General features: G+C 50.5%; 4 protein-coding genes and 1 long non-coding RNA gene across 19 annotated transcripts; 2 read left to right on the top strand and 3 right to left on the bottom strand.

Annotated features, from left to right (window-relative positions):
- The first annotated feature begins 8,738 nt into the window (after positions 1–8,738).
- Positions 8,739–9,591, top strand: SFTA2 (surfactant associated 2). The gene is made up of 3 exons (XM_004781569.3): positions 8,739–8,918; positions 9,164–9,252; positions 9,400–9,591. The coding sequence occupies exons 1-3, from the start codon at positions 8,858–8,860 to the stop codon at positions 9,484–9,486; spliced, it is 237 nt and encodes a 78-aa protein (XP_004781626.1). The 5' UTR covers positions 8,739–8,857; the 3' UTR covers positions 9,487–9,591.
- Positions 9,592–13,128: 3,537 nt separating this feature from the next.
- VARS2 (valyl-tRNA synthetase 2, mitochondrial) lies at positions 13,129–24,399 on the bottom strand. Of its 5 annotated transcripts, none has more exons than XM_013050541.2 (30): positions 24,271–24,399; positions 23,656–23,882; positions 23,441–23,522; positions 23,229–23,329; positions 22,812–22,933; positions 22,627–22,693; positions 22,433–22,530; positions 21,642–21,723; positions 21,345–21,464; positions 20,806–20,923; positions 20,024–20,112; positions 19,429–19,519; positions 19,102–19,229; positions 18,865–18,968; positions 18,541–18,622; positions 18,155–18,231; positions 17,997–18,072; positions 17,591–17,696; positions 17,297–17,367; positions 17,045–17,170; positions 16,726–16,830; positions 16,510–16,578; positions 16,307–16,385; positions 16,064–16,191; positions 15,789–15,941; positions 14,956–15,162; positions 14,212–14,323; positions 13,878–14,053; positions 13,560–13,688; positions 13,129–13,467 (listed from the first exon to the last, which is right to left on the bottom strand). In XM_013050541.2, the coding sequence occupies exons 2-30, from the start codon at positions 23,854–23,856 to the stop codon at positions 13,372–13,374; spliced, it is 3,195 nt and encodes a 1,064-aa protein (XP_012905995.2). In that variant the 5' UTR covers positions 23,857–23,882; positions 24,271–24,399; the 3' UTR covers positions 13,129–13,371. The 5 variants fall into 5 exon arrangements, with proteins under 5 accessions (XP_012905995.2, XP_004781632.2, XP_012905996.2 ...); XM_004781575.3 differs by having other exon boundaries at positions 20,812–20,923; positions 24,271–24,398; XM_013050542.2 differs by lacking the exon at positions 24,271–24,399 and adding an exon at positions 24,210–24,227.
- Positions 16,770–18,755, top strand: LOC123387574. The gene is made up of 2 exons (XR_006602015.1): positions 16,770–16,882; positions 17,795–18,755. It is a non-coding gene; the product is annotated as an uncharacterized LOC123387574 (long non-coding RNA).
- Positions 24,400–24,516: 117 nt separating the features above from the next.
- Positions 24,517–30,199, bottom strand: GTF2H4 (general transcription factor IIH subunit 4). Of its 3 annotated transcripts, none has more exons than XM_004781572.3 (14): positions 30,020–30,199; positions 29,234–29,376; positions 28,869–28,973; positions 28,394–28,525; positions 28,030–28,126; positions 27,850–27,938; positions 27,528–27,639; positions 27,327–27,395; positions 27,043–27,126; positions 26,536–26,668; positions 26,206–26,336; positions 25,509–25,556; positions 25,279–25,357; positions 24,517–24,816 (listed from the first exon to the last, which is right to left on the bottom strand). In XM_004781572.3, exons 2-14 carry the CDS (start codon positions 29,371–29,373, stop codon positions 24,644–24,646), a joined length of 1,392 nt encoding a protein of 463 aa, XP_004781629.2. In that variant the 5' UTR covers positions 29,374–29,376; positions 30,020–30,199; the 3' UTR covers positions 24,517–24,643. The 3 variants fall into 3 exon arrangements, with proteins under 3 accessions (XP_004781629.2, XP_004781627.2, XP_004781628.2); XM_004781570.3 differs by having other exon boundaries at positions 29,978–30,199; XM_004781571.3 differs by having other exon boundaries at positions 29,947–30,199.
- Positions 30,200–35,243: 5,044 nt separating this feature from the next.
- Positions 35,244–51,139, bottom strand: DDR1 (discoidin domain receptor tyrosine kinase 1). 9 transcript variants are annotated; one of them, XM_013050554.2, is made up of 19 exons: positions 49,478–49,699; positions 49,188–49,307; positions 46,672–46,807; positions 46,480–46,582; positions 46,055–46,283; positions 44,330–44,477; positions 43,988–44,096; positions 43,377–43,563; positions 43,028–43,274; positions 42,411–42,506; positions 42,143–42,294; positions 41,065–41,230; positions 39,930–40,040; positions 38,572–38,816; positions 38,271–38,398; positions 37,809–38,027; positions 37,097–37,331; positions 36,374–36,523; positions 35,244–36,258 (listed from the first exon to the last, which is right to left on the bottom strand). In XM_013050554.2, the coding sequence occupies exons 3-19, from the start codon at positions 46,763–46,765 to the stop codon at positions 36,118–36,120; spliced, it is 2,760 nt and encodes a 919-aa protein (XP_012906008.2). In that variant the 5' UTR covers positions 46,766–46,807; positions 49,188–49,307; positions 49,478–49,699; the 3' UTR covers positions 35,244–36,117. The 9 variants fall into 9 exon arrangements, with proteins under 9 accessions (XP_012906008.2, XP_012906007.2, XP_012906006.2 ...); XM_013050553.2 differs by having other exon boundaries at positions 49,192–49,349; XM_013050552.2 differs by having other exon boundaries at positions 49,188–49,349.
- Between the last annotated feature and the right edge of the window lie 16,817 nt (positions 51,140–67,956).

Consider the following 67,956-nt stretch of genomic DNA (forward strand, 5'->3'; position numbering starts at 1 on the left):
TGCCCTGCACCTCTCTGTGTCCTAGAGCAAATCTCCCTCAAAAGCGAATGTATATGGAGTTGATTCATGACTCATGCCCTTTTGCTCTGTACCTACAAATTCCTCTTCCTGGGCAGCCGTGCAACAGAAGGTGGTGGAAAGCAGCAGGTGGAAGAGCAGACTTTATAGTTGAGTTGGACAGGAAGGCAGAGAAGAGACTGGAAATTGGGAGGCCGAGGAGGGCCCTGATGCCTCTGTCCCCAGACCCTCAATGTAGACAGAAGGACATCAAGTCAGGGCACAAATAGAATGCACTGCTGAGACCTAGCAGAGGCAGCTTGAAGATTCCTCAACCCCTTCCCTTACCATCTACCATACACTTGATCCCCTCACCCCCAGCCCTTCTGGGCCCAACATGACCTGACCTCAGGGAAGAAGAAACTTTCCTCCAGTATCACCCTCAGCCAAACACTATTAGGAGGAGAAGCTTCTACCCGTCCTGCCCCAAATACTGTCTGGAGCATCCAGACTCACAACTTTCTGGGCTCTGGTTTATGATCATTAACATCATTGCCATGGATAACCCTATCCAGTACACAGAGAGTCCTTCCAAATCTACTTGTGTATGTCTGCCTTATGAAGACCCTCCTTCAAATCAGCCAGGTCCCCTCCAAACTGCCTTTGTGTTTGGCCTCTCTATGTCCTGGGGTCAGTCACAGAGCTCTTTCTTAACTAAGTGAACTAATTTGATGATTTCACTTTAACTTATGGTTCTGTTTTGCTCATTAAACTTTTCCATATACATTTTCTCACCGAATCCTGGGATATTTCCCAACTATAACATGGAGAGACAAAAACATACGCATACCTTATCAAGTTGTTATAAGGATTAAACAAGTAAAGTGTGAAGTGTGTACACCAGTACCTAGCACATAGTAAGTGCTCAGTAAGCATCCTCTATTGGTATCAGCCAGATGTGGGGAAGTCTAGACTAGTTAAATGGGCCACACTCCAGAGTAGAACTGAGGTCAGCATAAAACAGGGATTTTGGAAGAGAAATGCACCCCATGTCTCCATAGGGAAGCAGGCAATGTGGAGTGTCAGAATCCCTGTTTGCTACCCTCTAGCTGCATGACTTTGGACAAGTCCCTTTACCTCTCTGGGTCACTCTCTTCTCACTATAAAGTAGGATATTATTAACCACCTTAGGGGATGTGAGGAGATAAAATGAGATGAAGTACTGTGATCACCTGTAAGTTCCTTGCACAGAGCAGATGCTCAGCAAATGTCAGGTCCCATCTGCTGTCCCAGCCTGTACGGTGTCTTTATATAAGCTGGAAGAAGCCCCCCTCTGGTTGATGCAGCCTTGCAGGCTGTGTCTTGAGAAGTAAAGCACAGGATGGATTTCATCTCCTACCTGCCCATTAGCCAACAAACTTGAGCAGTGAACATTCTAGGCAACTTTTGCAACAAACCTGTACCCACACCCTTTCCCCTTCCACACACATCCACCTGCTGCTATCCATTTCTTTGATTTGTCATTCAACCCTGAAAGTGTTAAGAAACAATCCCTCTCTGCCTTTTGTCTCCCTGTGTTATGGTGACCCCTGTGCCTGTGAGGGCATCTTACCTGCCTCCCAAGAAGCTAGAAGGATGAGGAGGCAGCACTGGAGGCCAAAGGTGGAGCGGATGCAGTGGACTGGCTGGGCCATGTCGGAGTTGGACAGCTGCTTGGAGCCATGCACTGGGGTCTCCTCAGCTTATATGGGTCCATAATTGACGTCATGGGGGCTGGGGCCCCTCAGGCCTAAACCTTAAACAAATGGAACCACCCCACCCCACAGGGGTGCCCTGATAACGGGAGACCGCAGCTGCCGCGTCATGGAACCAGGCCCTGGGTATCTGCCGAATGGGTGGGATCTGAGAAAAGGAACACAGAGGGGGCAGACTCCTGACCCAGCCCCAGCAGAGGGAGTGGGGACTGGGTGGGGTGGCTTCCAGGACTCTGGGGAGGTAGGGAGCAAATGACCAGACTCTGGAAGGACTGAACTCTGATGGGTGGAGTGGAGAGGGAGATGATTGGGTCGTCAGGTATGGGAAGAGATCTAAATTCTGGTTCTTCTCCAGCTTCACATTTGCCTTCCTGCCTCTCTCGCGTCAGCCCTGCTTTCCACACCCCTTACTCACACATGGTCACTCTTTTTGCCCTGGGTGGAGCGTCCATGCATATCAGGTGAAAGAGCAAAGAGGAAAACCCTCACATGGCCCACCATGGCAGAGACAGGTGCTTCCAGATGTCCAGAGATGACACAACAAGATGCAGAGACAATGGGGGCAGTGATAGGGGCAAGTGACAAGATAGATACAGAAGCCCAGAACCTGACCTCACACACCTCACCAGGGATGCAGAATACAGAGGCTGAGATTTATCTTTGGTGGGGATACTTGGTATACAGGGGCTCTGCCTTCAGCCCATACCTCCCCTCCTCTCCCATATCAGCCCAGCAACCATCTCTTTGCCTCTGAGCCCCCCCTCATAGAGATGCAGACTTCTCATTTCTAGGATCTCCTAGAGTGTCCAACTTTCCTTTCTCTTGATTTCTTGCCTAGAACAAGCATTAGTTCAGAAGATTGTCAAAATTCATTCACTGGACTCCCAAATGACTGTGTCTGCAGCTGGAGTTGCAGTGGGGAACAAACTACCAAGGCCAATGAGAGAGAAAACCATGAGTCCAGGTATCCAAGTCACCACCCCACTATGACTCACTTGATCTGCTCCCAGTGGGCCTCCTCTCATGGAAGGTAGGCACCTTGTAGGCGAGGTCTTTGCCTTGACCTCTGCTGCTTCCCCATCACCTGAGACAGCACCTGGAACACAGTAGACAATCAGTTAAGCACATACTACTGGGCCGTATGGAGTGGGTACCTGGGCCACCTAACGAGTTTCTGCAGGAAGTAGAGATGGCAGAGAGAGTGGAGAAGGTCAAGATCCAAAGGGCCAGGGCCTCAGGGCAGTGGGAATCATGGGAGGACCAGTAGACTTGGACATGTGGTTTTCTCTCATCTCATCACTTGATATGACTTGTCCCTAAGCCCTAGGCAGGGCTGGAGTGATTGAGAAGAGGAGAACAGGCCAACTGCTCATTTATGAAATTAATGGGAGTTAGATGAGGCTCCATGGAGTCAGGCTAAAGACTGACTCGTCAGAACTAAGTGGCCTGGTTCCCAGGCAATGCACCCTAGAAGATGGGGGAATAAAGTCAGCAGCAGATCGTCCACTGCAACTCCATCTGGACTCAGAGTGACTGACAACCCCCTTGTCCACTAGTCTCCAACCTCACCCTTTCCCCCAGGGACCCAGACCTCTACAAAAGTGGTTCTCCACAGAGAGGGACCGTTTTACTCCCCCAACAAACGTCTGGCAAAACGCGGAGATATTCTTGTCACAACTTGGAAGGATACTACTAACATCTAGGGGATAGAGGCCAGAGAGGCTGCTCAACATAATGTTACTGCATAGGAAAGTCCCCGCAACAAGGAATCAGGAGAAAGGAAAGATGGAGACTCCAGGAGATCCTAGAACAAAGAACTCTCCAGACCAGTATGTCAGTATGTCAGTGCTGAGATTGTTTTGGTTGGGTAAATAAACATCCTCCCTTCTCTTTTAGCCACAACTTACCCCAGAGGATCCATAGATCTGGGTTAGAGGAATTGGGGGGATTAGAGGCTCAACTTGATTTCTTAGTGTGAGTAGAGGCTGAGGGGCCAGTCACAAAACAACCCTACTAGCTTCTAATGTTTGAGCATTTATTATGTACCAAAGACTGTGCTAAGCACCTTACCTTGTTATAACCTATGAGGTTAACAATGTCAGCCTCACTTTTACTAATGAGAATAAACAACCTCAGATCAGGGAAGTGACTTGCCCAAGGTCACACACCTGGTAAATAGGAGACCAGAATCAGGCAGTGCCTGCCCTATGGTAAAACCCATGTGCTTCGATAAATACACAGTGGCTAGGAGACAAGTGAAGGGGCAGTGTTTTATTTAGCAAGAATTGTGTCCTTCATCCACTCAGAGTGGTCTAAGGGGGCATTACAGAGCAGGGTTCCTCACCTGTGAGGAGAAACTGGTGAGACAGTGAGAGAATTGGGGTCTTGGGAGGGAAGGAGCCAGCCCAAAGGGGCTCCATATGAAAGGAGCTGTGAAGGGAGAATCCCCCATCGTAAGCCAGGGAGGCCCAAAGTGCCCTTAGCTAATGAGCTCTGTGGAAGAGGGTAGAATAGGAAGAAAGGGTGAGGGGCAAAAGTTCCAACTATCCAGGCCTAGATTCCATGAAGTCTGAAAGACCCCTGGAGACCATGGAGCTCTGGTTCTTCCTTCTGCAGATGAGAAAACGGCATCAGAGAACTTAAGTGACAGATGGCAGGCTGGTGGCAGGACCAGGACTGGAATCTCGGCCTCCCACTTGGTGACTGACCATGGACTTCCCCTTACAATGTTGGTGGAAGAGACCTGGATGGGTCAGTAGCCTGAGGAATCCACTGTAGGAAATGGTCCCAGCTAGCTGAATGGGAAACTGAGTCTGGGAATGAGTCTCTTTTGGAGAAGAAGAAGGAAGGCCCAAGGGGGAGGAATACTCAGCTATCCTGGCCCCATCCCTTCATTTGACAGGGTAGCACTGGCTGCTGTCCTCATGGTGGCAGTTGTAAGAACTCCCAGGACCATAACCACACTCCACACTAATTTTTTTCTGGAACTAACAGACCTGTGAGATGAGGGATGAATAGTTTGGGTTAACTGAGGGCCCCCGGAACCTGCTGTCCAGTCCTCAGCTCTCCCCAAAGACTGCTGTCTCTTTTTGACGGCTCAGGTTCTCAGCATTCCTTTTCAAGCAAAACAAAAATAGTGATCAATAAGGCTAATTTAGTAAGCACTTACCAATCCCAAGCACTTAAGTGCTTTACATATATAGTTCATTCTCCAACAGTCCTTTGAAATGGATGCTATCATTTTCCTTTTACCCAGCATTCATCTATCAAATGAGGGCTACACCTCATCTATAAAATGAGGGGTCATAATAGCACCTATATCAACAGGTACATGGGTATGTATATAGTTCCTGGCATATAGTAAATGCTATTTGAGTATTAGTTATTATTATTAATGAGAAATCTGGAGCACAGAAGGGTTAAGTATCTTGCACAAGATCACACAGCTATAAGGGTAGAGCTAGAATTCAACACCCAGGTTGATATGATTCACAGAGCAGACAGCTCTTCACTGCTTGGAGCTAAATTTAGTGTCTTCCTGGGCTTTCCCCCCAGCCTCTAGCCCTCCCCAGCCTCTCTTTTAGTGGCCCCAAATCCTTATCCCTGCCTGGTCAATGTTTCAGCTACCCAGACAAGGTTTCCTTTTCCCCCTGACCTTTAAGTGTGGCAGGCTGTCATCCTCCTCCCTGAAGCCCCTGTTCTTCTCAGAGTCCTAGAATGTCAGGTCCCAGCCCCACTGGCCTTGGGACCCCCACGTTTGGGCCACAGTTTCACTCACCTTCTTGGTACCATTCAGTAGGCTGACCATTGTTGCCACCACAGTGAGGGTGATCAGCACAATGGCCCAGTCCCCGACAGAGCTCTTCTCCTGAGGCCTGAGGCCTGAGGAACAGAGAGGAACAGTGATCAAGGCAGGTGGGACCGCAACCCTCAGCTCTCCACTGCCCTCCATGATTTTCCATCTTTCCTTCTGTGACTCCTATGTCTATGCAGCCCAAAGACCACAGCTCTCTGTGGAGTTCTTTCCTATCATCTTGAGAGCAGAATCTCAGTGGAAGGGGTTTTAAGGGCTTCCATCTAAGCCACAGCCACCTCTTCCCTGACACCTGTGGATTGTGTGTCTGTTGGTCTCTAAACTCCTCACTGACATCCACATATCTCTGTCTTTCTGAACCTTCCTCTAGTATCTCCGGCTCTATTGTCTATGTCTCTCTCTCATCTGCAACATGTCTGCTATGAGGATGCCCAGACAGGCCTCTCTCCTTCTTCTGAAACCCAGTCCTTTCCACCACCTGATCAAGGGGAGCTAGAGCCTGTTTTCCTGTCTTCCCTCCCCTCATTTCCTGCCCTCAGCTACCTGGGGAGAGGCTGCTCATGCCTCCCCTGCTGGGAATGGAGGGGAGAAGAAGAGGAGACAGAGGGAGGAGGGGGAACAGGATCCTTGGAGGGAATGCTTTTTGCACCAGAAAGACAGATCAGGCCATGAGGAAGGAAGTTGGAAACTTTTTAAGGAAGCAGTCAGGTAACGGACATCCAGCTGTTGGTATGGCCAGAAGCTCAAGCAGGACCAAAACCCCTTTAAGAGTTGTAGACATCCTTAGACATATTCAAAACACAGTTGAAAGCAGGCACTAATGCCTGTTCCTACACTCTTCTCCAAGAGCCAGGGCTGGCTATAAAAGAATGGGCCCAACCACCATCTTTACTAGTAAGTGGCCCAGTGCAAATAAGAGCACCTTACTGGTCTGGAGGCTGAATTCAGGGTATGTGGTGGCCGCTTTAGCCACTATGGGAGTGGACACTCCTGAAACAGCAATGCTGGGCATGGAAGGCCGGGCAGAGTGGAAGCAGTTCCAGGGGCTACTGTGAGGGAGACAGACAGATCCTAGAAAGGCAGAGGGAGAACATGGCCAGAAGAGATCAGAGTGAGAGCAGAAGATATTACGCCCAGTGTACCCTCAGTCAAAATCCTAGCAAGTTGTTGGTATAAGTTAATGAACTGACTCTATGATAATGAAGACTGAGCATAGCCAAGAAATCTTAAAGCAAAACAAGGGTTAGAAGACTTATCCTACCAGATCTTGAAGCTTGGTACAAAACTGGTCATTAAATGCTGTGGCACTGACATAAAAATATACACAGAATAACAGAATAGAGTCCAGAAATAGATTTCCACATATATGCTTGCTTGACTTTCAGTAAAGGTACTCACACAATTCAATGGCGAGCAGAGAGGGAGGGTCTTTGAAATAAATGGTCTGGGACAACTGGTTATTCACAAGGAGAAAAAATGAACCAACCTCTACCTCACTCCATAAACAGAAGTTAATCAAAGACGGATCATAAGCTTAAATTTCAGAGCCTAAATAATAAAGCTTCCAGCAGGACATATAAGAGAATACTTTTTTTACTTTGACGTTGGGAGAAAAAAAAAGTCCTAGGCAGGATACAAAAAACACTAACCACAAGAAAAGAACTTTGTAAATTAAAAAAGCGGAAGGGGGGGCCTTTGTAGAGTCACCAAGGCCAGGGCACTGCTTCAGTTGAGGTTCTGGGGAACTGTCGACTTACTCCCTGCCCCAAGCCCCAGGCCAAGCAAAAGAGCCTTCAGAGATGGAGTGAGAAACAGAAATATCACTGAGACACTAAGACTGTTACTGCTGTGCTCCCAGAAATGGTCATAGTGGAAGTCTGAGCACTACTGGGAAAACCCCAGAAGTTGAAGAACCTGTTGAGAAACTCACAAAGATGGTACAGAGACTGTCAGACTGTCAGAGATCTCCCCAGAGACAGTGGGGAGCCTGGAAGAGATCTCCAGCTGGGAAAGACATAGGGTGCCCTCACTCTCCTCTTAAGACTCAGATGCCCCAGTGCATCTGCCTGTGCTCCTGCCTCCTACCCCCACTCGTACCTCTGGTGCCCACTGATCTTTCTGTCCATTTATTCTTTCCATTCTTCTCTGCCTGCTCTCTTGTGCAAGTCTGGGGGTCCTTGGATGCCTCACTTTACTTATCTTTATGGTGTAGACAGTGTCTCCCTTCATCTCTCCATTTCCTTGCTTTTGCTTTTAGCTTCTCTCCTTGAGTCTGCCCAGTGGTCTCACTTCTTCCATCCCTCTGTGCTTGGTCCCACTGGTCTTCCAGGGAGGAGGGAGATAATACACAGGCATGCAAGTAGGAAGACAAAGGGCTTGTGCTTTTGTGTGTTCTGAGGGCTTATGTGACCAGCGTGTCAATCTGTTGAGTTTGTCCCTATGTCTGGCATATGGAGGGGTGGGTTCTAATCTCTCTGCTGCAAACCTGTGATGTGACCTTAGTCAGTCATATGCCCTCTCTGGACCTTGGTTTCCTAATTTGTAATGAAAAATGGTAAACTAGATGGGCTTCAAACTCTCCCTCCATATCTGTCCTTGTTTTCATCATTGAGAATGCCTGTGTACATAGCTGTGGATTGGGAGGGTGAGTGTTCATAAGGCAGGGAGTGGGAGGATATTTGATGAAACTTGTGTTTCCACCTGAGTAGATGTTTTAGAACAATCAAAACAAAACATTCAAAGGTGAAGGTTACCCCTTACCCAGATTTCTCATCTAGAAAGCCGCTGTGCCTGGGGGAGCAGGATACCTGGGTTGGGAAAGAAACTTGGGTGTAATCTACCCCTCCCTTTTGGGCCCACATTCCTGAGCCCTTTCGTGGCATGAATGATGGAAATTAATTGCAGTTAATCATTAATCTCTAAAGATCAAGGAGAGGCCCAGGCTTGGGTGGGGCCCAGACACTTACAGAGGGACACCTCCTTAACTTCCCTTTCTGTAGGACTGGGCACCCTCCCCAAGTCTCCAGATACAGGGAAAGGGGGGATACAGGATTGAGGAAAGGGAACCACTTTCTATTTTCCTCAACAGCCCACTGAATGGCCCTCTCCTGGGTCCTCAAGCCTTACTGGGGAAACTGGAAAATCCTGTTACCCAGCTTGCCTCTCCCATTTTCCCCCAAACACCTGGGCTTAAGGATTGAGTGGAGTGTAGAAAGGCAGGCCTGGTAAGGAGAGACCAGTCAGAGCTTCAGACAACTCTTCCATCAGGGAAGCAAGAAGCAAGGTGGCCATAATGGGGGCCAGGATGCCCTTCTTTCTCTTCTTGACTCTCCTGGGCAGCTCACAGGGAACAGGTGAGGGCGGGATGGCTTGAGGCCTGGGTGCTCATGGCAGGAAGAGGCCAAAGAGGAGGGTGAGAGGGACAGGGCACCCAGTTCTGAGCTCTCAGTCTGGGGCTGAACACCTGCATCGATAGGTTCTGAAAGGCCATTGTCGGGGAAGAGGAACTGGGGGTAGGGGGTGTAGGGGAAGGTACGTGTGTCTCTGAGGGAATATGGCCCTAATTACTGGGCCCTAAACTCTGTTTTTGGATCCCTAGGGCCAGGAATGATTTTGCAGCTGAAGCTGAAGGACTCCTTTCTAGCAAATTTCTCCTATGACTCCAACTTTCTGGAATTGCTCGAAAAGGTAGATCTTTGGGAGGGGAGAGAGGGCTGCATGACCTCAAAGTGTATTTCTGATTCATTGTGGGCCTCTCTGCTGATGTTTGGCCACCACCAAGGGATGAATGGGAGCCATCTTACACCTTTCCCTCTAACCTTTTCTCTCCCCCAGCTCTGCTTCCTCCTCCATCTCCCATCGGGGACCAATGTCACCCTCCGTCATGCAGGATCCCCACTTCACGTCATCTGCAAAGTCTGAGAATAGTCAAAACCTGTGTACCTCCCTTGGCCCAGGCATTTGGCCACCAAGGTACAAAAGGGATGCCCTAACCCTGCTGAGGAGCAGTAAATGTAAATTCAATGACCTGCCTTTGTGTGTTCATGAGCAGAGATCCAGCAGGAAAACGGAATTGGGAGCACCTGGATGGCTCAGTTGATTAAGTGATTGCCTTCAGCTCAGGTCATGATCCTGGGGTCCTGGGATTGAGTCCCACATGTGGCTTCCTGCTCAGCAGGGAGTCTGCTTCTCTCTCTCCCTCTGTTCACCACTCTCCCTGCTTGTGTGCATGCTCTCTGTCAAATAAATAAAATCTAAAAAAAGGAAGAAAGGAAGGAAAAAAAGAAAGAAGAAAGAGAGAAAGAGAGAAAGGAAGGAAGGAAGGAAATGGAATTGGGACACCAAAGTCTCTGATTCTCCCCCTTATTAAGCAGAGACGTTCCAGGACTGATATCCTGTCCCTCAACACCAGTTTGAAAGGCCTAGAAAGAATCTGGGGAATTAACTGTTTGGAGACACACACACCACACTCATATACCCATGTGTGTGAACTAACACTTTAAGCTGAGATCCTCATAACACCTAGAAATAAAGCAAAGAAGCCTGTATGGAGTTCTTTTTTGTTTAAGATTTTATTTATTTATTTATTTATTTGACAGACAGAAATAACAAGTAGGCAGAGAGGCAGGCAGAGAGAGAGGAGAGAGGAGGAAGCAGGCTCCCTGCTGAGCAGAGTGTCCAATGTGAGTCTCGATCCCAGGACCCTAGGATCATGACCTGAGCTGAAGGCAGAGGCTTTAACCCACTGAGCCACTCAGGCTCTCCGCCTGCATGGAATTCTTACTTTGTTCCAGGCTCAATGCTTTCCCATTTCGATGCTCGCAGTAGTCTTGAAATTTACAGATGAGGACTGAGGCTTACCAAGGGTAAGTCACTTGAGGGCCAGCAGCAGCAGACAAGTACAACACCAGACAAATGTCTTGGCTTAAGCAGATTTTCATTTCATCTCTCTTTGCTTCAGCTTTGGGGCTGGGAGCTCAGGAGCCCAGAGAGCAATGTGAACAGAACCTGTGTGACTCGGCACAGGTCAGTTAGGGTAGGAGGCAGGGGTCGGAGGCAGCCCCAGTGGGAGATGAGAGGTTCCACCTGTGAGGAGATGGCCAGCCTGGTGTAAGTGGTGGGGAAGAGGGTGGGTGGGGGTGGATGGGGTGAGTAGGGGAGCAGAGCTCCTACTGGCTGACTCTGAGGACATTCAGTCCCAGAGGCCCACACTTGAGTCCTAGGTGAATTTCTTACCGTCTTGGTGCCTCCATTTCTTCATGGGCAACATGGGATAACTGATGGTACCTGCTGCTTGCACTCCTGGGAGGATTACATGCATCAGCCATTTAGGACACATGTCAGATCAGTAGGAATCAGCAATAAGGGTGGTTAAGAACCCTCGTCCCAACATATAAATCCTTGTCCCCTCAGGGATCCAGGGTCCTCCTTCACCTGATAGTCTTGACACAGGCACTCATCGGAGTCCTCACCCAAGATTATCTTGACTTCTTACTACCTCTCTCAAAATGCAAGCATGCAGCCCAAACCTGACCATTTGGGAGTATTAATGTAATCGTTTCCTGTTCTCCAGTCCTCACTCCTGCCTATCATAGTTCCCACCTACACACCATCACCATGTGAAATTAGATGCTGACTCCTTTGGAGGGAGGTGAAGGCCTGACTTTGTATAAATGGGGGAGTTTAAAAAAAAACACAAAAAACTGTGCAACAAAATTCCTCTAGTTTCCTATACATTTGTCCTGGGACCAGCAGCCTAGAAGAGAAGCAACTGGGAGCCGCAAAGGTCCCCAGTGTTTCATGACTTGCTCCTAGCCTGCACTAGTGGGCAGGTGAGCCCCAGTGGGTTCGGTATAAGGCCCTAACCAAGCTGGGAGACTCGATGTCTGGATATCCAAAAGACTGGAGAAGCAAACAGCTAACTGCTCCTTAAACTGATTCCTAGATCTCAGGGCCCAGGATCACCAGGCTGTGATTTCCTGATTCTTTTCTCAAAAATCTCTCTTCCAAGACTGACCTGCACTGACCAATATGGTAGACACTAGCTACATGTGGCTATCAAACACTTGAAATGTGGCTAGTATGACCAAGGAGCTGAAGGTTTAGTTGTGTTTACTTTTAATTAGTTAAGTGGCAACCATTTTGGATAGCATAGCCCTGGATGGTCTGCCTCAAGCCTTCCCAACCCCCTACCCCACAATGGAATTTACCCCTGCTCTTGCCCCCAACACTGGTCTCCTTGTTACACTTTTGAGTACTCAAGGAATGCTTGCGTCTTAGTTTTGCTCTGGCCCTTCCCTCCCACACATCCTATTTGGCTAATTCCTACAGCTCCGGCAAGTCCTTGCTTAATCTCACTTTCACAATGAATTCTACTTGACCCCCTACTTAATACTACAACCTGCTCCCTACCCGTTATCGTGGTCTACTTTTTCCCCAATAGCATTTATGACTCAGACACGCTGCAGTGAACTTACTTACATATGTTCTCTTTACTAGAATGAAAGTATAAGGGCAAAGATCTGTTTCACTCATTGATGAATCCAAGGGTCCAGGATAGGGCCTAGCACACAGTATTAAGTACTCAAGGAGTACTTGTTCAAAGGGGGAAGACAGGAAGCTGCTGCCCTCCTCTCCTCTCCCTCTTCCTTCTAGGTGGGATGGGGCCAGGGGAGGGGGGAGGGAGGATGGGAGCTGGAACAGATCTTAGACACCAAGTTGGAAGGAGTGCAGCACAATGGCACAAAATCAGATTCAGTGAGATGTGGGCCTCCATTCCTGCAGAGCCCTGCCCTACCTCTGCCCAGAAGAAACATCCAGTTTGCCTAAGCCACCATTCTATATGAAGCTTGCTTATAGTGGCCAAAAAGAACTGCACCTGTTTACTGGGTTGAATCCCAGTTGATATTTGGGACAAGTTGCTTTTATTCTCGGAGGACATTTCTTCATTTCCAAAATGGAGCAAACATCTACCATGATGTTCTCAATAGCATCACTGAAGACCCAGACCCTGATAGGCCCACCATAAATAGTAGCTACTCAGAGTTGCTGGATAGAATATAACTTGGACGTGTAAGAAACAGGCCCCCGAATCCCATGGGGAGGACATAAGATGTTCACCGTGGGTGGGTGGGTGTCTTTATCTGTGGGGATGTACATGTGGACACCCTGGTGTCACGGACACAGAATGGAAGCAGCACTCCGGCCCCAATGCACCCTGCAGCCCCTCAGGCCTACAGGAAGTATCTACTCCTCTCCAGCAGCCCCCAAGATAAGGCCAAGGAAACAGGGGAGCTTCCATCTGGTGAGGAGGAAGGGCCTGCGGAAGCCAAGGCATTGGCAATAATTCAAAGTAGGTGGAACCTGAGTCACTGTACCCAGATGCTCCTAGGAAGTGCCTCTCTCTTCCAGTGAGGCAGGCACCACCAGCATACCCACTTCCACTGCAGCCCAGGGCTAAGAAGTAGATCCCCTCATTTCCTAGACCAAAGTCTCAGCGAACAACTGAGACGCAAGAAAGTCACCACTAGGGGAAGAGGGATAAAAGGATCACAGACAGTAATGTTTGGGATTTTAAAAGTTTATCTCATTCCTAAACTTGCAAGTGGGACTGCATAGGAGGAAGGCTGGGCAGGAATGTCAGCATCTCAAGGACACCCAGTGACACCGACCAAGCCAATCTGTTTCCCCATTTATGAAATGAGAGAGGTGAGCCACATGGTCTCAGAGGCGCCATCAATGCCGACAGCTGCCAGATGTTTGTCCCCAAAGGCAGGGTTTTTGTTCTCCCCAAGAGTGAGCTGGGGCTCAGAGCTCCCCAGGGCCAGGACATGCATCCATCAGCTGCCGGAGGTGAGAGACTGCCTTGTCCAGCTTTGACAAGTCCAGCTGGAGGGAAGAAAGCTAGACGAGAAGAGCAGCAGGTGAGGATCCAGATATTAGGGACCACACCCTCCAGCCCATATGCCTACAGGGAGTCAGGCCTCCAGCCTCACCCTCTGCTGCCTCTTAGTCTCCGCCTCTCCCTCTGATGGGGTCCAGGCCATGAGGCCATCAAGCTGCTTTTGCAACTTCTGTCTTCGGGCAGCTAGCAGAGACAGATGGGTCTGGGGGTCCACCAGGCCCTGCAGGAGAACAGTGAGGGTTCAGATTTCTCTCTGCACTACCCGCAGCTCTGCTTCACCTGCAGCCTGTCCAATATCTCTGTCCACCCCATTCTCAGAAGCCCTCCTCACTTTTACAGAGCCTGCCCCTTGCCCTCCTTCCAACATCCTTTTGATCCCTCCCTTCCTCCTCCAATCTCCTCTGGGCACCTGCAGCTCCATGTACACCTGAGTGGTGTCACTGAGTGGGGCCTGGGCCCAGCCGGAAGGCGCCGCAACACCTGGGGGTAAGAGGCCCATGACTCCACAGCGGCCCAGGGTGCCCAGGGGCTCCAGGAAAGCCTCAAAGAGGCCCTGCTCTCCAGGCTCTGAGCTCTGCAGCAGCACTGAGGAAGAAAGGGAAACTGTCACGGTCAAACCACAAGACCCTGCTTTCCTGCCCATCCTGCACCCCCTAACTCTGGACTCTGCCCTCCAGGCTCCCCCAGGCTCCTCTGCCAGCCCCCTCTTTCTGCAGGACTTAGGGACCCAGAACCCAGCTCACCTCGGGGCCGGGCCTTGGTGAGCTGGTATGTGGCTCGGAGAGCCCTCAGTGCCTGCACAGCCTCCTGGACCCGGGAGAAGTGCTGCTCCAGCTCCGGCTGGCGCCAGTGCTCCTGCAGATTAAGACCCAGAGCTGACAAGCAGGCTCCTGGGACAAAGCAGCAACTCTCCTGGCTCTGTCCCACACCTGCACAACCCAGTCTGCTTCAGGCAACAGAATCTGTCCTCCCCACCACACAAAGAATTCACCACCTCAAGCAAAACCTGGGGCACTGCCTTTGCAGGTCTCAGCTGGCAGCTGTGGCTGATGTCTGTTAACTGTTCTCATCAAAGGCGAACGACCAGACGTAAGTTAGAACTTAAACTCTATTACTCAAAACTCACACAACCAAATAAGCATAAGAAAATTTACATAGTTAAACTTTAAATCACTTGGGGGTGAGTTTATGGCATTTACCCTTCTGACATTATTCAAGCTTAAAACCACAGATATTTGGGGGCCATCCTAGGACTAACATCTAATCCTCATCATAACCGTGGCTAAAGATGGGGAACTGAGGCACGATCACACAGCAGTGTGGTCCTGCTCTTGCCCACTGGGCTAAGACTGCCCCCGCCACAGCCCTGCAGGAACAACTCATCCTCCTAAAGACTCTAAAGTAGACCCGAGACCCCACAGCACCACACCCTTCAAGAAGACTGCTCCCCACCCCTTCACCCATGGTCCCGTTGCCATGGGACTCACCAGGCTGTGGGCAGTGGGGTAAGGAGCAACACAGATGCTAGGGGCAGAACTGCCGCTAGGCCTGGGGGGCAGCCTCTGCCAGAGCTCTTCAGCTAGAAAGGGCATGAGTGGGGCGAGGAGGCGGAGACCGACATCAGCACAGGAGAACAGGACCTGAAGGGGGTCTGGGAGATGGGGCGAGTGCAACAGCACTGGCTTTACAGCCTCCTAGGGAAGAAGCCATAGAGTCAGGGGCAAGCCAAAGCCACAACCACATCCTTTTCCCACACATCTGCTGCCCTGCCCGTGGAAAATGCTGTGGGTAAACACAGGTAGTAGCACACAGCATCTTGGACACCATTGGTTGTCCCAGAACACATTTTGGAGCAAATGAAAAGTGGAAATCTATGGCCAGGATTCTCAGGGGTGGGAAGGGGGTTAAAATTGTCAGCGTGGTTTGAAAGCAAAGCACTAAGGTTTTTTGCCTATCAGAAAGACAGAGGGGCGCCTGGGTGTCTCAGTGTCTCATCTGCCTTCAGCTCAGGTCATTATCCTGGAGTGCAACAGCGTGGAGTCCTTCATAGAGGCCTGCATCAGGCCCCTTGCTCGGTGGGAAGTCTGCTTCTCCCTCTCTCTCTGACACTCCCTTTGCTCATGCTCTCTCCTTCACTCTCTCCCTCAAATAAATAAATAAATAAATAATCTTTTTAAAAAAATGATTCTGTAAATATTTAACATTAAAAAAATAATAATAATAAAAAAAAAGAGTTCTCTGCCAGGGAACCCGATCTCAAGGGGAACAGGAAGCAGGTATGCAGGGTGGAATGAAACTCCGTGACCCCAGTCTGACTTACCAAGTAGACATCACAGAGGTTGTGGAGCCAGAAGTGGTGTAGGGCATGGGTGATAAGTGAGAGCTCTCGAGCAAGGAAGCCTCGCTCACACTCCTGGGCAGTATGAGCAAGACGGCTCAGGATCCAGGCATCCATGGGGGACAAGGGGGACACCTGCGGGCAGAAGGGGGCTTCAGGACGGGATGACCGACTCTCATCTCCTTTCCCTCCAAATCTCATCTTCAACCCTCAGACACCTGATGATTCTGCCCTTCAAGCCTCTCTTACTCTCTTACCTCCTCTGCAGGCTGGGGTACGAATTTCTCCCCTAAGGCATTGAGGATAAAGCGCAGGGCATTCCAGATTTTGTTGCAGAAATGCCGGGAACTCAGGACCTCAGAGACAGACAGGTTCAAGTCGCCCCCTGAGAGGGAGAGGGAGGGGGGAGCGTGCATGTGGGTGGCAGTGGCACAGGGAGTTCTGGCCCACCCCTCTATCATGAGGCCTACAGCCCTAGCCCCTCCCTCGCCCAGGCTTACCTAAGGCCCCATGGGAGCACAGGGCAAATCGCAGGGCATCTGTCCCACACTCAGGGATCCCATGAGGGAAGTCCTTTCTCTGCAATCAGAGGGAGAGGAGGTGTGGCCAATGTCTAGGCAGCTGCAAGGTCAGAAGCCTGGGCTACGCAGGAGACCGGCAGCCATGAGCTTGAGGCTGAGAGAGGCAGACGCTGATGACTCACTTGTGCTGCAGTCGCGATCGCCAGCTCTGTGGAGTCCAAGTTCCCATCCCTCAGCTTTGCCTGCAGCACCTGGGATATGTAAGGACTTCAGTGGCCTTGGTCAGGGACGCTGCCCCTACAAGGCTCCCAGTCACTATCCCTTCCAGCTGGCCCCTCTCTCCTCAAGCTCCCATCTCCCCCACAAATGCCATCCTTCACAAAACTCTTCATCCTGACCTGCAGGTCCACCCCATGGATGATGTCTCGTGGGTCCAACACATTCCCCAGGGACTTGCTCATCTTCCGGCCCTGCCTGTCCCGAACCATGGAATGAAGGAGCACCTGGGGGCATGGAGGGAGTCAGCAGAGGAGCTGCGGGAGCCTTTCCCTGGAGGTGATTTCCCTGGAAGATGCCTCTATGCATCAGGGGTTAGAGGAGTTAGTAAATCAGGAATTGGGACCACAGACAACAGCACAATAGGGGTTAGAAGAGAGAACAAGATTTAAAGAAAACTGGGGGGTCAAAGAGAGGGGCTGGGCACTGAAGGGCCATTACCTTGCTGAAGGGGAGCTGCCCTGTGAGCTGGGTCCCCAACATGACCATGCGGCCCACCCAGAACAACAGAAGGTCACTGCCCGTTTCCAAAAGTGACAGGGGGTAGAAACGAGCGAGGTCTGGGGTCTAGAGAAAAAGAGAAGTAATGAGAAGCCAAGCTCTGTGCCTATAGCTCTCCTCAAGGTTCTTGGGGGAGCAAGATCTTTACTTCATCATCCCCACCTTCACTCTCTTCCTCACAACCCGCCTCACCTCTTGGGGCCAACCCAGGGCAGCAAAGGGGAAAAGAGCTGAAGAGAACCATGTGTCCAGGACATCAGGATCTGGGAAACAGAACAGGGAATGGGGGCAGATGGAACCTCAAGCGCACTGCTGTGCATCTTTCCAGCCCAATCCCCCCATCCCTGTACCCGTCCCCCCCAGCAGACACCATTATCAGACCCTCTGCCCCATTCTCAACTTTCCCAACACGACCTCCTCCACCTCAGGATCTGCTCCCCAACAGCCCAGCCTCCCACCCCTGCCCTCCACAACTCAGACACTTACCCCTCTGCAGGGTCAGCTCTGCCCCTGGTTTCCCTGTCAGTTCTGCAGCTATTTTTCTGGCCTCGGCCTCTGTCCGCCCAACCACCCAACAGTCTCCCTTATCACCCTACAGAAAAAGTAAGGGGTGGAAAGAGTGAGGAAGAATAACACTCACCAGGTGTGAAAGAAACATCACTGAGTTTCACATTCTCCCATGTGATCTAGGAACGGCTGGCTCCCTCTGGCAGTGGGAAGAAGAAGGTCCAGCTCAGGAGCTCTGACCACAGGGTGGATGACATGACTAAGGGGCATGAAGCCCAGGAAAAGCTGGGAGCCAGGACTGGCCCTGGAAGTCCTCTGACTCTTGTGCTATAGCTACTTCTCCCTCCACCATGCCCAGCCCTCCCATCCTCTTCCACCTACCAACCTTTGTGTGCCCCTCCATCACCAGGTAGGCAGGAATCTGATGGCCCCACCACAGCTGCCGGGAGACACACCAGTCCCTGCAGGAAGGATGTCAGTAACTCCTTGGCATAAGCAGGGCATCACCCCACCCCACCTCCACAGAGCTCCCCTCACCCTTACCCGATGTGGGAAAACCAGTGCTGCCAGTTCTTCTGGTGGAAGGATGGACTGAGCTCCAGAGCCCCTGACTCCACAGCCTGGAGAAAAAGGCCCTTAGACAGTGCTTCGCTTCCTGCACCTGTACCCTCCCGGATGGGACAAGTGGCCTCTCAGATGGTGCTGTTACTCAGAAAGGACTTCAAGGCTCCCAAGAAGCTTCTGGGTTTGAGTGGGAGATGAGCCAGCCCCATCTAGGCCACCCTGCCTCCATCCCACAGCTGTCCTCTCAAATGCTAGGGCCAGAGGTCTGTGGATCAAGAGGCCTCAAAGCCCTGTTTCTTCATTCCAGTTTGCAGGGAGTTCCCGCCACCCAAGGTGCTGGCCCCTTCCGCACACTGCAGCCTCACCTGCGCAGCTCGGTCCCCCATCTCCTGGCAGCGGACAAACCACTGGCTCTTCAGTAGGTATTCAACCACATCCCCAGAACGGCTGAGAGAGAGACAGGCTAAGTGTATTGCTCTTTGGGTTCTGTGTTTTTTCCCCCAAGGGACATGGGACCCTACTACACGCCAGGCCCTCAGAACCGAGAACAGAACAGCAAATAAAACTGACACAGAGCTTCTGTTCCCTCGCAAAGGCGTACGTACAGAGCCCACCCTTTTGCCCTCTTCAGCTTTATTCACTCCCTTCCTGGAGGATGTCCTACGTCAAAAGAGTTAAAATGGGGTTACCTGCAAATAGGAAGCACCATGGGGTGGTTCTGGATGCCTCGGAACAGGCCCCGCTCCCTCAACGCAGACATAATCTTCTCTCGGGCCACAAATCGGTGAAGACCCTGGGGAGATGATGGCAACAGTAAAGGGTAAAGGTTGCTAAAAAAAAAAACACAAGAAAGTGAGAGAGGGGAGGAGGTGAAAAAAGGCAGAGAGTGCCCCCAAAGAATGGGGTCACACGGAGGCCAGTACCACCTGCAGCCAGTCCCCGCAGAGGGAGGTCATGGTCCCATCCTCTGCAATGACACTCAGGGGGCTCAAGCTGTGCCGGGCCGCCAGCTCAGCATCAGCAGGGCTATGTGCCGGAGTCACCTTCACTGCCCCTGGGAGAGGAGAACCGCCGTGAGCACTGACCCCTCACCTGTTACTGCCCATGCCCCCATCCCTCCCTTCTCTTCTCGGTCTATGCCTCCTTCTCGTCTCACTATCCACTGAGACTACCCTCCCCTCCTTTCCTCTTCCTGGTGCTCCCCACTCCTCCAGAATCCCCAGCCTACTTGCCTTTCTGTGACCTCTACCTACCTGTGCCCACATGTGGCTGAACAGCAGAGTCTGTGATGAGGGGGAGAAGCTGCCCAGTCAAGGGGTGACGAAGCTGTCGCCCATGCAAATGCTGAAAGGAAGGGAGTGAGATCAAGGACAGGCACACATGTGGAGTGCAAAGGTCTGGGCTGAGCGTGAGAACCCTGGGAATAATAGAGTGAAAACCAGAAGGTAAAGAGCTAGAGCAGTGGTCAGTAAACTTTTTCTTATGGGGCCAGGGTGTATTTTAGCCTTTGCAGGCCAAGAGGCAAATTCAGTCTCTGCACAATTACTCTGCTCTGCCACTGCAGCAGTGAGGTCATGATACCCAGTTGCAGATAATGTGTAAACAAGCAAGTGCGTATCATACAAAAATAGGCAATGGGATGGATTTGGCCCATGGGCCATAATTTGTCAACCACTGAGCGAGAGAAAAAATAGAACATCAAGAAAAGAAAGGCATATAGTCAGAGACACTAGAGAACTGACACGAGAAAAGTCTTAGGAAGATGAAACTGAAGAAAAGAAGGAGCTACCATCAAAAAAGGACAGGAAAAACAAGCAAGCGAGTGGCAGAGAGTACACTGTGTGTTACCGTGTATCGGGAGTCGTCAGGATGAACAGCCACAGCCACATCTCCAGGCAATGTCTCTGGCCTTGTGGTTCCCACTACGACCTCTGCATCTAAAGACAAAAGTCAAGCACTCAACACTGGTCATTGCCATGGCCCCTCACTCCCATAACTGGAGCCAGAAGAACCAGAAAAGGGAGTAGGCAAGAACATGTCAAGGTTGAGCAGGCCCCCAGGGCAACTAGAGAAAATTAGGAGCCGGGGGTTCCCATGTAAGCTGATGACCAGAAGCCTGGGAGGCTGTCTGGTGCGAAGGAATTTCTCAAAAATGTGCATGGGAGAAACAGGTAGATCATGAATAAAAGCAACCAGAATCCTTACATGGTGCCCAGAAAACACTGAGAGTTCTCGAGACTCTAATCACAAATGCTGTGCTTTCTCTGGGGCAAGCACCAGCCCTTCCTTGGGAAACATCCTCCGTCTATGCCAGCTAATCCTTTGCTTTCTCTGAATTCTTCCAAGCACTTACTGTTTTCAAATCACACTTCAGAATTGACTTTTTGTCTCCTTCAGGGTAGCAGCCTCCTGTAGAGATGCTAAGCTTCCGACAGGCAAATACCACATGCACTTTTCACACGTGACACAGAATATCCAGAATAAATGCCCACGAGAATGCAAATACTACCCAAGGCTCCTTATGTGCCTCCCACCAGGCCATGTGGGAAATGGGTTTGTGGGTTCCTTCCCATCAACCCAACACATGCGCAAGAAAGCAGAGATAAGCAGGCAACCTTTCTGAGGATTACCCTCACCAGGCTCTCCATCCACAGGGAAGGCCACAGAAACGAGAAGGCCAAAAGACACAGGGCTGGAGCAGCCAGGCAGTCGAAGCTCCGTGCGGCCAGGAAGTGGCCGGCTCTCCACCTAGAGGAATCCAAGCAGCAGGGCTGGAGAGCAGCCTTTCTGCAGGCTTCCCATCTTCACTCCCCCACCTGCCCTGGGCTCCCTGCAGCCCATCTAGACATTCCAAGGATTCAGGAGCCACCTCCCCCTCAATTCAGTCAGTTACAGAAACATTCACCGAGCACTTACACTGTGCGCCAGTATCATGCTGAACACCTCTCATGAATTCTTATTTAATTCTCACGACGCCCTTCTGACACAGGCATTTCAATCAGCCCTAACTGACTGGGGAAACTGAGGGTGACAGAGGCTAAGGCCCTGCCGGAGTTCCCATGGCGGGTAGGTGGCAGGACTCAGTGAATCCTAGCCATCAGGCTGCAGAGTCTGAGGTTTTTTTGCCCACCTAGGAGCTCTCCCAACCTGCCCTCCTCCTCTGCCTCACCTCAATATCCGAGATGGCTGATCTTAAAGCGCAGGACCAGTTGACAAGCTGCTGGCCCCGGTACAACAAGCCTGCCTCGTAGAGTCGCACAAAAGCTTCAGTCACGGCCACCGAGGAGCCCTAAGAAATGACCTCAGCGTCTCTATCCAACAGCCCCTTCTTAGCCCATCACCCCACCCAGGGACCCAGGCATTCCCTCCCTACTTCCACCCCCAACACACACAGCATCCTGCCTGCCCACACCTGTCTCTAGACACTGCCTCAATACCCACAGAGAGCAAGGCATGGAGCACTCACAGTATCCATAGTGAAGCACTCTCGGTCCCAGTCCAGGGAGGCCCCCAGAGCTTGGAGCTGCTCACTGATCTCTCCACCTTTCCTGTGCCCAGACAGATTTTGGTCAGCAAACTTGTCCTGAGCACCAACTATGTACCAGGCCCAGTGATACTACCGGCAATGCCAAGTATTGGAGTATAACATTAATCTAGCCTCTAGAAGCCAATGGAGACAGACACACAAACTCAGCAGGGAACTTCTGTGGCATTAAAATAAGTGTAAAGTTCTGGGGCACCTGGTTGGCTCAGTTGGTGGAGCGTGTGATTCTGGATCTTGAGGCAATGAGTTCAAGCCCCACACTGGGTGTAGAGTATACTTAAAACAAAACACAACATAAAGTTCTATGGTAACAGAGGAGGGGGCAGCTAATTTGGGAAAAACCAAAAGAAGCTTTACAGAGAAAGTGGTACGTGGTAACAGGCCTGTAAGAATGAGGGTAATTTCAAGCAAATGGAGAGGAGAAATAGGTAAATAGATGGGATGGTGAAAGGTAAGGAAACATGGGATAAGTAGACAAAAATTATACATACATGTCCAGAAATATGTGCATTTAAAATATATATATATATACATATAATACACACACAGAGACAGCTTGGAAACCCTGCTGAAAGCTAAAGGAACCCAGAGTTCCCCCTCTCTGAGGGAGATTAGGGCTGGATGGGAAGAGCCCATCGAGTCAGGGAGAACCGCTGGGAAGCAGGGCCCAAGCCTGCCACCTCAGCCCCTCCACCTCCACCCATCGTACTCACTCCTCCTTCCACTTCCACACCTCCCTAAGGAATTCTTCCCGGCTCAGCTCGTGTCTCCTTACTCCTCTCTCCTTCCACAGCTGCTTCTCCACCACAGCCTACAGTAAGATCAGGAGGCAAGTGAACAGAGAATCGGATCACTTTGGGAAAACTCTCCTCCATCCAACAAAAGGGCAAAGTGGCAAAATGCATACTTGTGTAGCAATTCCTGCATGATCTGAGCCAGGAACCCACAGCACCTGATCCCCACACATCCGGTGCCTGCAAAACAAACACCCTCACATGAACCCCTGAGCTTGCATGTTTACTCTCGATGCTTCCACACTACCTCACTTCCTCCTTCCCCTTCAGGAAAGCAAGCATCCCCAACCCCTCTCACCAGCGCACCAGGGCATCCTGTATGGCCACCGTCAGTGCATGCCCAATATGTAGGGAGCCGGTGACATTGGGAGGTGGGATACACATGGAGAAGGTCTCCCCTGTAGCCTGAGGCAGCTTGGTCTGTAAAGTGGAAAAGTCAAAGAGCAAGAGAGGACTGAGTATTACCTGGGGAAATAGCACCCTCTGGTGTCCACAAGGTGGAAAGAACTGCAGTAAAGATAAGCCAGCAAGTAACAGGAAAGGGAAAAACCTGCCAAGAAAACCCTTTGGACACCAAGGGTAAAGACAAGCTCTCCCATTTTATTGGGCAGGCTGGCTGTAAGCTCTAGACTCTGAGGCTCAGTTGTGCCCACCCAAGCTCAATGGCCATACTGTCCTGGGGACCATTTAGTATCCCTCCCTTCCAGGTACTAACCTGATACTCTGGTTTGAAGAAGCCCTCTCGCACCCACCAAGAGTACCAGGCAGCCTCAACATACTGAGGGCTGTATGCAGGAGGCAGAAGCCGGGAGACATCTGCAGCAGCAGAGGAGAGCTCCACTAAGTCCTGAACCAAAGTTCTGCATTTCAGCAGACCAAGTGGGCAACAAACATATGAGTGAATAGGCCTTCAAGTTCCCTAATTACCTTTCTTTTCACCCGGTTCCGTGGGGATTTCATACAGCACTACCTCCTTAGGAGTCCAGGCCTTACTGGATTCTGCAGGTGACTGGAAAGAATGACCAAAAAGCGGGGGTGGGGAAATACAATTTCTAGCATATGCCAGGCATCTGAATCCAACCAGTCTCTTCCAGCCCCCTCCAAAGTTTTCTCAAAGAACCAAGGACAAGCTGACCCCTAACCTTGTTCTTTCGGGCTATCCCAGCCTCCAGCGCCGCCTGCTTCTCTCGCTGGCGCTTCTGTTTGGCTTCATGGTTCCTTCGGGAGATGGAGGATCCATGGGGCTTTGAGTGGGTAGAGAGGGCACGGAACCTGGGGAGGCCCTCTAAGGGCCTCAGCCCCCAGACTGGTGATCGAAAATAGCCCAAAGGCAAATGAGGCATCAGGAGTGCTTGAAAGGGGCCAAGATCTGTTCCAAATAGAGCACATTAAGAGATGTGGCTGCGTAGGTCACACCCTCTTCCTTATTCCCTGCCTGCCTTCTACTAGCACTGGTCTTTTTTCTGTCTACCCCCTCCCACACGACGCTTTCTAGTGAGGGCCAGAGGCCATGGTGTCGGGAGTCTGCCGCCCTCAACCTCTGCATCGGCGACTGTGGCTGACCGCCGACACACAGGCGGGGAAAGGACTCAGGCATTCTGGGAGGCAGGACTTCAGGGCGCCCGCGAGCGAAACCCGTAAGGAGTCTCGCGCTACCTCTGGGCCCACTCCGCCCGGCCCTCCCAGCCCGTCGCACCCCGTGGATCCCGGCGGCGGCGCCTCCCACCCCTCCGGAGGCAGCTCCGGCGCGCGCTCACCGGGCTAGCCCGCCGCTATCCCAGGGCGCCCCGCGGACCCAGGCGCCAAGGGAAGCAGCCACTTCGACCCCAGAAAGTGACCCGCAAGCCGCACGGCGCAGGGAGGCGGGGCCCTACTCCGGGCATGCGCGGTAGCCGGCTCGACCCTATTCGCTGCCCTCCGGTCCAATGGCTGCCGGCGTCGCAAGAAGCGGGCCCTCCAAGGAGAGAGGAAGTCTCGCGAGGAGTGGCCCGCGGCCGCGTGGCTCATTTCCACAACTTTATTAAACAATAGTCCGACGTGTAAATAAAAACACCTGAGTTCTAAGGCCGCGCCCGTCTCCACGCGGCCGCCACGCCCCGCCACGCCCCGCCCCGCCCGGAGCCCGCGCTCTCAGGAACTGTGCTTCTGCCGCTTCCAGAAGCGCTTGACGTCGCTGTGCCCCGCTGGGGTCACCACCATCAGCCGCTTGGCAGAGTTCTCGAACACCAGCACGCCCAACTCGCGAGCGTGGGCCAGCAGCAGTTCAAAGTCCACTTGCGACAGGAACTGGTTATACAGGACACCTGGAGTCCGCGGGGCAGGGGCAGCCGGGAGGCAGAAAGGGCAAAAAACGTGAGGCCCCTGCGGAGCAGCTTCAGGGCAGTGGTCTGGGCTTGCCAGCCACTATTTAAAAACCAAATTCTCTATGCTTGTCTGTCCTAGAGCTCATCCTAACAGTAGTGTGAGCCAGCCATGTTCAGTAAGGCAATATAACACAATAAGAAAAACCAACTAATGCTCACCACAGAGAAATTACTGTAATTATTGCTCCCAATTTCCCTCTTCTAGCTAAGTCCACATTGCAGAGTTGAGACAATTCATTTACCACTGCACACTCACCCCCAAAATAAAGTGTCTTGCCAGCTTTTCTCTCCCATTTCATGCAATAAAAATATAAAATACATGAATAGCTTTTTCAGTTCATCAAGACTAAACTGTCCTTCCCCTGGCCAGTGACCAAGAATCAACCACCAGAAGCCACTCACCCTCAGTGAACCGGAGCCTGTCCCTTTCCAACTCCCACAGCCGAATCTGGTCTGTGATGGTGGGTGGCAGCACTGGTGTCTGTAGGGGCAAGCAATGGCTGTAAAGATTCAGGAATACTGCCCCAGACAACCCCACCCCTCTATTCATTCCCCAGATTTGGCTATCCCTTTCTCTTTCCATCACTTCATCGCCAGGTGCCAGGAACTGTCAGCCTCCAGTAGCTTGGTACCTGTTTGAGCATCACTGGGTGCGCCCTTGTCCTTAGGAAATGGATGATCTAGGAAAACAGACAAGAATGGAATCAGAGGCTCAAGTAAGAGGGCAGGAAAGGTACCTAAACTGTCACCTAATGTCACTGGAATATCAGCTATTTAAAAATCCATAGCCATATGCCTATCATAAAGCCATCCCTGTCCAGCTGTCATCCCAAGTTGCTGTTCCCACTGGTCACATCTGCTATTTCTTCTCTAGCACATTTGCCCTTTCGATAGTCCCGTTTTTTTCTTTTTTAAAATAGCAGCAACTTTATATTTTTTTAGCACTTACTGCATGACAGGCTCTGAGCCGAAGGCTTTGCTGCTATTCTCTCACTGAATCCTCCCCAAACCCTGTGAGGGGAGAACTGTTATTATTTCCATTTTTCAGATGAGGAAAGTGAGGCTCAGAGAAGTGAAGCAGCCAGGACATTTATGCAGCTAGGAAGGGGTTGGTGGTAGAGACACAAATCTATACCTCCCCCACTCCCGTGTTTTTTCCTGACGCTTAGAACCTTGACTTCTCTTCAAGTGCATGGTCTATGCTCAGAGACAACTCACCACTATCTACTCCAACAGAGTCGATATCAGCCTTCTATAAGATGAGCACCCTGTACCCCATAGCTCAAGTGCAGCCTATCTTCCTGCCCCGCCTTCCCCAAGTGGAAATACCTGCTGGGCTGTGATGCCACTGGCGATGGCCTGCTGAACACTCTCCCGGGTCACCTGTGCCACCACCATGTTGGGGAATCGATAGAGCATCTCTGAGAAGAGGGCAATGAGGGCGATCTGCAGCTCCGACTCTGGCCCAGGGATAGGAAGATAAGATGAGAAGGCTATTCCCACACCCCGATTCCCTCAAGACCTTCAAGTATGATGAGGAATGTCAGAGAACTCTGTAAACTGCCAGGTAAACATGAACACAAACTGGCACTCCCTCCTGCTCCCTTCCCTCTCCCCACTTCCATCCTCTATCTGCTGCTTGGGGCCCTCTGGCCTCACCAGTGTAGGCATACAGTCGGTAATTAGTCTCCACGACAATGAAGCCTGGCTGATGGGCAGTACCCCCAGCTCCAGAAACACCTGATGAGAGATTAATGGCCAGCCGTGTGGGGTAGTAACGCCGAGATTTCCTCTGGAAAAGACAGAAGGGAAAGACAGAGGGCCAGCTCACTCTCAAGTGTCACTAACCATCTTTCTGCCTGAGACACCAGACCCTTCTGATGGCAAGAGGCTCAACTCCCAATTTAACAACCCCAAGGGACCTAAGTACTCAGTCCTGGCAACTCCCTTCTAGCTACTGCCAGCTGAGACCCCTCTTTTTTTAGTATAGTTGATACGTAATGTAACATTAGTTTCAGGTGCATGATACAGTGATTCAGTAACTCTACACTTAGGCCATACTCATTATAAATTTAACTACCATCTGAGACCCCACTCCTTTTTAAAGGCCAAGGCAACAGACCACCCTGTCTCTTTCCTAGAAGCTACGTATCTGGGTATGCATACCTTCCTCTGGAAAACAAGCCCAAACTCACGTAGATGTTGTAGGAAATTCAACAAAGAATCACTCATCCCTTCCACAGAATAATCCTGGGGAAGAGAAGTGGTTGATTGGAATCAAAACATCCCGTTCTCCCCTTTCCCAAACTCATACACTCATTCCCTCTTTTCCCGTCAATGCTTTATTCATTCTTATCTTTCACGCTTTTGCCCATAACCTGATTTCCCCTTCTCATCTCTCTACCCACCAACTTGCCCACTTAAGTCCTCAGCTCCATCCCCCTGCTTACCTTGCCCAGAGTAGAGAAACTGAGCTGGAAGAGGAAGGAGAGAATCTCCACTAGGTCCATGCCCCGACTCTAGGGAGGAATGCGCAGAGACAAAGGGGCAGGGATGGAAGGGAGAAAATGAGGGATCAGGGAACAGTCTGCAAGGTAGTCTCTCAGTGGGTCCTGAGAAGATCAGAGCATGTCAGCAAACAGCCTCCTCACCTGGGCTGTCTGCAGATACTGCAACATAAAGTACCACAGCTGGGCAGGGGTGTCCAGCAACAAGAACTGGAAGCCAGCTGAGGTAATGCAGGGCGGCTCTCCAGGTTCAGTGCTAGAGACACAGGAGACACAGACAGGGACAATGGCAGAGATACGCAGCGAGAGGCCACCATCCCCACTTGTCCTCTCACATTTTTTTTTTTTTTTTGGTTTCTCTCTGGCCATACTCCACTCAGCAATCCTTTCTGATAACTGTCTGCACGCCTAGCCCACCCCAGATACTCAGTTTAGCAGGGATCTGATGTACCTCTGGTTTCCTCACCTCTTCATGAGCCCAGCCTGGCTGAGGAGCTGAGCCAAGTCCTGGCTGACAGCTGCACTGGGGGAGCCCACCATGAAGTGCAGGACCACCTGTGGAACAGAAGTGGATAGAGAGAACAATGCCTCTAAGGGCCACGAGACATAGGAGCACAAGCAGAGACACAGAGTCCCAAGTCCTCACCTCCCATCGCTCCTCAGCATACTTGTCAAGTGAGGGAACATCCCGGGCGTGCTTGTCAGGACCCAGCTGACTTGTGTCGTCAGACCAGGCTTTGCCCCTATGCCAGAATGGACCAAGAGTAAGGAACCCTGCCTGTGTTCCCTGCCTGATCCCCTGTCCTCTTTCCCCCTTCATCTCTATGGGCTATGAGTGGGAGACATTCCTTTCCTACATCATGCAGCTACATCTCATCCAAATTATTCCTAAAGGAGCTCCCAAAGGTAAAGTCCACAAGGTTCCAGAGAGGCCCTTAGGTGCTCCCCCCCAACCAGCAGTTTAAATACTAGTTCCCCTGGCCTAGCTTAGGAAGATGGAAGTGACATACCCACCCAGAAGGGCAATGCGGAGGTTTTGGCGGAAGATGGGGTTGAGGATCAGGCCCTGGAGACCACCAGGGAGCAGCTGGGTGTGCCAGATCCGGAGGCCACTCAGCAGCCCTGTGCTTTCCTCTTGAGCTCTGAAACAGAAGCAGGAGTGTGTGGAGAACAAAAAGGAGGAGGCCCATAAAGGCCTCCATGTCTGCCTTTTCTGAACTGGTTTTCCCTTGAAACACCATTTCACACAGCAAAAACAATGCCTTCTTAAGGCAAATTTCTTTATGGCAATGCCTTACCAGAACCATGTTGCAGACATCACAACTTTCCAAGAGGAAAAATACAGTACACAGAATTTCTCAAACTTATTTAAATACAGGTTTTGTGGTGTATCCATTAACATTTCCTGGAAGTGTTCCAAGGAACACTTGGAATAGCTAGCTGTTGAGAAATCCGTATCTTGCTGAGCATGCAACAGAGACTCACTTGCTGAATTCCTTCTTCACCCACAGGGCTACAGCAGCTTGTGGCAAAGGCTGCTCCAGAAAGAGCATCCGCATCACCCAGTTCTTAGCCAAAGAGGGGAGCTCCCTGGAAGGGGGTACAGGTAAAATGTTAATATCAGAAACTGCCTCATCTACATCTCTGCCCTCAACAACCTCTCAAACATCTCATCCACCCCCCACACCTTTACCAGTCTTGCTGCTCCCACCAGTTCCATCTGTTTTCGCCTGACACATTTCAGCCTTCCAGCCCCCCAGGGCTAAGGTTCAAATCATGATAACTTATTCCAGTCTGAAGGCCCCATTACACTTCCTCAACATGGTCCCTGCAATGAAGGGGGTCCTTACCTGAAGACAGCCAAACAGGTGGCAGGATGCCCATACAATCGATCTAATACGCCAGGGCTCAGGCCCCCTAGGAATTCCTGCAGATTCCTGCATTGTAGGTGTACTCGGTTCAGTCCACCCCTTGAGGGGGTGCTCTCCATCACCTGAGAGATGCAAAGTTAGAAATGCACCCCCACAATCCATGCCAGTATCATCCCTCACCTCATTCCTATTCCAGATCCGCTGGCCCCCATAGTAACCCATCCTTTCTAAGATATCCTCTTCTGTGTCACTCATCTCCTTTCCTTTCTACCAGACCTGACCAACCTCCACTTCTCTCTTGCCTCCTCGCCCCACTTCTGGCCTCAACTCCAGTCTTCTCTCAATTTCCAAACTGGAGAATTGTTAATTGTCCCATATTAGAAACTTGTTTAAGCCCAATCCCCTCTCTGTTGCCCTCTCCTGGTCAGATCAGCCCTTGAGCTCCAAATCTGTCAGTCCTTCCCATCTGTTTCTTGGACCCACAGGTCCTACCGGGCACAACAATGAACTACCTTTCTCGTCCTTGTCTCCCAAATCTAAGTCCACCTCTCCTCTTTGCACCGCAAGACTTCACCCCATTCACCCTGATCGACATGTCGCGTCTCCTAACTTTTCTCCTACGTCCCTCCTACTCCTCGCCTCTCACCCAACCCTCGTGCCTCCCCCATCCCCTCTCTCTCTCGGCCCCCCACCACCACTCCGTGTCGCTCCCCGCTCGTGCACCCGGAGTTTCAAGTCGTCGCTTAATCAGAGCTAAAGTCTCGCCTTGGCTCCCGGGAATAGGAGAATGGACGATGGAAAATGAGAGAAAAAGATGGGGAGAAGGATAAACAACTAGACAGGAGTCCAGAGTGGAGGATTCAGAAGAGAAGGAAAGGAGGCGAAGGAGTGAAAAAGTAGGGAAGCTAAGAATAGGCGCTGCACCCATTCGCCCACCGCGGGGCATTCTGGGAATTAGAGTCTTGTCTCGGCTCGCCTGGGAGTGGGTTGAAACGCGTCTGACTACAACTCCCAAAAGGCACCGCGAGGAAGCCGGACTGGAAGGAGGCCGGCCTTTAATTGAGAGAGTCGGAGACATCCGAGCCCCTTACCACTTGGTTCCGCGTCGCTTTCCGCTCACGCGTTTAACTGCGAGTCCGACCGAACTGGGCGGGAGGCGGGACCCCGAGGGCTTCCTGACAGAGGCGGGGATATGGCCCCTAGGTGAGACGCTCCTAGAGTCACACGATACTGAGCTCCTTGAGCTCTGGTCCTCATGGAGTACAGCACTTTATAGAGCGTTCTTGCGAGGTAAGAGCGCTACTCCTTACTCGGCGCGTATGTACTCAGTGTGAATTTTACCACGTCCGCCATGCTCCCACCACCCCGTGTCTTTAATACGATTTTCAAAGAAACCAGTTGTTGGGTCTGATTTGATTCACGAGGCTACTGCAGGGAAAGGGAAGGGAACGTCTTAAGCCAAAGCCAGAACTACAAGTATCCCCAAGTTCCTATAAAGCAAGGTTTATTATTCCCACTTTACAGACTAGAAGACTGAAGCCCAGTGAGATTAGGAAATTTGCCCACAGTCGTTCATCTAGAAAAACCTGAGGCTGGGATTTGAAGTACGTGTGAGGGAACACGGACCAAAATGTCCGTGAGAACTGTGTAAGACCCTGTTAGGTTCACTCGTGCTTGTTTTGTTTTTCCGTTTCTTTTAACAGTCCTGCATAAAATCCTCAAGAATGACACAAAACTAACAAAGCGTTTTTACGGTTAACCTTAAGTAAAATAAGAGACAAATTAGTCTGGAAGAAATATTTAACAAAATAGACAATACAGAGAGCTTTTACAAAGCAGTAAGAAGAAGAACAGAGTAGAAAGACAGTAGGAAGAGGGACTCCTGGATAGCTCAGTAGGTTAAGCCTCTGCCTTTGGCTCAGATCAGGATGGCAGGGTCCTGCTGTTGAGTCCCCGCTGAGCAAGGAGCCTGCTTCTCCCTCTGCCTGCTGTTCCCTCTGCTTGTGCTCTCTCTCTGACAAATAAATAAATAAAATCTTTTTTTTAAAAAGACTGTAGAAATATGTAACAGACAATAAACAGAAAAAATATGAATTGTTTATAACCAAATGAAAAAGCTCTCATCTTTACCAGTAATTAAGGAAAAGCGAATTAAAGAAAAAATATAACATCTGATTAGAAAAAAAATATTAGGGATTGGCAACCTCGTTGTCACCGCACAGGAGCATACAGTACTTATAATACTTCTGTTGAAAGTCGACTTCAGTCACACCTTTTAAAGGGGGGTTTGGCTGTATCTCCAGTTATTTGAATGTGACTGTCATTTGACCTACCAACTCCACCTTTAGAAATGTATCATACTGAAGTTCTCCCGCATGGATACAGAGATAAACATCAAAGATATTTATTGAAGTGTGTCTGTTAGGGGCACCTGGGAGGCTCAGTGGGTTAAGCCTCTGCCTTTGGCTCAGGTCATGATCCCAGGGTCCTGGGATCAAGCCCTATGTCGGCCTCTCTGCTCTGCAGGGAGTCTGCTTCCCATGCACTCTCTCTCTGCCTGCTTCTCTGCCTATTTGTGATCTCTCTGTGTCAAATAAATAAGTAAAATCTTAAAAAAAAAAAAAAAGAAGTGTGTCTGTTATTGTATTATTGTATTGTGAAAACTGCCCGAATGTCCAGAAGAAGAAGAAGAAGATGAAGTGTGTCTGTTATTGTATTGTGAAAACTGCCTGAATGTCCCAAAATGTGGGTCATCACAACAATGTAGAATACCAGCAACACTTAGAAAGGACACCGTATGCATAGTGGCCGAACTATGTACTACCTATCATGAGGGGGAGAAAAGCAGATTACAAAATGGCTTGCCTAGTTCAGTGCCATCTTTGTAAGAAGCTTTTTATGGGTGTTTAAAACTGAAATAGGTCACGTGCTTCCTTTTGACAGGTGCAAACCAGCAGAAGCTGGGCGGACAAGGTGACAGTTCCCTATAGTGTAGAGAAAACTCTCTAAGGCTACCCTGCCCAGAATAGGAGCCACTATAGCCACCTGTGGCTATTTAAATTTAAATTAACTAAAATTTTAACTTCAGTTCCTCAGCCACATTAGCCCCATTTCAAGTAGTCGATAGTCACATGTGACTAGTGGCTACCTATTCTGTGGTGCAGCTACAGACCGTTTTTGTGATCACAGATTCTCTTGGAGAGTCCTGCCTGAAGGGATGCAATGAATGGGGGCAATTTGTCTGATGTCAGGAACTGAGAACAGGCTGTTTCTAGAGCTGGATAATCAGCCTGGGATCCTGGGAGCTTCCCAAAACAGGATTATCCAACCTGTGATGGAGAGTTCATAACCTCGTCCCCTCAGGCAGCATCCTGGAGAGAAAGAACAGAGAGCCCAGAGCCTACTGGCTGCTTCTGACCAGCTTTGCAGTTTCCTGGCTGTGTGGCCTTGAGCAAGTTGCTTAAAACAAGTTTTTAGGCACCTGGGTGGTTCAGTTGGCACCTTCAGCTCAGGTCATGATCTCAGGGTGCTGGGATTGAGTCCTGCATGGGCTCTCTGCTCAGTGGGGAGTCTGCCTCTCCCTCTGCCCCTCCCTCTCAACTAGTTGTGCACGTGCACACTGGTGCTTGCACTCGCTCTCAGAAAAATAAAAATAAAATCCTTTCCAAAAAAACAATTAAGTTTTCTTTTCTGTGAAATGGCAATAACATTAGCTATTTCATATGTTGTATTAAATAAGATAAAATATGTAATAAGTATTGTCCTGGCATGTAATAGGTGCTCAGTAAATAATATTGTTATTCATTATTTTCTTTAAAAAGTAAAATCACACCTAGAGTAAGTACTACAAAGAAGAAAGTCCTGTGCCTGAAAGCAGCAAGAGGGGATTTGATTTGGTTGCCAAGTGGGGGAAGATTGCTGAAGGACAAGCAGGACTTAACAAGGCAAAGACAGCAGGGAGGGGAACAAGATTCTGCAAAGGCCATGGCAGGAGGGACTGTGGGCGGTTGCGGGAACTGGAACTAGGCCAGTGGTGTATGAAGGACAGAGTGGGGGAGGATGCTGAAGAATGAGGTGGGCAAACTTGGTCAGGAAGATTTTGTTCTTTATTCTAAGATCAACAGGAAGCCATTAAAGGATTTGAAATAAAGTAGCAGGGTCAGATTTATGTTTGGTGGCAACAGAAAACAAATCAAAGAGCAGAAATAGACCCTGGGAAACTACTGCAGTAGTCTGGGCAAGATGGAGGTAGCATGTGCCAGGATGGTGATGGAGATGAAGAGAAATGACAAATTTAAGGGAAATCTGGGAAGCAAGATCAACAGAGCTTCATGATAGGCTGGCCTTGGAAGGTGGGAAGAGGGGAGAAGAGGCGTCAGGGATGATCCCCAAGGTTTTGGCATGTGAAGCTGAATGGATGATGCTGCCATTCACTGACTTTCGGACCCCATGGAGGAGCAGATTTGAATATTCTGAGACAAGTTCAAATGAATTCCAGGTGATTGCATATGTCTGGAGCTTTGGGAGTTCTCAGCTCACAGCCATGGGATCTGTTGTTCACCATTCTGTGTCCTGGCCTCTAAACTCCTGACCCATCAACGTGTCTTAAAACATAGATCACGGAACACCTGGGTGGCTCAGTCGATTAAGCCTCTGCCTTTGGCTCAGGTCACGATCCCAAGGTCCTGGGATGGAGCCCCACATCAGGTTCCCTGCTCAGCAGAAGAGTCTGCTTTTCCCCTTATCCAGTTGGCTCATTTGGTGAATATCATCAACCAAGACCCCAGGGTCTTTATTTCACACAAACTTCCATCAAGATAAGTTTGCCTTTGGGGCGCCTGGGTGGCTCAGTGGGTTGAGCCTCTGCTTTCGGCTCAGGTCATGATCTCAGGGTCCTGGGATCGAGCCCCACATCGGGCTCTCTGCTCAGCGGGGAGCCTGCTTCCTCCTCTCTGCCTGCCTCTCTGCCTACTTGTGATCTCTGTCTGTCAAGTAAATAAATAAAATCTTTAAAAAAAAAAAAAAAGATAAGTTTGCCTTTTCCACTACTTGCAAGTGATTTTTTTTTTTTCCTAACCCATTTAAAACTCTGTTAATGCTCTGTTGGTGGTTGTGGCTCATCCTTCCAGACCTCTGAAATTATTTAAGCTCTTGCTTCTGGTTCCCACACAAATAGCTCACACCTATTGGCTCATCTATACATCTCATCAGCCAAATCCAAAGATTCTCTGCCTGAGACTTCCAGACCCTTGAAGGGGGGTCCTAGAATTAGGGCCCCAAAATGTACACCTCTGTTTTTATTAACCTCTAACAGAAATATAGCATTTCCTGCAAGTATGAATATAAGCAAAACCCCCGGTAGTATTAGCAGGACCGGGACTTGTCACCGAGACACCTCAGCTCTTTTTGTATCCCACTACTTTTGTAGAAATCTCGGAGTATTGAGTACCTTTTATGCTTATTATTATTTGGAGAATGTTAGTAGTTACCACATCTCCTGCTAGATATTGTTATTAAATATATTTTAAAAACACATAGGTTACCATGTGATAGGTTTTTTTTTTAACATTTTAGGAAACTCGATTTCTTCTATGATCATATATGAGATATACACATTTGTGTGTGCACACGTGTGTGTGTGTGTGTACGTGTAACACATTTTAAAACAAATCTGAGGAGGAATCAGTAGACCGCTCTAGTCTGCCAAAGGGACCCATGGATCAAACAAGGGTAAGCCATCAGGCCTAATTCAGCCCCCTCTAAGCCTCCTGCAGAGCTCCCACTGGAGTTTACAAAGTTCATACATTCATATAGGACCTGAGGTCCCCACAGGCAAGAGCCTGGCTTATAGACAGAACACTGTGCTGGGCAAGATACAGTAGGAAATGGAGTGGGGAGGAGAAGAAAGGAGAAGGAAGGAAATGGAAATGAGTTGGGAACAGACACAGGAAGCAGATTTTACCAAAACTGCAAGAAATCCACTCACACCTGTGGAAAACTCAACCTTTATTATTACCTGCCTAGTGCAGGATATTAAAATTGCATTGAGCTAGATCCATATATTAGTGTAAAAATCTGTGTCTCTCCCCCCCAAAATGTACAAACCCCAAGTGATTATAGAAAAACCAATATGGCAGCTACAACAGAGGTGTCCAACCCGAAGGCCACAGGCCATTGCTCCCTCTTTCCCCCTAATCCCAGTATTTAATCCATAGAAACATACAGGCTTAGAGAAGTTCTAGCTAGGTGGGAAGTGGGGATGGCTGGGGGTTGGGGACAGGGATCACCCCCAGGTCCAGTGTGTCAGAGGATGGAGGAGGGAGAAGCCAAAGTCAAGGACAATTCCAGGAGTTCGCACAAGGGAACATCTTTCTCCCCTTTTTGTCCTCCTCAATCCCCAGATTCTCAGCCAATGGGATCCAGTGTGTGACGGAAGGAGAGAGAGGCTGGAGGCTGGCGGGGGGGGGGGGGGCACAGCCTTCTCTCTTGGAACCAGTGTTGTCCAGTGGGGCCCAGGTGCTCCAATAGGCCTTATCCAGTGTCTGTCCTATATGTGCCCCTATCTCCCCCCCCCCCCCCAGGGATGGCTAGAAGAGGTCAGAGAGGATCCCATCCACAGGGCCAGCTGGGTGGGTGGCGGAGGCTTCTAAGAGAGGAGCAGAAAGAGGGCATGAGAGTATGTCCCTGGAAGGGAGGCGTCAGCTCCCTGGCAGGCCCAGCCTACCTGTGGTCACATTGCCTCTCTTTCAGAGGTGAAAGGTGGTTGGGACAGGGAATGGAGTGGGGGTGCCATGAAAATCCTCTTGTTTATTGCCTCTGGCTTTGCCTGAATCCTCCCTGAGAAAGGGGCAGCTGGGTGTGATTCACACCGTGTTGAGCGCATCTTCGGCCAGGAACCGATGTAGCTGGGAAAAGGGTGGTCGCTGCTCAGGCTCCCGGCTCCAGCACCGAAGCATCAGCTCGTACAGGCCCAGAGGGCAGGCAGGGGGCCGAGAAAGGTACACCTGCATTATGACAGGGTGGACGAAAGGCAGGGAACAAATGGTCTTTAGTTCCCAAGATGACAGGCTCTGGCCCTCCCAGACCCACAACCTTATCTTCCCTCCCTTCTGCTCTGACCTGGCGGCCCTGGTCCCGGAAGAACTCCCCTGCGTTCTCAATGACTTGCTCATCAGTGAGCTGCCCAAACGGCTGGGCCCGGCAGAGCATCAGCACCTCCCACAGGGTCACCCCAAAGGCCCACACGTCACTTGCCGTCGTGAACTTCCCCTGGCGTGTGGATAAAGCAACAAAGGCAGAGAAAGACATCAGGTAACAGAGACCCTCCTCATCTCCCCACAGGCCCCGTCCACTCAGCACTTCCCCAGGCTGACTCCTCCTGGCTGGTCCCTCCCAACAAGCCTGTTCCTCCCTCCTTCAGGCTCTGCCTTCTTTCTCAGGCTCTAGTCCTCTCCCTGAACTCTTCCTTCTTCTAGACACCCTTCCTTTACACCATGACCCTCATTTTCTGGTCCTGATTCTCTCCCAACTCCTACCTTTTTAGCTCTAGCCTCCTGTCTCCCCTTACCTCTCTTGCTCCCTGACTCCTGCTCTTGTACCCACTCTTGGCTCCTGAACCCTTTCCCATCATACCACTCCTCCCTACTTTCTCTGGTCCCTAGAGCCAGAGGGAAACTTACAGAGCACTGGCCCAAACCCTCACTTCAGAGATGAGGGAACTGCAGTGTGGGGAAGGCAAGTGACTTGTCAGAGACCACAGAGCAGTCAGTGCTTCCCCCTACCACCCTTCCCTGCCAACCCCTGCCCAACCGTGCCCTGCCCGCCTCTCTCAGGGCCTCTCACCATGAGGATGCACTCCCAGGCCATCCACCGGATGGGCAGCACTGCCCGGCCCTGCACGCGATAATAGTCCCCAGCATAGAGGTTCCGGCTCATGCCGAAGTCAGCAATTTTGATAGTGAAATTTTCCCCAACCAGGCAGTTCCTTGTGGCCAGGTCCCGATGCACAAAGTTGAGTGTGGCCAGATAGCGCATGCCCGAGGCAATCTGAGCCATCACGTGTAGCAGCATGGGGTAGCTGAGGACAGAGCCAATAAGAGAGGGTCCCTAGAGGCAGTCCCAGACTCATACCCACCTCACAGATTCCTGGGAGAGGAAGGGGGGGGGGCCACTCCCTGGGACTGGGTTGTGTCTACTGCTGGTGCAGAGATGGAATGCCCACACAGAGGCCAGGGGGAGGTGCCCACACAATGCTTGTTTGGCTCATCTGACCCAGGGAGCTGCTGCTCTGTTGTCTGGACTCAGGCATTGAGGGTGAGCAAGAGCAGAGGGAGATTCCTGACAGAGTCCAAGTCCCTTCAGCAACCCCCTGTAGTAACTTCTTGCTTCTCAGTCCCCAGATGAACAAGGCCATGTATTCCTCACCCCAGTCCCCACCCCCCTGAACCTGACTACCTGTCCCCACATCCCATGCTGGATCCAGGTTGGTGCAAGGGGAGAGGAGAGCCCTCCCCGGGGAGCTCTCAGAAAAGGGCCAGCCTGGGTAAGTGGGTACCTGATGGTGGGCCCTGGGGCAGCCTCCCCATCTCTGGGGGCCCCCTCGGCCACCTTGTCCTCTAGCTGGTGGGCACTGAGGAACTGGTTAAGGTCACCATTCTCCATGTAATCGGTAATCATGCAGAGGGGGTCATCCTGCACACACACGCCCAGGAGCCGGATGATGTTTGGGTCCTTTAGCCTCGACATGATCTTCACTTCCTTCAGGAAATCATTCCTAGAAAAGCGGGGAGGTGGCAGGGACACTGAGGGGCTGATCTGTCCTTTCTCTCCTGCTCATGCAGACCAGCACCCTAACCCCAGGAGACAAGCTGACTCACTAGTGACACTGAGACCTGGACTGACATCAGCCTGAGATGCAAACTTCCTTCCCCAGCCACTCCTCCTGTTGGTCTCTACCATATTCCCCATTCTTCATGGCCTCCTTTCCCTATCACCAGACACCATCCCTGGTCCTCACCTGGCATTCTTGGTGGCATCTGGCCGTAGGATCTTGACAGCTACCAGCAAAGGGTGTCCCTTGCACACATTAAGGGGGAAATCAAGACTGACCAGATCTTGAGGGTTTTCTACCTCACACAGGTGCACCTGGGGAAAGCAGCTCATTTGTTAGAAAGTCACATGATTCACTGAAGTCACAGGGTCAACTGCGATAACACAGTCACAGATGACAGGTTCTGACCAATGGGGGTATATGGGCATGACATCAGAGCTCCAGACAGTCAAGACACCGCTGATAGCTGGGCAGGGATCCTCCTTACCTCCCCAAATTGGCCCTCGCCAAGCTTCTCCTTGAAGCGGAGCTGAGACCGAGGAAAATCCACTCTGGGAGGCCCATCCCCGGCAGCCCCTGGGGGCAGAGCGGGCACAGCATAGGTGTTGCCCCCGGTGACGCCCTGCAGGGTGACAATGTCAGCCTCGGCATAATGGGGGACGCTGTTCTGGGGAGGTGGGGGCAGAAGCGGGGCACCCGGCTTCTCAGGCTCCATATAGTCCCCACTGCAGGCTGGAGGGGTGAGGGGAAAGAAGACAAGACAAAGCATCAAGAGCAGCCCTTGAGAGCCATGGTTCTCCACACCCCAGCCTCCCTTGTCTCCCAGCTGGGTGAGAGACTGGGTCTATGATCCATCTTCTTGGTATTCTACCCACCAACCTCAAACCAGAGAAGATGCTGGCATGAGATGAGAGTGAACTGTTTCAGAGTTTAAGGCAATGGAAACAGTTGAACAAAGAATGACATCGTCTATTCTCTAGGGATCCCAGCACAGCCCAAGAGACCATGACAGAAGTCTTGACTAAAAGAGGAATTCCTCTACCCACCATCAGAAGAAGGATGGTGCCAGTCATCTGGTTACCTCCCACCTTCTAAGTCCTTGTCCCACTCACCGCCAGCCCCTCCTGTTCACTTAGCTGTTCTACCTACCTGCACCTCCCCACACAACTTTCAGCCCTGGCTCCTCCCTGCCATGGTTACCCAAACCCTCCCTGACCCAATACTCCAAGCTCAAAGACAAGCAGAGACAGGGGCACACAGAAAGGGGGAGAGGGGAACAGTTCCTCACGGGCAGGACAACAAGGAATCTACAGACAGAGGAGAGGAAGCAGAACTGTCCCCTCTTAGCCCTGGGGAAGGAGCAACAATAAGAGAAGGCAACACCAAGGAGAGGAAGAGCAGACAGTAAGGGCAGGGTATGAGCCTTCACCTCTGGGACTGCAGAGAGAGTACACATGGGGGGAGAGGGCAAGCACCCAGGGTGAGAGGCCCTCCTCCTTGCAGCTCTAGAGAGAGAGGAAACAAAGGAGGAGTTATAAGAGAACCTGGGGTCAGTATAGCAACCTCCTCTCTGGCTCTGGAGAGCAGAATAGATGGGGTAGAAGAGGAGGAAGAAGACAGAGCTGAGAACCAGTGAGCTTTCTGCTCCTGTGCTCAAGGGAAAGGCTTTAAGAAGGAACAAGCAGAGCAGAGGAGAGCTAAGGGCATTAGAGCTTCCTCCTTGGGAGCTCAGGAGAGCAAAAGAGGCCACAGCAGGGAGAGGAGGGAATGCAAGGTGTGAGGACTTTTCCCTGCCCCTGTAAAGGTATGGGGAGCCTGGAGGAGCCCAGAGGCAGAGGGGCTTACCCTGGGTGTTGGTGGGTTTGGCCCAGGCGGGTGTGGGGGGGCCAGGGCCCCGAGGGGGACGGGCGTAAGTGGCCAGAAGGAGGCGGTAGGCTGGATTGGAGAGCAGCAACGCTGTCGGGAGAAGGAGGGGGGGAGACACGTGGAAGGGATGAGACTCAAGGCTAGACAGACAAGGAGACCTGGAATAGGGCAAGACCAGGGCTGATGGGAATGAATGTACTGAGAGACAGGGACAGGATAAAACAAGGATCTGGAGAGTGCTGGATTGCTGGATGAATAACGAGTGAACAGACGGACAGACGGATGGGTAGATGGATGGATGATAAATGAATGGTTGAATGGATGAATGGATAGATAGAGAAATAAATAGATAAATATATATGGATGGCTGGATGAATGGCAGGTGAATGGTTGGATGGTGGATGGATGAATGGGGAGATGAACAAATGGATGTTTGAATATACTTGGATGGATGATGGATGGATGGATGATGCATCCAGCAATTGGATGATAGATAGATGGATGTACAGATGGATGAATGGGTGAACAGATGTATGAACATGGATGAATAGCGGATTGGTAGACAGACAGACAGAGGACAGATGGGTGGTAAAATGGATGGACAGAGAGATGGAAGATTGGATGGGTGGCTGGATGGATGGATGACAGATGGGTTAATAGATGTATGAATATTTATGGATGGATGCATAATGGATAAATGGTCAGATGGTGGATAGAGGAATGAATGGACAGAAGGATGAACATACACATAAATACAGATAGAAGGATGGATAATGGATGGATGGACGGATGGAATGAACATGGCAAGTCTAGGAGAAAGGAGAGGGGCTAGAAGATACAATGAGAGGGCACAACAAAGAAGAGAGAAATGTGTATGGGACACAAACAAAACGAGACCACTAGGGATTAGGGGTAATACATGGGAAATTCTTGAGAAAAATTATAAGGTAAGGACATGGGAGTGATACAGTGTGGTGACCAGGGCACAGAAATAAAGAAAATGAGTTGAAATTGGAAAGACAGAAAAAGAAGGGAATGGAAACAGAGAGGAAAAGGGATACAATAAGAAAATAAGCAGAGGACGGAGGTAGGACTAGAACAAGGCAGGTCTTACCAGAGCTGTTGGGGACACTGGGAGCAGAATGGGGTGGATTCCCACGAGGGCGGGGTTCCTGGTAAGGGGGTGGCTCAAGAGGGCCTGGGCGGTTGTTGATGAGGATGGTGTCCCCAGGGACAGACAGATGAACTGTCAGCTCCTCTTCTAAAACCCGGCGCTCGGCCTTGTTGCGGGAATGGGAACGTTAACTGCACATGATTCCAGCTCATTTAATGACAAGCTCCCCTTCTCCCCTTCAGTCCTCACAACAGTCGCATAGTGGTATCTACTATTAGTTCTATTTCACATAGTGGTATCACTATTAACTCTCTTTCTAAAGAAACAAAGGTTCAAGAGCATGTAGGTCAGTCCCCTGATGTCCCATAATAGGATTCTAACCCAAATCTGACCAGATAATTATAGAACCATCAACCTTCATGCATATCACCCCCACCAAACTCTCACCAGGAAGCCAGGGGCTTGGAGTATGCCTGGTTTCTTCCTCACTCCTCTCTGCCTTTCTAGCTCCACTCTCCCCCTTTCCCATCTGGCTCCTACCCCAAGAGGTTGACTAGTGTGGACTTTATCAACTGGCTCAGTTTGGGTTGGCTGGAGAGGAGTTTGTTGGGCAGGTGGGAAGTAAGGTCAGGGTGATTAGTCTCCCAGCCCCTCCCTGAGAAGTGGACTCAGGCTAGCTGTATCCTTGAAGCAAAGTCCACCGCCCGTCTCAAGGAGCCTTTCCCCAGACTCACTCCTCCAGGTTCTGGTAACTTCCCTCCTCTCATCTTGCATGGCCACAGCCCATGAGTGGTGACAGTTCTGTGGGAATTTCACTACTCTTTGCGATTTCCATAAGGCCGCCCACTCCTTTGCAACCTGGCACTTTACTGAGCCCACCTCTGGTTATCTTAATTAGACTGTGTTCTGTGGTCCCCACAGGACCCAAACTAACGCAGGCATCCCCATACACATTGGCCTCAGTCTCCACCCCCACACCCTGTCTGTGCTCTTCACATTGTAACCCCCTGCTCCCCTTAATCCCCTCCCCCCTCCCCCACAGCCTACACCCGCAGGTCCCCACCCCCACACCGTTCACCTTGCTGAGGAGCCTGCGCCAGTGCAGCCGCCAGAGCATGAGGGCAATGATGAGCAGCAGCAGCAAGATGATGGCCACCAGGCAGCCGATGAGAATGGCAGTTGGGCTCCCCTCCGCCTTGGCCACAGGTTGCTGGCCTCGGGGCTCTAGCTCTGTCAGAGACAAGAGAGTCAGAACCACAGGAGGCTTCCCACCCGAGTGGGGGTGGCCCCAGTAGCAATGGCAGCACAGGACCCACTGGTTTGGGAGGAGGCCCCAGGCTGCTCACCCAGGCTACTGAAGTTGGTGGGAGGTGGGCCAGGTGGCCACCATGGAGCCGGTGGGAAGGTGCCCCCCAGAGCTGGAGAGGAGTCATTCATAACATCTATAGAGAAGGACGAGAAGAAAGGATGGAGTCAGAGAGGGAAGAGGACCCAAAGGGAAGCTGCTGGCATGAGACCTGTGGATTCTACCACTAGCAGCATGGGCGATACTCAGTATATGTACCCACCCATCCAAAGGAGGGGGACTGGCTATTGCGGATGTCAAGTGTTTAACTGCTGGGTTGTGAGGAGATACAGGACTCCCAGAGAGAGAGAGCCCCAGGTGGGGATCTTGGGTACCAGGCGGCCTGGAGAAGAGGCTATTTCTCAACCAGTACAGAGTACTTTGTGTTTTTATAGCCAACACTGTCCTACCAGCTCAGTATCAGTCATGAGGGAAGGGCTGATAAAGCCAAGATAGGGCTGGGGGGAAGGAGTAGGGAGACGTTCCAATTATTCTGGGCATCTCTTCTTGGGAAGTCTCACGAGTGGTAGATGGATCTGGTGCTGGGAGTGGATATTTTGGCATCCTGCAGGTTGGCAATCCTAGAGGATGAGGACTGGGCAGAGACCAGTGGCTTACCAGAGATGAAGGAGATTTCGCTGAAGAGTAACCAAGGCCCAGCAAAGAGGAAGCGGCACTGCAGAAAGCGGCCCACGCGGCCGCCCAGGGGCACAGACACAGCCCGGGCTCTGGGGTCCCCCAGGCTGCCACCCAGGGCGTGGCGTACAGGCTCCCCCTCCCAGGCCATGGCAGGGCCCCGCTTGAAGCGACATTCCACCCCACCAGGCAGGCGGGCTCCCAGGGTGTGCATGTTGTTACAGTGGACCTGGGGGGGAAGGGAGGAGGAACACAGGGTCAAGGCCAGGAGAGCCCAGGTGAGCACCCCAGGAGCAATCACCCTGGTCTCCGAAGAGCCGGACACGCTTACCTGCATGGCCTGGAAAACCCTCAGCCGGTCAAACTCAAACTCCATCTCCACATAGCCAGCTGGGAAGCTGTGGTTGCTCCACCCCACATAGTCATAGCCTGGCCAGACCCGCAGCTCCTGGCTCTTCCTAAAGTCATCCAGCCCCACCACACCATCCGCCAGCTGACCCAGACCTCCATACAGCAGCCTGGAGAGCAGGACAGCAGAGGAACCAGAGGGTGGCAGAGAAGAGAGTGGCACCCATCCATTTGCTCTGCCATCCCAGGCCTCGACCTCCCCGCTGTGGCTTCTCTCTCACTCCCAGAATTGCAGTGGTTGCACGGAGACACCACCTCTAGGGGGCACCAAGCAGCCTAAGGTGTGTGTATTTATGGAGACAGTTTCCAACAGATATTTCTTAGCAAAGCAGTGCCTTTTACTAACTCACACAAAGTGTCACATGAGCTAGTAGTTGCCTTGCTACCCTCCAATCCTGATCTTGTGTCCCCAAGGCCCCACCTAACCTGTCCCTCTCCCCAGTTCTTCCATCTCACTGCCAAGACTCTTGACCCCACCCACCACATCCTTCCTCCCACCCCAGGCTCCCCCACTGCACAGCCTGCCTCTCTTACCCGCCAACAGCGTGTGTGGTGTGTCCATCGTAGGTGGAGTCGTTCAGGTGCACTGCCTCAGATAAGTACATCGTCTGCCCCACAGGGGCTGTGTAAGACAGCAGTCCGTCTGGGGCAGGGTTGCAGAGGTGATGTTAGAGGCAGGCAGCCTCTCTCCCGCTCCCTTGCATCAGTCCCTTCCTGTGTCCCTCCACAGGCCCCCGGGCATGGAGGGGACAAAGTTGGCCAGCACTGCCCCCCACTCAGAGTGACAGCTTCCCAACAAGAGAAAGAGGATTCTGGAGGCCCTTCTCCCCAGGCCCCAGCCCAGGAAACAAATTCTCGGGGGTCTGAATGACTTACCCTTCCAGAGGCAGCCATAGAGCTCCACCCGCAGACAGACACTCATGACCCGGTCAGCCCGGGGGTAAAAGCGAACCAGCCGGGCCACCATGGGGGGTCCCAGGTCCTTCAGCACCACGCCCCCAGGGTCCTCATTACCTAAAATCACCTGTGGCCCAAGAATTAGGGTGGATGAGTGGAAAAGGCTCTGGGTTGGATCTCACTTCCCAGTCAGCCACGGTCCCCTGGCCCAGCACACAGTAGCCACAAGGAGACTCATGAAGACTGGTGTTGAGCACCCAGGGCTCTGGGGTACAGCCAGGCATTTCTAAAATGAGGGGCTATAGCAAAGACCTGACACGGGCACCTGGGTGGCTCAGTTGGCTGCCTTAGGCTCAGGTCATGATCCCAGGGTCCTAGGATCGAGGCCCACATCGGGTTCCCTGCTCGGTGGGAAGCCTGCTTCTCCCTCTCCCGCTCCCCCTGCTTGTGTTCCCTCTCTCTGTGTGTGTGTCTCTCTGTCAAATAAATAAATAAAATCTTTTAAAAAGGACCTCTGACACATCTCTCAGCCTGGTGCTTTGTCCTCAACCTTCAGTGTCAGCCCCGAACCCTACCTGTCTCCATTTGTATCTAAGACATCCATCCCACTGTGCACAGATTCTACCCATTTCTCAGAGCTCGGCACCTCTGCTTCCACCTTCCCTCTCTTCCTTCACCCCATCCTCTCTGTCCACTCAGCAGGCATTGGCTGTGCCAGCCATGCACGTTCTCAGTGGTAAACATCTGTCCCTCCTCTCTCCCCATGCCACACTGAGATTCCAGTAGGAAAAACAGCTGTGCAGTACAAGTGGCAGGGTGTGGGGCTAAAGCAGTGGGAGGTAGGCTCTCTAAGGAGGTGATATCTAGAGGAGAACTGAGTGGAAGGAGAAGCCAGGAACATCTGGGGGAGAGGCTCTCCAGGCACAGAGACTGACAAGCAAAAATGTCCTAAAGCTGTGGGATGTATCTGTGCTCGTTCCAGGGACAGCAAGAAAGCCAGTGGGCCCAAGTGGAGTGAGAATACAGGAGGGAGGAGTAAAGGAAGCGGGCAAGAGCCAGGCCAGGCTAAGCTTCTGCACCCAGGAAGGAGCTTAGCTTTGGTTCCACAGTGGAAAGCCAGTGGAGGGTCATGGACCAGGTGCGCCTCATCTGATCTGCATTTTCTCAGGTACAGTGGACGAAGCCTCCAGGTGGAGACAATTCAGGTGGGAACAGACAGGAGCAGGAAGAGCACTCTGGAGGCCAGCAGATTCATCTAAGCCTAGGATGGTGTGGTGTGTGGCCTGGGGTGGTAGAGGCGACAGTGGTGAGAAATGGTTGGATTCAGGAAATGCGGAAGTAGAACAGATGGGCCTTGCTGGTGCTTTGGAAGCAGGAGGGTGAGAGACCGGAGGAATCCGAGATATCATCTTAGCTTGGGGCCTGAGCAACTGGCCTGAGTTGGGGGAGGAGCAGGTTTGGGGTGGGAACGGGATTCAAAGTCAGCTTGGGAGGTTTACGGTAGGTTTGAGATGCCCATTAGACATTCAGGTGGAAAGGCCCAGAAGGTGGTCATGTTTGCAGTGCTAGATGGAGCTCAAGAGAGAGGCTTGGGCTAGAGAAGGGAGAAATCGGCAGTCATGAGTGGACAGGTGGCATTTATAGTATAGCTGGGGGACAAGAGGAGAGCCAACCTTCCCTCAAGGCTGCCCCCACCGGCCTCACCTCCTGACCCCAGCGGTCCCTCCAGTCCATCCAGCGGTGGCCGTCCCGGGAGTAACGCAACCGGTAGCTGGGGGAGAACTCCTTGCCCAGGCCTCCCGCATGCCTCCCTTGGGTGCCCACCAAAGCCACCAGGTGCAGCCGCCGCAGATCCACCTGCAGGTACTCCTCCTCCTTCGGAAAGACCGGCCCCGCAGGGCACCAGGCCCCATCCCCGTCGCTGCTCTCCAGCCTGGGAGGGAGCAAGAGGTCACAAGGAACATCTGGTCTGCCTCTGTCTCTAGTATTTCAAGCCCCTCAGGATGCAGGGTGGGGTTTCATTGGCACTGGCCCTCCGAGCAGCCTCTGGGCTTGGGCAGAGGACTCGGAAGGGCAAGTAGAGGCCCCAGGAGCTCCCTCCAGAGCAGTGCCCCATGTGTGCCAGTTACCTGCTGTGGCGAGCAGCAGTGGAATCTGACCAAGAGCTGGAGGCAGAGATGTCTCCATCTGGAATGGTCCTGTCCTGCATGCCCAGGGCATAGCGGCACTTGGCTGGGTGAACACAGGCATACAGAGGGTCAAGGCCCCTGGCTCTGTCTCCCAAGCCCCATCCTCAGAGACCCAGGAGCCAGGTTCCTCACCAGGGTCAAAATGTCCCTTCATATCAGCATCTCCAGTTGCCACCAAGAGCAGCAGCAGCAGCAGCGGCAGAGATGTGAGGGCCCCTGGCCCCATAGCTCCTGATTCCTCAGGCCTAAGGGGGTGGGGGTAGCATCTCTGCAGGGGAGCAAACAAGGGGTAGGGTGAGTGAAAGTCAAGGAGCCGGAGTCACAGCCAAAGACAGACAGGCAGAATGGATTGCTCTGGGAATAACAGGAGTAAAGTGACAACAGCAAAAGCTGCTTAACAGCATCAGCTGTGTTCTTAGAATGCTCCCCATGTGCCAGACGCCAGGCTAAACTCTGGTCCACTCCCCACCTATGATCCCAGAATTCTAAGAAAAGTGGGGGACCCCAGGGTTTTCCAATCTCACTGTCCTCTGTAGCCCCACTAAGCCCAGTGTCACCCCAAGACTGGCAGCCCCACAGCACACAGGCACTTGGGAGACAGGCAGAACTTCATCCCTCCCCAAGATATGCTGAATCAGAATCTGCATTTTAACACAACCCCCAGGATCCGTGCCCATGAAAGTCGGAGAATCCCTGCTCTTCACTAGGGCCTGGATGGCACACACTACCTAAAACAATTTCAACTGGTATCTCCTTGTGAATCCAAGTTATCTACCCTCTGCAGAACAGCAGAAGATGCTCTGACCTCTCCTCTTCCTGGAGGTCTGCACTGAGCTCCCCAGGCCCTGGAATCCCGAGGGACCCCTAGGGCCACCCCTAATGCCGTCCCCCACCTCTGCCATCAGATCCAAAGCCTGCTATCCCAGCTCTCCTCATTCTGCTTCCCTTCTTAAGACCCAGACATCCTGTCCCCCCAGTTCCCATTTTCTGAAGGTGGCTGCCTCTGAAGGAGAAGCCCAGTGCTGAGGAAAGGCCTGAGTTGCCTTGGAGACGAGGGCGGGTCTACAGGCAGGGAGGCCAGGTCACCCCAGGAGGTAGGAAGAGTGGGGGGATACTCCCCCATCCCTTTGTCCTCTTCCAGCTGCTCCCATCATGCTCTAGGGCAGGAATGTAAGAGGCAGCTGAGACCCCACAGCTCTGAAGCAGCAGCTGAGGGGGCTGACTGAGTTGCGGGGGGCACCCAGGCATCAAAGAAGAGCTAGAACCAGAGGCATCACACCTGGTCCCTTGGAGGTCCAGGAGCCACGTGCAGGGCAGCAGGCTGCAGGGTCCCAGGCGGCTGGCCTGGAATTCCTGGGTGTCGCTCTCCACCCCCACCTCTCTCGGGAACAGCGGGGCCCTTGTTCCCCTGGGTAACCTTCATGCCTATCCCAGATGAGTCATCGGAGCCAGACGGAGCTAGAGGAGCCCCGGGCAAAGATACAAAGACAGGCAAAGGATAGGAGGCAGGGGGAGACAGGGCTAGAAACACAAAGCAAGAGGTAAATAGAGCAGGCTCAGAAGCACAGGGCACAGAGCCAAGCAGAGAAACACACAGATGTCTGGGGCAATCCCTCCAACACTCCAATCACCCTACTTCTCTCCACTGGGTCAGGCACACAGAGGACAGGCTGAGAAGACCTATCCCAACCCCACTCCACCCTACCCTACCCCAATTACAAAGCAGGGACCGGGTCACTGCTGCAGGCCCTTCCTTTTCCTCTCCTATCCCCACCCCCCACCACAAACACCAGCCACACAGCTCTGTGCACCCCTTACCCCCCCATGACCCCACCCCACCCCCACTCATCAGCCATGCAAACTTGCAAAGCTGACTGTAAACCCTGGGGCTAATTGTAACACACACACACCCCTCTGTCAAAGACAACTCTTCACAGACTTTTAAAGACAGACACTTAAATGTGTTACACACATCTGCCCCAGCTGGGACAATCACAGACGCTCATGCACACATCAACTCCATCCCACTTAGTGAATAGCCATCTTTAGACATCCGTGAACGTGAAATGACAGATACCACATGCTCCTACCATTAGAGGACACCGTGAGACACATACACTCAGGCTCTCTGACACAGGATCCCAAGACAACTGGGGCCCACCTCCCAATACACACCAAGACCAAGCCAGAGAGAAGTCAAGGTGGTGGCTGGAAGGGCCATGAGAAAAAGAGGCACTGCTCCATTTTCCCAGACTCTGGCTTTCACCTGTCTCCACTGTAGCACTCACTTCCGAGGCACCCATGTGCCTAGAGCACTGACTTCAGGTAGAGGTGCTGGAAGGAAAGTCCAGCCAGCAGGGGACCGAAGGGGTGTGGGAGGGAGGGGGGGATGGGACACTGAGGATGGGGCGCACCAGGCAGTGACACAGCCTCAGGATAGAACCAACTGACCATCCGGAGGCTGTCACTGGCCGATTAGGTATCAGTGCCTCTCTGCTGGGCTGAGGGCAGGCTGCCCCACTGGGAGCTGACTGGGCAGAGACTTAGCACTTAGCAGGTAGATGCCCGCAGGGACTGGCCTGATAGGAGGGCACACCCGCTTCTCCAGGGGCCAGAGGGAATGATTCAATGGGGCCACACAAGAGTACCTGCCTTCCTGGGCGTCAGTTCCTTCACACTCAGTAAAGGGTCCTTCCTCAATGCTGAAACACACTTTCTCCGAGGTCAGGGAGGTGCCCCCCCCCATTTTCAGACAGTAAGCCAGCGCACTGGGGAGGCGGGCAGGGACACGGTTGGCGGAGCTGGGCAACCTAGAACAGCCCGGGAGCATCCTGCCTCCGCCGCCAAGCCCTCACCCGGCAGCCGCACCTCCCCTGGAGCCCCCGGCCTCGGCCTCGGTCCCTCCACCCCGCAGGGGTCCTCCGGCCGCACCCCCTACCTCTCATCGCTCTTCCTGGGAGACCCAGGCGTCCGACCCCGGAGCGGGGCCTCCTCGGCTGCTGGGCGAGGGGCGGGGGAGGCGCAGGGAGCCAGGAGCAGGGAGCGGGAGGCGCCGGCGGGGCTCGGGTGTCGGGAGGCGGCTCCCGCGAGCAGCTGTCGGGGGCCTGTTCCGGGGAGAGGAGCCAGGGCTGGGGCGGCTCGGGCCCAGGCGCCGCCTCCCCACAGCCCGACTCCCCCCTCCTTCCCTCCCTCCCGCCGCCCTCCGCCCGCCCGCCGGGGTAGCCGCCCTTCCCCCTCCCGGACAGCGTCTTCCCGGCCGCTCCCACGCCCGGCGCCGCCCTCCCGGCCTCGCGCTCCCCTCTGCCTGCCACGCCCACCCCGCATTCCCCAGCGCACCCGGGCCTCCCCCAGGTAACCACGCCGCGGTCCCCTTGACGCTGCGCGCCCAGCCCCCTCCGCCTCCCCGCGGCCCAACCCTCAGGCCCCAGGGTCCCCACTAAATGGAACAGACGAAGCTGAGGCCCCGCTTGGGGCCTCCCACATATCCAGGCCCCGTGAGGGGATGGCTCCCTCCCTATTCCCCCTTTCTGGGCTCAGTTCCTGGAGAGGGAGGTGAAGGGGGCAGCCCCAGGGCACAGGGAAGGAGCAGGTTCCCACAGGCCCTGTGCCCAGCAGCAGGAGTTTGGATGGAGGAAGGGAGCAGGGCTCACCTGCCTAACCAAGTGCCCTAGACTCACACTTTCCACACCACCAACCTTTGCTTCTCTCTGGCATCCTCTGGCCTCCTGTCCTCTACACCCCAACTCAGATTGCCCCAGAGCCTGATGTAGCCGCCCCCCAACTCTCTCCTAGCCCCTTCTCTCTCTACTTCCACCTTCCATCCCCCAGTCCTCTCTAGGACCCTGCAGCCTAGACTCCCAGGGCCTGGTTCCCTTGGGCTCCCTGCTCAAGGCCCAGGAGTCCTCAGGGCAAGCCTCCCTTGGGACCAGGTGAGGTCGAGACCCTGACCACTGGCAGGCATGGGCCTGAACAAGGTGAGGGAGTTGTGGGGGATGGAGACAAAGAGAAAACTGGACAAAGCCCAAAAGAACCAGGAACAGGAGTCCCAGAGAAGATGGGCAAGGAGGCTGGGTGAGGGGGGCAGGAGAGAGAGCTGTGGTGAGAAGTGCTCCCCCCCCCCCGCACTGCCTCAGGCCACCATCTATCCACACCCACACCTGTCAACCCCCTATCAATGTCACCGGCTCAGAAAGATTTGAGTCCACTGCAGATCCCCGCCCCAATGCACCTCACAGCGGACATCAGCTCACTCGCTACGTGCAGGCCCTACCACAGTCCCAAGAAAGAAACACTAAGTCACAACCAGACAAGTACACAAAAGTAGTACCAGGAAGAAGCTGGCCCTCGGTATGGGCAGGAGCGCCAAACCACCAGGGACACACCAATTCCAACACGCTCAGCTGCTACGGGACTCATTAATAAACAGCCCCATGGTCACTCGGAGAATTGCCTCTTCCCACCGTCCCCTCCGACCAAACCCCCAGGGGTTCCCGAGAGCACGTACCCCGCTGGAGACAGCCGCTGGGGAATCTGGGCCCTGGAGAGGCTGGGCCGGGGGTGGAGCCAGGCTGGGGGTGGAGCCCATGTTTCCCCAGTAACCTCACCTGGGCAGACTCACGACCCCTCCTTCCAGGGACTGTGCTCCGAGGAACCCTGGGCTGGCAGACCCCGCTGGGCTGTTTCCAGACGCCTCAGGGAAGGAGCGGCAGCCCCTCACACCCCGCTGGGACATTCCACACCCCAGGCCCACGCTCCCGGGCCAGGTGGCATGGCGCGGCCAGAGGGTTCCAGTAGGGAGCGTAGAGGAAACCATAGAATCCTGAAACTCTTGTCCCCTGGTCTCTCCCCCAGGAGAAATTCCTAGTCGGTGATGTCCACCTCGCCCCAGCCCAAAGCTGGAGGAGTGGGAGGGATGCAGGGCTGGGGCCCAGCGGAGTCAAGTGACAGCGGAAAGGGGGCTGGAGCCGGCTGGGCTGGAATGCGGGGCTCTGAGCCGAGATTCCCAGGGGCCAGAGAGGGAAATCCCAGCTATCCAGGGGCCCCTAGAGCAGTGCCAAAGACCGAGAGTCCACACAGCCTTTCATGGCCCTAGAGCCCATCCCACATCTGCTGCATCACTCCCAACTCCAGAGACCCCCGCGTCTTCCTGAGCCCCCAAAGGATGGCCCAGCCCTCCCATATCCATGCCCTCCCTTTGAGCTTCCCCCACTCCCCTTCAAGCCCATGGCCTCCTGCTGCCCAGGAAGGAGAGGAGGGGAAAGAGCTCAAAAAAAGTGAGGAGAGGCACGAAGGAGAGAGCTGCAGCTTCAGGCCTGCAAAAAACCCAGTCACTGCAGGGAAGCCCAGCAGGACCAGTGAGAGGGAGGATGGACCAGAAAGGCCCACACACACTCGCTGCAGTCCCCTTCCCAAGAGATGCAGCTGCCTCTGGAGCAAGCAGGCCAGGTCAGCAGCTGTGGAGAATGAGAACTGACTTGGGGGCAGGGGGTGGGGAGGGAGGAGAGGGTGGTGGCAAGACCACGACCATGAGTCAGGCCTTGGGACCACCAAGTACAAATGGGAAACTGAGGCTCAGAAGTTGAAAGGAGGAATGAAAGATGACAGTATGGGGAGAAAATGAGGCAGCTCAGCAGTGGGCAGCCTGGGGGTAAGGAATGATGGCACAGAATGGATGGAACTCAGAGGATGAGGGAGGAGTTGGGGGGGGTGTCACAGGAAGGAAAGCGGGGAAGGGGATGAGGGCACACACAGCAGAAGGTGGGATATAGAGATTTGGGGCGAAGAGAGCTGGTCAGAGAGAGCGGCTAACTGGAGCGGGGGGGGGGGGGCACTCAGAAAGTAGGGCAGAAAAGTGAGGAGGCCTAAAAGGCACAGACAGTCCAAGGGGACAATAAACAAGGGCAAAGGAGAAAAGAAGGGGTTGGAGTGAAACCAAGAGATGGGGGAAGAGGAGGTAGACTGAGGCACTGGGGTTGAAATGAAGAGACAGAGGGAGATGATAAATATAAGAGGCTAGGAAAGGAAGGGGTAACTGAGGAATGGACCAGAAGAGACACAGACCTAACGGCCAGCTGGAGCCTGTTTCTGGGTGACAGGACACAGAGGCCCCAGACCTCCCTTTGGGGCCATCGGAGTCCCTCAGCCCATCTGCCACACCATGGCCTCCAACTCCACTTGCATCCTTGGCCTCCTCCTGCTGTGGCCAGGCTTTCTTCCTCCCACACCACCAGTCCAGACTGCCAGGTCCCTCCTGGTGAGATGTGGGCCCAGCTCCAATTGAGCTCTGGAGTCTGCCCTCTCACCTCCAGTTTAGTGTTCTCCTGGGTCCCAGTCCCCTCCCCCTCCCCCCCCCATAAGGCCTTTGGGGTTCCAGGTCTGGGGCTGCCAAGACGCCTGGCTTTGTCCGCCTATCGGCCTATCCGGGGGCTGGGAGCAGCTGCCCGGGCCAGCTGCAGCCGGCTTCGACGTGACCATGGCAACCCAGACCCGCTACCCTCCCCCGCTTGGCCCCGCAGAGAGCGAGGGAGCAGCCGGGCCAAAAAGAAAGGAGGGGAGGGGGCAGAGGACTTCAAAACTGAACCAAAGGGAGACCCCAGACAACGAGACCCCAGACAAAGGGAGATGAGGGAGGCAACAGGGGGAAAGCAGCACTGGCTAGCTGTGACTGAGGGCTTACTTAGGCAGGGGGCGTCTGACCCTGCCAAAGGGGGAAAATCCAGGCAAGGGAAGAGAGACTAACATTGACTGTCTGTAGTCCTTTGAGGCCTCCTTCTGGGTCCCTAACAATCCACTTGCTTCTCTCCGGATTTTGCAAAAGACACCTTCAGTTTTCAAGACCAGCGCCAATTTCAAACATATGCTGACCTGTCAGCTCAGAAATCAGATGTTCTTGTCAGATAGTGTACCAATTCTTAATTTGGAAAATATGATCCTCATAGCTAAAGGTGACTGATTAGGCTGGGAGGGGGTGGGGCAGGGACAGAGGTAGTCACAGCCCCTCTCCCAGAGCTGGAAGGAAACAGAGAACCAAATGGGGAGGGGAGAAAGCTAGGCTTGGCCTCTCAGCCGCTAGGATTGAACTTGCCACTCACCATCTAGCCTCTCCTGCTGCATCCTACTACATCCCAGTTCCCTCACCAGTAAGACAGATGGGATAATACCTGCCCCTGGAGTCTGTTGTGATAATAGGAGATGGCATCTGAAAACCACAGGTGCTTTTCATGGAAGCAACCAGCTGGAAGTCCACTAACATGACCTCCCTCTGGGGCTCCCTCCCGTGTCCCTGCATCTCTTGAGTTCCACCTCCCAGTTGATTCCATAGTTACTAAGGGTTTGTGCAGGACCGGCCTCTGAAAGCAAGCACTCTGAGACATACATTGAGGAACACCCACTCCATGTCCTCCAGGCATTTACAGTCTAGAGGGGAAGCCAGACATGTATACGCATACATGTATGTGTGTGATTGTGTGTGTGTGTGTGTGTGTGTGTGTGAGTGTGTGTGTCTATAATCACAAAAGATAGCATCACCTGTGCTCTAACTGGAGCTGGAAGGGGCTGCGGAAACCCCGGGGAGGAGCAGCCTAGGTCCTCCTGAGTCAAGGTCAAGAAGACTTCATGGAGGAAGGAGTTGGAGCTTTAACTGGGCCTTAAATCAAACAGAGATTTGCGGAAGTGAGGCAGGGCCACTCCTGGCTGAAGAAGGGGGGCATGAACATGGGTATGTGAGAGTGCAGCTTTGACTGGAAGATAGGGTCTGCTCAGGTGAGTAAACCCAGAGAGGCAGAGTGAGGTGAGGTAATTCCATTAGTAGTTTCGCTTATTCTGAAGGTGAGGAGGAAGAACTGAGCTGGATACTGAGCTGGGAAATGGCACGAGTCGATTTTAAAGGTGGTTTCTGGCAGCAGTGTTGGCAGCCTCTGGCAGAGCAACCGCTGAGGGGGTGGGAGGAGTGGATCCCAACTGTATCCCGTCCACATCTAGCCAGTATTTCACCTCCCACCCTCAGCCAGGAATACATGAGAAAATGCTGAGATTCTACAGGAAAGCGGTGTACATGCTAGATATTTTTCTGGAATTTTCTCCTATCATTTTGTTGTCTCCTCTGGAGCATTTGAAGTGGGTGGCACAGGGCTCTTCATAAAAGGGGAACAGAGCTGGAGAGGTTGTAACTTGCCTCATCTGAGGCAAGTTGCTGCTTCCCACCCATTCCTCTCCTAAATTCCTCCGGCTCTCTCTCCCAAAAGAGGGGGAGGGAACTAGGAGGGGATCCTTAACAACCTCTGTGTGACTAGACTAGACACCTGAGCCTCGTAAATCCTGCTGGTCCTACAAACTCCGCCTTTCGTCAGACTCTTTTGAGAGGCTGTGGTCCCTGTAAAAGAGGACGGCCACAGGGGGGCGCTCGCTTCCCGGGTGCCAACACTACTGACCGGACTAAGATTTGAAAGCCTGGAGAGAAAGAGATTCCAGCCCGGGGCTTGGAAGGGCAGATAGGGAAGGAGGTAAAAGAAAGGCTGAGTGGAGGCTTAGGGTCGGGGCAGGTCTCATTGGGGTGAAATATCCTGATAGTCATGTATCAGAAATATTGTTATTTATAGACAAAATCTCAGACTCTTTCTCTTTTCTGTTGTCAACAGCCCCTGGCCTCTTCTGATCACACTGCTGATTATTGAGCCTTGCTAGGGCCTGGCTCTGCCCTCAGCGCTTTCCTGAGTCATCTCATTTGGCCCTCGCCACAGCTCCGTGATGTGGCATTTTGATATATGCCCACTGTTACCGGGACAGAAACACTATAAGAGAAGTCAAATAATGCCCATGCAACTGGCAGACCTGGAATTCAAACCCGAGTCTTTTTTACTCCAAAGCCAGAGCTGTACTGGAGGGTCCTAGCCATCATTATTTCCCCAAATCTAGAGTCTGTAAAAAGCCTATCCCTTCCTTTTAGTCCTTGAAAATATTCTTAACATTCTTCATCTCCCAAGAATACTGGTGGCTCCAATCATTCTTGTTTGTGTACGAAGAATGTACAGAGATCCAACAATGGCCAAAGATTTGCTCAAGGTCACGACAGAAGTCAAGGTCAGTACTAAGATAGCATTTCTCAAACCGAGGTCCCTGGACTCCTGAGAACCTGTGATGCCCCAGGAGAATGATTAAAGTCCATGTTTTTGTTTCTCTGGTAATTTTTGAAAAGCATTTAAGCACTTTATGGATCATAAATAACTGATCACAGCCCTGGATGTGAGTACCTGTGTTTGTTCATGTTTACATTTTCCTTCTCACAGATAAGTTAGCACTTCTATAATTGTTTGCATTGCATTTGTACCATGTGAAGTCCAGGGAACATGTACTGACAAAGATTTCTTAGCAATCTGAATAGACACAAGAGTGGGGAGAATTGAGTCATCAACAAGCACACAGTGCATTATTGTGTCAATTTCATGAGCACCTATATTAAGCAGTATGTGTTCATCCTGCCAGCAGCAACTTCATTTCAGAGAAACAGCTATTCGTCGCATCAAATTAGTTTGTTTAAATTGTCTTTTTACTTTTATGTGTTTTTATTTCTACTTTGTTTTGTTTCTTCAGCTTTATAACTGCTCAAGTATTGAAGTACAAAAATTCATGGTTAGCTGGGCTTGCACACATTTAAATTGTAAAAATAATTTAAATCAAGTCTGTGAGAATTGTAGTTCTTCCAAAATGGTCCATACATTACTCAAGTTTTAAAGCAGGGCTAAACTAAACCTGGGCCTTCCAGAGCCTCCAAAGCCAACCTGTAGTGATCAAATTCCAGTTAAGGACCAGAAATCTTCTCACCTTCAAGATCCAGTGAAAGGAAGTTGGAACTGGGGGTATCTGGGCTACTGAGATGGAGGTGCAAGTCAGAGTGAGGAAGTCATAGAGCAGGTACCTGGGGGAAAGCTCCAAGCAGAACTGGTATGACAGAATCAGGAAATGAGGTAAGATTGTGCACAATTTTCCCCAAATATGTGTACACAGATTTTTTTAAGGAAAGTGTCTATGAAAAAGTTAAGTGTGCATTAATTCTCCTAACAATTCTACCCCTAGGAATTTATACTAGATGGATATGTTTGTACAGATGTGCAAAGATGTCTACAAGGTTTCCTTTACCTTGTTTGAGATGAAAGAAAGGAAGGAAATTAAAAATAGCAAAAGAAAGAAAAAGAAGACAGTGAAGTGTTCATTAACAGTGATGAGGAGCCATGAAAATGATGGAGGTTTTGGCCAGGGGTTTCCCAATAGCATGTCCTGAGACAAGAACTTATGACTTGCGTAAAAGTCAGGGAAGAAGAGCCAATAATGTGTGTGTTAATTTGTGGACCTTGGGACTTAAAACTATGAGCCCTCTAAGGAACTATATAGAATACTCCTCAGATTTGTTCCCATTAGGGATGAAGCAGTTATCTCCCATCATCTTAGTCAGTTTGGACCACCATAATAAAATACCACAGTCTGCATTACTTAAACAAAAAACATTTCTTTCTCACAGTTCTGGACACTGGGAAGTCCAAGATCAAGGTCCTGGCATATTTGGTGTCTAGTGATAGCCCTCTTTCTGGTGTGCGCATAGCTGCCTTCTTGCTGTGTCCTCTCATTGTTGAGAGAGATCCGTGAGTTCTGGTCTCTTCCTCTTATAAGGACATTCATTCCAGCATGGGGGCTCTGTCCTCATGATCTCATTTAAACCTAAATACCTCCCAAAAGCCTCACCTCCAAATACCATTAAGGCAGCTACATATGGCTTTTTGGTGGCGGGACACAAACATCAGGTCCATAGCACCCTCCAACTCCTATCCCTCATTGGTGGGGTTTCCCTTGGAGATGTTAATTCCCTGGAACTTCTAGTCTGCCTTCAGAGGCTAAGTGAGCTCTCATGGCACTAGAGAAAGCCTCTAAGTAAAGAATGGGCACTTGAGCATAGATGTCCATAAATACACATATTTGTGCCTGTGCATACACAGGCAGACCTGTGTGAATGCTGTAGAACAATATCTGGAGTGAGCCAAAGAGAACTACAGAAGTTAGAGGAAAGAAAGTTTTGCTTTGTATTTTTTGGTATGTTTTAGTACTTTATAATGAACTTAACTAATTTTATCTTTTTAAAAGTAACAGCTTGAACCTAGCAAGACAGGAAACTGAGACAATAATGGCCTATCCCATTCGAAGGGTCACCTGTAGCCCAATATTTATAGCAGCCATGCCCACAACAGCCAAACTATGGAAAGAGCCCAGATGTCCATTGACAGATGAATGGATAAAGATGTGGTATATATACACAATGGAATATTAAGCAGACATCAAAAAGATTGAAATCTTGCCATTTGCCCTGACATGGATAGAACCAGAGGTATTACGCTAAGTGAAATAAGTTAGCCAGAAAAAGACAAATACCATATAATTTCAATCATATATAAAATTTAAGAACCAAAACATATGAACATAGGGGAAGGGAAAGGAAAATAAAACAAGATAAAAATAGAGAGGGAGACAAACCGTAAGAGACTCTTAACTTGAAACAAACTGAGGTTTGCTAGAGGGAGGTGATGGGGGAGATGGTGTAACTGGGGGATGGGCATTAAGGAGGGCACTTGATGGAATGAGCGCAGGTGTTATACACAACTGATGAATCACTAAATTCTACTTCTGAAACTAAAAAATAAAAAATAAAAGAATAATGGCCTATCCCAGCAAAACACCAGGGAGTAAAATGCAGCTCCATCTCCACTTAACCAGCAAAGGCTGAGTGAGGAGCCTAGATTTCCTCTGAGACCTGGCACTCTGATACCCTGAGTGCCTCCTCTCCCTTTCTGGAGTGACATCAGAGAAGAATCAGTGAGGATCCCAGTCTTTCATCCCTGCCCAATAGCAAAGAGCACCCCACTACAGGGTGTTGTTGTTTTTGTTGTTGTTTTTAGAACAGAAAATATCATAATCAAAATTAAAAGTCATTGGATGGGCTCAACAGCAGAACAGAAAGAACCTCTGCGATTATAACAAAAGATCTAACTTTTGTGTCTTTGGGATCTCAGCAGGAGTGGAAAATCAGAGTGGAACTAAAAAAAGAATTTGATGGGTGCCTGAGTGGCTCAGTTGGTTAAATGTCTGCATTCCACTCAGGTCATGATCCCAGGGTCCTGGGATCAAGGCCTACATTGGGCTCCCTGCTCGCTGTGGAGCCTCCTTCTCCCTCCTGTTCACCATGCTCATGCTCTCTCTCTCTGTCAAATAAATAAATTTTTTAAATTAAAAAATGAATTTGAAGATACAATGGCTGAAAATTTCCCATATTGGGTATAATACATAAACTTGCAGGTTTTTTTATTTAATATCCCAAGGAAATTCTTGAAACTTTTTTTTTTTAAGATTGTATTTATTTACTTGACAGAGAGACAGCGAGAAAGGGAATACAAGCAGGAAGAGTGGGAGAGGGAGAAGCAGGCTCCCTGCTAAGCTGGGAGCCCAATGTGGGGCTTGATCTCACGACAATGGGACCATGACCTGAGCTGAAGGCAAAAGCTCAACAACTGAGCCACTCAGGCATGCCAAAAACTTACAGGTTTAAAAAGCTGAGTGAACCAGGAACAGAATAAACGCAAAGAAATCTACATCAAGACACATTATAACAAAACTCCTAAAAAACAAAGACAAAAAATTTTGAAAGTTGCAAGGGATGACACATACCCTATAAGGGAAAAACAATTCAAATGACAGAAACCATGGATACCAGAAGAAAGTGGCACAATGTTTTTCGAGTGCTGAAGGAAAAGAACTGTCAGCTCAGAATCCTACATCCATAAAAAATACCCTAAAAAATGAAGGGGAAATCAAGACATTCTTGGAAGAACTAAGAGAATTTGTCATCATCATTCCGACCCTAAACTAGATGGAGATGATAAAAGGAGATAACGAAAGAAGGAATCTCAGTGGGTTAAAGCCTCTGCCTTCGGCTCAGGTCATGATCCCAGGGTCCTGGAATCGAGCCCTCCATCTGGCTCTCTGCTCAGCGGGGAGCCTGCTTCCTCCTCTCTCTGCCTGCCTCTCTGCCTACTTGTGATCGATCTCTCTCTCTCTCTCTCTCTGTCAAATAAATAAATAAAATCTATTTTAAAATTTTTTTAAAAAAGAAGGAATCTGGGACATCAGGAAGGAAGGACAATGGAACAAGCAAAAATATGGGAGGATTACACTTTCTGACCTCTTAATGCCAAGTTTAGCCATATCACCTGCTCTACTCAATGAAATATGAGCAGAAGTGATATGCTACTTCCAGAAAGTACCTTTGAAAGCCAGTGTGTGGCTCTCCATGACTCCCTCTGGGTCCTGATGTGAGAGATAGGGGAAGAGCCACAGCCAACCTGTAATATACAGCATGAGCAAAGGGTAAACCTTGGATGTTAGGGGCCCTTAAGAGTGTGAAGTTTTTGTCACCATAACAAAACTGACTGATATTTAATCCTTGATACATTTGCATAGTTCTTTTGTGCTCCCCAAAACTTTTCCACATCATTTCCTTTGAGCTTCATAAATTCCCGTATTTATGGCGGCCAGTGGATGATATTTCTCTATCAGATACTAGCTGGACCCACGTGTTGTCCCCATTATCAATTGATATTAAATAAATTCCTATGTCCCCTGAAGCAGGGATCCATGGAGATGCCTGTGTGAGAATCAGCTGGATAGCAAGTTAGTCTCCACAATTTGGAACGCTCACAGTTCTAGCTTCCTATATGAAGCTCTTACCTGTGATTACCATTTGTTTTCTTCATCCACAGCATCTTAGTAAGCTTGGAATGTCTTTCCAGGCCTCTCTTTATACATAAACTTAATCTGCTCTGGTGGATGACTGCCAATTTCTTTGAGGTGACACCACAGGTCTGCTAAATTAGATACAGAGTATGCCACATAACATATATTTTATGTTGTACTTTATCAAATGAAACTTTCAAATTTGGTGAAAAACCACTGTGTTTGTCTTCTATTGTTGTCTAACAAACCACCCCAAAAGTTAATAGCTTCAAACAACAATAAACAATTCACACACACACATACACATGTAATAATTTGTTATTATTGAAACTTTAAAAAATAATTTGAACATCAAAAACCTTCCTTTTGGGGTACCTGGGTGGCTCAGTGGGTTAAAGCCTCTGCCTTCGGCTCCTGTCATGATCCCAGGGTCCTGGGATCGAGCCCCACACCGGGCTCTCTCCTTGGCGGGGAGCCTGTTTCTCCCTCTTTCTCTGCCTACTTGTGGTCTCTGTCTGTCAAATAAATAAATAAATAAATAAATCTTTTAAAAAAAATTTTAAATAAAACTTATTAAAAAAAAAAAAAACCTTCCTTCTTGCCTTTCCACCGAAACTAGACCTCTTCTGGTGTTCTTCCTCTCAAAAGTTGCCTGTCATTGTCCACCCAGACAAGCCCAGTTTCTTAGCATCCACCTGCGTGCCTCTTCCTCTCTTTTATACTCATATTCAACCCATCACCAGGTCCTATGGATTTTACTTCCTGTTTCTCAAATCTGACAGTATCTTCCCATCTCCTCTATCAACCCTCTTGATTCACATGTCTTGCTGAAATGATCCAGGCCCTCCTGGCCTTCACCCTGGGCCAATACAGTCAATCCTCCACACCAAAGAGGGAAGAGTTTCAGAATGAACCTCTGATCATGTTATCTCCTGACTAAAACTCTTCAGTGATTCCCTTTGTTCTATTAAACCAAAGTTAAAATTCCCCACCATGATCTAGAGTCCCTGGCAGCCCCAGCAGTCAAGTCTGCTATTGTGATCCCCCCACTATTTTCCTCTCTGCCCCATCAACTCTGACCACTCCTGGTCACCTACTATATCCCCATCACCTGGTATAGGGCCTGGCACATAGGAGGTGTGTAAAAAATGTTTATTGATTGAATAAATGAGTGAATGGACTTATAAATCATGCAAGGGCTGGGTTCAGTTCTCTAAGATAGCAATACTGATGGATCTTAAAAACATAACATTGAGGGACGCCTGGGTGGCTCAGTTGGTTAAGCAGCTGCCTTTGGCTCAGGTCATGATCCCAGTGTCCTGGGATCGAGTCCCACATCGGGCTCCTTGCTTGGCAGGGAGCCTGCTTCTCCCTCTGCCTCTGCCTCTGCCTGCCTCTCTGTTGCCTATGCTCGCTCGCTCTCTCTCCCTCTATCCCTGACAAATAAATAAATAAAATCTTTTTTAAAAATTTTAAAAAAACATAACATTGAATGAAAAAATAAGAAGTAAAATAATTTATAACATGATATCATTTTAATATTGTTTATTTAAGAGTACATGTGCACAAAATAGCAGTACAGTTCACAAAAACACATTCAAGCAAGAGGAGAGATATAGAGCACATTAGAATGACTGCCCAAGGGAGACAGAAACATATTTAGGAGTGAAAGAAAATGGAATAAATAAATAAACAAAACATGTGTCTTTGCACAGGCACATAAGCGCAATGTGCCCTGAGGTCCCATGGGGCGGAATGAGAGATAACCACTGGTGCAGAGTGACTAAGAGAAGGCGCCCCAGCTGAGCAGGGCAAGAGTTGCCAGCAGAGGAGCTGAGCTAACAAAGGAGCCAAGGGAACAAGGTGTCCTAGAGGGTAGTGGAAGGAGCGTATAAGGAGGTCATGAGCAACAGTGGTATATGAGCCCTGAAAGAGATTACTCCCAACCCCCTATGCTGAGCCTTTTAAGCAGTAAGGTTGGTTTTTGTTTGTTTGTTTATTTTTGTTGTTGTTGTTGTTTTGGAGGGGGTGGATGTTGGAGCCCAATGCAGGGCTTGAAATCACCACCCCAAAATCAAGACCCAAGCTGAGATCAAGAGTCAGATGCTTCACTGACTGAGCAAACCAGGCACACCTTAAGAATTGTTTTATATTTAGATCATCTTAATTTATTTTGAATAGTTAATACATTCCCACAGTTCAAAATTTAAAAGATCTGAAAGTACCTACAGGTGAAGCTTCCCTATCCCCAGACTCCCAGGTCATCCTGCTACCTCCCCCAGCAACGGTGCCACTGGGTTATTATATTTTCCTCATATTCTTTTTTTAAATTTTATTTATTTATTTGATACAGAGCGAGGGAGTGAGAGAGACAAAGAGCAAACACAAGCAGGGGGAACGGCAGGCAGGAGAGAAGCAGGCTTTTCAATGATCAGGGAGCCCGATGTGGGGCTCAATCCCAGGACCCTGGGATCATGACTTAAGCTGATGGCAGCCACTTAACTGACTGAGCCACCCGGGTGCCCCTCTTCCTGATATTCTTTATATCCTTCTATACATATGGGAGTAAAATCATAATACACACACACACACATTTTTTTGTTTGTTTTGGTTTGGTTTGGGGGTTTTTTGTTTTTTAAGATTTTTATTTATTTATTTGAGAGGCAAAGTGAGCAAGAGAGAGAGAGAGAGAGCACAAGCTGGGGAAAGAGGGAGAAGCAGACTCGCTGCTGAGAGGAGAGCTGGAGATGAGGCCCTATTCCAAGAATCTGGGGTCATGACCTGAGCCGAAGGCAGACGCTTCACCAACTGAGCCACCCAGGAGCCCCCATCTTTTTGTTTTTTGTTTTTTGTTTTTATCTTTTTGTTTAAAAAACAAAAAGAATCATGCTGTGTGTGTGAGTGTGTGTGTACTATTCAGTTTCCCACTTTTTTCACTTATCGGTGTTTGATATCAGTGCATTAAGAGCTTACATACAGGGCGCCTGGGTGGCTCAGTGGGTTAAGCCGCTGCCTTCAGCTCAGGTCATGATCTCAGGGTCCTGGGATTGAGACCTGGGCTCTCTGCTCAGCAGGGAGCCTGTTTCCCTCTCTCTCTGCCTGCCTCTCTGTCTACTTGTAATCTCTGTCTGTCAAATAAACAAATAAAATCTTAAAAAAAAAAAAAGAGCTTGCATACAGTTTTTACAGGTGCACAGCATTCTGTGGTATGGAAATACCATAATTTAAAAAACTGAACCCCGGGGCACCTGGGTGGCTCAGTGGGTTAAGCCGCTGCCTTCGGCTCAGGTCATGATCTCAGGGTCCTGGGATCAAGTCCCACATCGGGCTCTCTGCTCAGCAGGGAGCCTGCTTCCTTCTCTCTCTCTCTCTCTCTGCCTGCCTCTCAGTGTACTTGTAATTTCTCTCTGTCAAATAAATAAATCTTTAAAAAATAAATAAATAAATAAATAAAAAATAAAAAACTGAACCCCTATTCATGGCCATTTGTTATTTCCAAACTCGATTCATAGAAGTGGCCTTGCTGAGTAAAAGGAAATTTGTGATTTTGGTAGACTTGGCCAAATGCTTCCATTAGAAATTGAACCACTTTATACTCATACCACAAATGTAGGGGGGATCTTCTTAGTATAGATTTTGATAGAGAGATTTGTTCCCCTAAATGAACTGACAGAATTGGTAAGTTGAGGAAACCAAGATATAGTCAGAGAAATTAAAAACAAAAAGAGAATACAATGGAATACTATGCAGTCATCAAAAGAAATGAAATCTTGCCATTTGCGATGATGTGGATGGAACTAGAGGGTATTATGCTGAGCGAAATAAGTCAAGCAGAGAAAGACAACTATCATATGATCTCCCTGGTATGAGGAAGTGGAGATGCAACGTGGCGGTTTGGGGGGTAGGAGAAGAATAAATGAAACAAGATGGGATTGGGAGGGAGACAAACCATAAGAGACTCTTAATCTCACAAAACAAACTGAGGTTTGCCGGGGGGGAAGGATGTAGGAAGAGGGGGGTGGGGTTATGGACATTGGGGAGGGTATGTGCTATGGTGAGTGCTGTGAAGTGTGTAAACCTGGCGATTCACAGACCTGTACCCCTGGAGCTAATAATACATTATATGTTTATTTAAAAAATTAAAAATTATTTTAAAAAGAGAGAGAAAGAAAGGAAGAAAGAAAAAAGAAAGAAGGAGGGAAGGGAGGAAGGAAGAAAAGAAGGAAGGAAGAAGGAAGGAAGGAAGAAAAGAAAAGAAGAAACCACCTTCTCTTTTGTGTTCAGAAGAGCTTTTGAAGCTCTTTACCACTTTCTCTTTAAGAGAGGTTTTGCTTACTGCCCACTACAGATTACTGACCACTGAAGCCTGTCTCCTCTCTGTACCCTTGTTTGGGCAAGTGGTCCCTGCCATTCAAACACTAGTTCTGTTAGGAACGCTGAAAAGAAAAAAATCCTGGCTACGTTAGCAAAGCAGAGTGTAAAGTAAAATACAGGCATAAATAAAATTTAAATGATCTTTTAAAGGACTGAAGACATATCATCCAATTACAATACACAGATTTTATTTGGATCCTGATTTTCCAGGAAACTGTATATGTGTGTGCATAAAACAATCAGCACAATCAAAGAAAAGCAATCTTTAACTCTGACTGGCTATTTACTGGTATCATGAAGAAATCAATGTTGATATTTTGAAGTGTGATAATGATATCGTGGTTATATTTTTTTAAAAAGAGAGCTGTTACCCTTGGAGATCAGAGTAAAATATTAATGAGGGAAATGACATAATGTGAGACTGCCTCAAAACAGTGGGGCAGATGGGGCTGGCAGTGGCTGAATCAAGACATTTGCTTATGCACCAGAGGCAGGCTGTGGATACAGTGGAGTGTAGTGTAGCATTGCCTCTCCTTATTTTTTTTTTAAGATTTATTTATTTATTTGAGAGAGAGAGAGAAAGCATGAGCAGGAGGTGCAGAGAGAAGGGGAGAGAAAATCTCAAGCAGTTTCCATGTGGAGCAGGGAGCCCAATGCAGGGCTCCATCTCAGAACCCTGAGATCACAACTTGAGCCGAAACCAAGAGTCAGATGCTTAACAGACTGCGCCAGCCAAGCACCACCCCACATCACCTCTCCTTTTAAATATGTTTGAAACTTTCCATAATCAAAACAGTATTTTAATTTAAAATTTTGAGCATTTTACAAACTTGTATTTGCACCTCAGAAAAATGGCTTTGATGGGATGCTTGAATTTTTCCATCAGATAGATTAGTAAAGGAAGGTCTGGAGTTGTTTCTTTCATAAAATGATTTTGGTAAGAGCAGACGGGAAAGTTCTTATCTGTTCCACGAATGGAAGCATTGCTCTTGTAGGGAACGGAGTAATGGGGAGCAGTGGAGCCACAGGATGACTTCCCCTGAGTCTGTGTAGGGAGGCTACAAAGATCTCACAGAGGAGGTTGCACCCAAGCTGGACAGGAAGGATGAATGGAGTTTACAGGCCAAAAAGCAGGGAGGAAGCACTCCAGGGAGCAGGCACCACTATATGCAAGAGATTAGAGGTGTGAGAGAGACTATGGCAGGCATTAAGTAGAAGGAAAGAACAGGTGAACTGTAAAAGACTGTACTATGCAAGCTTATCCGTGAGAATGCTGGTGGCTGCAAGTGAAAAGTATTTGGGTTTAAAAGGCTCCCAGAGGGGCGCCTGGGTGGCTCAGTGGGTTAAAGCCTCTGCCTTCAGCTCAGGTCATAATCTCGGGGTCCTTGGGTCAAGCCCCGCATCAGGGGTCTCTGCTCCGCAGGGAGCCTGCTTCCTCCTGCCTCTCTGCCTAGTTGTGATTTCTGTCAAATAAATAAAATATTTTTAAAAAATAAATTAATTAAAGGCTCCCAGACAAAAAGTTCTGGGTTAATTTGGTGGCTTGATGATATCATCAAGAACCCAGGTTCTTTCCATTCCTCTGTTCCCCCATGGTCAGTGTATTGGAATTCATTCTCGTGGACTGTGGTCAGCTGCTGAAGTGCCAGATACCACATCTTCAACAACCATGTTCAGAAGCAGAAAGGCTTTCCCAGAAGTGCCCCAGCCAACTTTCCCTCAGAGCTCACAGGGGTCCGAGCTCCCACTACCAAATCAGTCATGACAAGAGCAAGGAAAGACGCCTTAGACCGATCACAGTAATACATGTGTATCTCTTTGGACCATGAAAGGAACCCCTTCCCTGTATTTGTGAGAGAGAGGCACCTAAACAATAAATACAATTTGCAAAAGCAGCAAGGAGGTAGGGATGATGGTTTTGTGAGTGCTGGAAGCGTCCTCCTCAAAAAGCTTTCATGAAATTAGACAGGCTTTCTTTCTTTTTTTTTTTTTTTTTTTAGACAGGCTTTCTTAAAGGGATTTTGCCTGCCTTGCCAAGGGGTTTGGCTCTAATCCAACAGGTTCTGGAAAGCCTTTTAAACAGGGAGCCTGGGCATGAACAGATTTGCATAACGTTCTAGAGAATGATACGAAGCGGAAGTGAGATAAAGAGGCAGGGGTGTCCGGTAATACAGCTGTTTCTTATTTGCTTCTGATTCTAAATCATTTACATATCCAGAAAGCAAAGCTGGCAGATGGACAGATAACCCATGATGCCTGCTGGATAGCCGGCAGCAAATCTGCCCTTCCTGGAGATCCTCCCCGTGAACTTCATTGCTCTTCACCCTTGGGTGGAGCTAACTTAAATCCAAACAGCAGACTTCGTGCCTGACTAGGATCCACTGCTGGGGGGGCTGGGGGGAAGGGCGTTAGCGGTCCTAAATGCCCAGTGGTCAGGGTGGGAGGCGGCTAATAAAGTTTGAATCAAAGACGGACGTAAGTGCTAGATTCTGCTGCTCTGCTCCCAGAACAGACCACCATGTCCCATTCAAGGCACCAAAAGCGCCAACCTGAGACCTCTAGTTGCTGAATTTTAGGCATCATGCCATAAACTATACTCCCATCTATGATACGTTCACCTGAAGGGAGTGTCCAGGTGTCATCTCCTGCATCACTCAAGAACTTTTTTTTTTTTAAAGATTTTATTTATTTACTTGAGAGAGAGACAGTGAGAGAGAGCATGAACGAGGAGAAGGTCAGAGAGAGAAGCAGACTCCCCATGGACCTGGGAGTCCGATGCGGGACTCGATCCCGGGACTCCAGGATCATGACCTGAGCCGAAGGCAGTTGTCCAACCAACTGAGCCACCCAGGCGTCCCCACTCAAGAACTTTTTAATGACCTGTCCCCTGACCTGAGGGTAACAGGGACACACTGTTATGCACCTCCTTCTCTGTCCTGCTGGGGCCCCTCCATGAATCATGGAAGTAATCAAACCACTGGAAATAGTCAGACTACTGGCAGACCATCAGCTGAGGTTTGAGAGTCCTCCAGTCTCGACAGAGTGCCCACCTTAAGTGAGGTATGGCCCATGTGCTCCATGAAAACCCTGCACTGAGCAGTGAGAAGTGGAGAAGGAAACTTCTCTGGAGAACGCTATCTTCCCCATAATGGGATGGGTATTTTAAGTTATTGAACTTACTTTATAACATCATTTCCAAAATACTTTTCTCATAGAAGGAAATTGTTCAAATTATGAAAGAATCTCTCACTTGATGAAATAATCACAGGAATC

The sequence above is a fragment of the Mustela putorius genome, unplaced genomic scaffold (genome assembly GCF_011764305.1).
Source record: "Mustela putorius furo isolate JIRA1106 unplaced genomic scaffold, ASM1176430v1.1 tig00003856_pilon_pilon_pilon, whole genome shotgun sequence".
Classification (NCBI taxonomy): domain Eukaryota; kingdom Metazoa; phylum Chordata; class Mammalia; order Carnivora; family Mustelidae; genus Mustela; species Mustela putorius.

Excerpts from the sequence above, each read along its gene's own strand:
- SFTA2 (XM_004781569.3), top strand. The coding sequence starts at position 8,858 with ATGGGGGCCAGGATGCCCTTCTTTCTCTTCTTGACTCTCCTGGGCAGC. Across the intron at positions 8,919-9,163 it reads GGGCAGCTCACAGGGAACAG|GGCCAGGAATGATTTTGCAG; the intron begins GTGAGGGCGGGA and ends TTGGATCCCTAG. Across the intron at positions 9,253-9,399 it reads TTCTGGAATTGCTCGAAAAG|CTCTGCTTCCTCCTCCATCT; the intron begins GTAGATCTTTGG and ends TCTCTCCCCCAG.
- VARS2 (XM_013050541.2), bottom strand. The coding sequence starts at position 23,856 with ATGCCTCATTTGCCTTTGGGCTATTTTCGATCACCAGTCTGGGGGCTG. Across the intron at positions 23,523-23,655 it reads GGATAGCCCGAAAGAACAAG|TCACCTGCAGAATCCAGTAA; the intron begins GTTAGGGGTCAG and ends CATTCTTTCCAG. Across the intron at positions 20,113-20,805 it reads GGATGGAGAGCCTGGTGAGG|ATGCAGAGGTCGTAGTGGGA; the intron begins GTAATCCTCAGA and ends TTTTGTCTTTAG.
- GTF2H4 (XM_004781572.3), bottom strand. The coding sequence starts at position 29,373 with ATGGAGAGCACCCCCTCAAGGGGTGGACTGAACCGAGTACACCTACAA. Across the intron at positions 28,974-29,233 it reads ACCTGTTTGGCTGTCTTCAG|GGAGCTCCCCTCTTTGGCTA; the intron begins GTAAGGACCCCC and ends ACCCCCTTCCAG. Across the intron at positions 28,127-28,393 it reads CGCATTGCCCTTCTGGGTGG|GGGCAAAGCCTGGTCTGACG; the intron begins GTATGTCACTTC and ends ATTCTGGCATAG.
- DDR1 (XM_045065197.1), bottom strand. The coding sequence starts at position 51,124 with ATGGGCTCCACCCCCAGCCTGGCTCCACCCCCGGCCCAGCCTCTCCAG. Across the intron at positions 38,817-39,929 it reads CAAACCCACCAACACCCAGG|CCTGCAGTGGGGACTATATG; the intron begins GTAAGCCCCTCT and ends TCACCCCTCCAG. Across the intron at positions 38,399-38,571 it reads GCGAGGGCCAATTTGGGGAG|GTGCACCTGTGTGAGGTAGA; the intron begins GTAAGGAGGATC and ends TGCTTTCCCCAG.